Raw genomic sequence first — 72089 nt, 5'->3', positions numbered from 1 at the left:
TATGACCTTCACTATCTCTTGATGACCAAATGTGTTTCCATATGAAGATGGGGTGTGGGGTACTTGTCCTTCAAAGTTAATTGTCACTCTTTCCTTGTTGCATATCCTCATGGTATTAGGACAAAGCAAACCTCTTTTTGTTAACAGTTCAATAATTTGTGAGTGCTTCACTTCATCCCCAACATCAAAAATGAACTCAAATAGTGCTAGTGTCAGAGCTACCTCCAACAAATCAGCATGTGCTTAGCATCTTCCATGCATTCAGCACAATGGCAGGTGCTGAGGATATAAAGAAAGCAACAATAACATCAACACAATAGTTATTTGTCCTCTAAGAGTTTCTATGCTTTGGGAAGAGAGGACAGTGGTGACAGATTTATACCAGAAAGGGACCACAGAAATCACTGTCCAATGTTCGAAAGAAGAAGAAAATGAAGTTTAGACTAGTTGAGTGGCTTGCCCAAGATCATATCTTTAGCAAGTTAACAGAGCTAGGAGAGGAAATCCAAGTTCCCTAACCTCAAATCCAGGGCACTTTTCACTTCACCAGGAAAAATTCTTTTTATATCTTATATTCAACATTAACTATCTAAAACAACTTAGGACAAATTATTTTACCTTTCTGAACTTTAATCTTCTCATCTGTCAAATGAGGACAAGAGGCCCTGAACCTAGTAGATGCTTGATAAAAGTTTTTTGAATTGAATGCAATTAGTAGTATATACATCACAATGTTTTTGTGGGTCAAGTTCCATGTAAACAGTAAAGAACTATGAAAATATGAAGCAAGATTATTATTATGTAAAGGCTTTGTGCTTGACACAGGAAAAATTGTAACAGCTGAACTTGTTTCATGTTTCATGAACATGAGACTCTGGAAAACTATTTCCTAGTGGAGAGAAAGAGAAAATGGGGAGAGGGATGGAAGGGAGACAAAGAGAAAAGAGAAAGGAAACAAGAAAAGAAAGGAGAAAAAAGAGAGAAGAGAGATGCCTGAAATCAATCCATGGCTCTGAGGAAAGCTTTCCTGGTGGGGTCCAAAGCACAGCTTAAAGCTAACCTCTATATCAATGCCACATTGCAATTATGACTGAAAAGGGAAGCTCATTGAGTTATTCCATCAGCATATGACAATTTGGGCAGGAGTCACATATGGACAAGAAGCTGGGCTCATCATTGAGTAGGAAGAGATCAGGCTGCATTACAAATCTATGCAGTACTTCTATTAATCCTCAATTACTACCTGGCATAAAGGCTCATCACTTTAATATCAGTATTGTCTCAGCAAAGAAACAATGTGTTACACTGGAGAGAGACAGCCCTTGAGTCAAATTAAGTCCCATCTTTCACACATACTCATTGGGTGACCCTGACCTAGTTGCTTAACTTTTATGTGCCTCTGTAGACTTTACTAAGACTACAAGGTGCAGAGCAATTACCTATCTATATTAGTAGAACATATTTCCTCACAGACAGTTGCATATACAATTGAAATAATAAATTTGGGCTTTAATGAAAAAAGAAAAGAATTTTTCACCAATTGTATATGGCAACAAATGTTGGAAAAGCACAAACTCAGAAGAATCAAACTGAAGATGACCTAAAGGATAGTAGAAAATATTACAAATGGTACTTTATGTGCCATAAGTTATATTAAAGGTATTAGGGCATTTGTGATTGGAGAAGTAAGAAGGCCAGGGATATAGTAACATATGAGATAATAGATGAACAGTCCCATTACTGCAAAATCATAAATTTACAAAGATTTAGAGGAAGGCCTTTGGTGAATTGAGCAGATTCTGCATGGAAGATTGTTTTTCCAATCTTGGTCAGAAATTCAACAGGATTAGAAGACAGTGAATGGCTGTGAGTGATGCCAGTAAAGGAAATACATTGCAATAGCTTACGGCATTTCTGAAGCAGAAAGGACAGATGTATATATTTCAATAATAATATGGATCAGAATTTCTCATAGGCTTGACTCTATTACAGTACTAAGAGAGTGATTTATAATGCTAAAATTATGCTACTCATTGTACGTGTAACAAATATTTCATCTTTTCCCACCGTCCTTTAGGATAAAAAAAAGAAAAGTAAAAAAAAATTAAGATCTTGGAAAAAGATTTGAGAGACTACAATTTATGTAATGGCAGAGCAAGAATGGGGACCTGGGTGTCTGGGCATCCTCACTTTCAGCCCAAAAATCTATGCTTACTTTATTAGAGGAATATTTCAATGGATGAGTAAGATTTTTCCAGTAAAATTTTTCTTTTTAAAAAAATTGATTGCATAGGAATTATATATATTTGAACTAGCCTGCTTTTCTAACTAAAAGCTGGGGGGGGGGAAAGCTCTTAAACTATGAAAATTTTATCTCTCCTTCAGTTCATCAATGTCCAAGCAACGTTTTTATTTAGGGGGAGGGAGCCTCAATTTGTGATGTCATCAATTTATTGAACTCTTGGTGGACACCTGGACCATAACTTAAGTAGAGTTTGAGAGTTGCCTACCGATGCTGCAAGGTCATGTGAGTTGCACATAGTTACATTGCTAATATGTGTCAAAGGAAGTATTTATGCCAAGGTCTTCCCAAATCCAAGGATGGCTCTCTGTCTACAAAGCCATTCTACATCTTTGATTCCAACAAGTCTCTTGGATGATATTACTAGCAATAAGTGGATATTTAATTTTATGCAGCATGGTCACGTGGCTGCCATCTACCAGTGGCTATAAGGTGTTTCCAAGCCCTGCAAGAATCAAATTTTGCTTTTGCTTTTGTGGGTCAGTTAATTATATCCTGGCTCTTCTGATCTAAGAGAGGTTTTCTTAATGAAAAAGATGTGAAATTACACAGCTATGAGTGAGCAGTGGTTAAGATCCTCAGAGACACTGCAGAGTTCAGCTATTTTGGTCTTATCAGTTTGGTAGCAACAAATAAGCTAAAATCTAGCACGATTTTCACTAACAAGAGAAACAGAGGCACCTATTATACTATTTTCTTGTTTCTTCAACATATGCTGCCACTTGTTTAAATAGCTAACCCACTCCCCCCCACCAACTTCTTAAAAATTTATCAAAATTTGATCAAAGCTGAGTACAGACACTGTGAGACAAGGGTTTCCTGCCTGTTTTAAACAAGGGCACGCCATTGACACTATTATTTCCTTCAGCTTTTCAATATCAGGAATCTACGACAATGCTGGTTCAATAAATTAGGTAGTTAATATTAACTTCAGTCAGGCAAAGGCAAAAGGAAGTGGGAGAAAAAAAATAACAAGTGTTGGGGAAAAGGATGAGAGTAGTTCTCATTTCTAAAAAGAAGCTGAATCTTAGGACAATGCCACAAATCCTCAGACACAGAGGAGGTTTGCTGCTAAGGTATTAGGCTAATGAGCTTATCAGCAAAGCAATATCAAGTTTGTTAGAGGGTTTCTCATAGGTGGTTACAATTGTCTCCAGCTCTTGGAAGTCAACTCTCCTCTGATGTTTCACTGCAAACAGCAATCCCTCATGAATGCCAAATCTGTTGAAGATATAATTCCTACTTTTCTTTTTGCCTTATTTGTTATGACAAAAGCCTCAATCCCAAGGGCTTTGAATAAGATGATGAGACAAGGAACAAACACAGAGACTGTTAAGATGCCTGCTTAGAACAGCAGCCTTGCTACTTGTTATGAAACCAATAATGAAATAATCATCTCTCTTAAGAGACTGATAAGAAAATGAAAGCTATAGATGGATATTTGGGGAAACATTCATTGGGGAAAGAGAAGACAGGAAAGAAGAGTAACTGCAGAAAATCAACTCTTAATAAATATCAGAGACTGCAGACAAGCCAGAAGAAAAGCTGTAGCATATGTTCCTCCATCTAGAAAATGAAATCATTTTTCTTAGAAACGATGCTGATAAGGCCCCCTCCTCTTCACTAGGCAATCATTTTATGTTTCATATTATTTGAAAAGAGCTTGATTATTTTCCTTTGAATGAAGCCAGATTGATTCACATTCACCTGTCAACAGAATGTTCTCTCCCTCTGTTTTGCTCATCTACTTAAAGGCATATGACCTAACCACAGCATTCAATAGACAGAACAGACCTGTGGCTGGATATAAGTAAGTAATGATGCGTGACCGGAAATGAAGCTTTGCATTTGCTTTGAGCCAAATTATACTAAATTAAACCCAACAGTCTCTTAAACATGGCTTCTATTTGAAGTAATGCAGAGAGCTTGTGAATGTTGCTTTTATTCAAGGTCAGATAAAAATTTAAATATCACATCCAGAGGGAAAGGCTGCACATGAAAATGATAATTATGCTATTAGAACCTTGGATGTAAAGGAGATGAATATGCCCCTCCCCCTTCACTCCCCAGAAAACAATCTGTAACATGTTATTTTTCAGTCTTTGTAAACCTACTGAAAATTAAAATAACTGAAGACTACTAGAACAATTGCAGTGTGGGGGCTAGGGGTAAAAGATTATTTAAACAACTTCATTCCCTTACCAGTGAAATGGAAGTTAGTTAAATTTGATTATTAAAGCAGAATGTAGCAGAACTGGACCCAAAGACTACTGGGGCTGACAGGGATCTTAGAGATTGTTATGTCATATAATGGCTCCTTCAGTGGTGTAGATCAGAGAGGCAAAGTGATTTGCCTAGATCAACATAAAATGAAATCATTTGCATATTTCCCAAAATATTCCAGAAAAAAGAAATGATTGTGCACATATAGCTGCCTCCCAGGGTTATAAGGATCAATTGTGATAATGTAGAGAAAGCATTTTGCAAACCTTAAAATAAATTGTGGCTATTATCTGTTGACCCTTAGTAGCATCTATGGTTGTTTATGGGTTAAGGAAAACCCGAGTTTTTCAAACTCTGCCATTTATTAGCTGCCAAACCCTGGGCAAGTCATTTAACCTCTTGTTGGCTTTCCTCAAGATCTTGGGATTATATATTCACTCTACTTCTTAAAAAGATATACAGCACAGCAAAGGTGAAGGAAGGCTGGCCTTGAATTTAAGAAGAGGAGCACAGGTTTTGCCTCTGACATATTCTTTTTGTATGACTCTGGGCAAATTACTTAGCATCTAAGTTCTCAGCAACTCTCTTAGACCAGAGTGGCAATGATAGTGTCAATTTAAATTGTTGTCCAATTTCTGAATGTGGGAATAGAAATGAAGTCACATGTTCATCCCCCATCTCTGTATTCTACTTTGCAAAAAATAAAATAAATCTAGCCATAGTTTGTCATCACTAAAAATGTATCTTTGCTCAAATTCTTGTACATTTTGACAGATTTAACTGAACAACACTGTTCCTGTCTACCAACAGTCTGTATTTTTCTTTACTTAGTAAAATATTTAAATTTAAAATTATTTAAATCATGTGTTATCCCCCAGTATTATTTAAAAGAAACACATCACACATAACATCAACACCAACTGCAATGACCTGCCCATTAAGACAACTTTTTTTTTTCTTGGTGAAAGTGGAACATGAAATGTAAATTATTCACACTGCTAAAAAGCTGAAGCAGCTATAGCCTGTCAAGGGCATGAGGGAAAAATTAGCCACAAAATTGTATCAGAGTCCCAAGATGTTAGCAGATCAGTTTCTTTACGGTTAAGAGCCAAAAATACTTTCTAAAGCTGTTATACAGGAGGAAATTTTTCTCAACTACTCATATATTTTTCTCCATTCATATATATTCTTTTCAAAAGTTATAGATAAAGAGGAAGCTGCAATGTTTCATAGTTTCACATTTCAAAGGCTGCCATCCCCCACAACACAGGCTAAGAAAAATGTTAAATGACCACCCACCAGGGTGATATTTCATTTTTTTCCTTCTTATCATTGGTCTTATATATACCCCACTCCTCTCTCTCTGTCTCTCTCTGTCTCTGTTTCTCTCTCTGTCTCTGTCTCTTTGTCTCTCTGTCTCTCTGTGTGTGTCTCTCTGTCTCTATCTCTCCTTCAGGTTATTGTTCCTATTTACTTTCTACCTCTCCTATATTCTCAATTTTTTTCCTTCTCCTTGCTATAATATTCTCTTTATTATTACCCTCCTTTTTCCCTATTATTTCTTTTCTACAGTAGGTCCTTAAATTCATGATTACTTTTCTGTAATTCCACTTCTCATTCTACCTCTTTCTCATAACACCACACTCTTCATTGTGATAGGGCTGTGGGCAAGTCAACAGTTATTAAGTACCATTGGTTTAAGGTGGAAATACAAAGACAAAAAATGCCCCAGCTCTCAAAAAGCTTGCACTCTAATTGGAAGTTAAGGGGCTGGGAGTGAGGGAGGATATGTCACATGTACACACATAAGTATAATAGAAAATAATTTAGGAGGGAGGTAATGCTTCATATAGCAATTCATCCGTGAGCTGAGTTTTGAATAAAGATAAGAATTCTGAAAGATAAAGATGCCCTCTTAGCAATGGGATTTAACATGTGGGCATAAAAGCCAGAATGTTGAATTTATCATATCTCTCCTTGTCATTTGAAGCTCTTTACAACCTGGTTCCAAGCTATGATCCTTACCTGTAGTTACTCTGATAACCTCCATGGTTATATATGTGCAGCCTATCAATGCTCTCTTTACTCCTCTCCATCTCTTATCAGTAAATCAGTAGAACCTTCATAGGAGGCACAATCAATGTCTTTGGTGGACTTCTGTTAGCTCTCTGGTCACTAAGTGACCATTTGTCAGTAAAATGAGCTAAATAGCTACTTATCTAATACTATGTTTATGGCGAATGAACTTTGTAAACTGTAGGGATTTATATGAAAGTGATTTTATTTCTTGTTGTTATAAAAAAATTTTAAGACTTTATGCTATGCTATGACTTTAGCTAAGGCTCATAATTTTATGCTTCAAAGTGCCCCACTGAGGAAAATGAGTTGAAGTTGATTGTATATGTATGTAGTATAAATAGACCAATACTTTCCCAGCATTCTAAATACTAAATGGACTGGACAGATATCTTCTATACTATTAGGCTGAGTGCATCCATGAGCAATGGTTTACATATGCAAAAAGTAAACAAGTGGTCTTTACTGCAATTTTATTTTAATTTGATTTCAAATCTAGATGCAAATTTATTTTGATTTTGTTTTAATGGGAGGTAGACTTCTATTTTGTTCAGAATATCCAGTGAGGTTTGTTTTATTTTTTAATAAATTAGTATGTGTCTGTATTCCTGTATAGGAGCCTCATTTGATTCCTAGGTCTGTCCTCCAGGTCTAGGATCATCAGGGTCAGAACATATTTTGGAGGTGCGTCTCAGGGCTGGATGAAAGAAATTTTAAATGATTTATTCATATAACACCAAAAATTTGTAGGCAGCAGGTCAACTGTCACAAAGCTAACTAGAAACAAAAAGAGATGGTTAAAATATCTGGTTAAGACCTATAGGCCTTATGTGATAATGAGTATGCAAGGGAGGCACAAGAAAATCTCTCAAGATAATTAAGGGAAGGGATGGGTTGTAGAATAGATATTACAGAAGGAATAACATGCAGAACAGATCAATCCAAGGAGGTTTCTAAAGGAAGTGCTTTAATAGTTTGATAGCATGCATTTTATATATCAATAATTTCTGAAGAAAAGTCTAGTGTTAGAAAAAAAGACAATATCATATGTATTCATTAAAGAGGATACAGTTGGTAGTTCTGTTGTCCAATGTAACTAATTATTAGGATCATAAATTTGAACCTTGAAGGAAACTTAAAAGTCCTTTAGTTCCTACCCATTCCCATTTTAAACATGAGAAAAAATGAAGCACACAAAGAGGTACAATGATTGCACAAAGTCATACAGGTAGGAATTAGCAGACCTGTGACTAGAGTCCTGCTTCTTTGATTCCAAATCTAGATTTTTACCATTGTATCACGCTGTGTCTCATAAAAAAAATCTCTTGTTTAACTGTTATACTATGAAAATGGTGAGAGGGAGGTGGAGCCAAGATGGCAGAGAAAAGGCAGCTACTTGCCTGAGCTCTCCCTCAAACTCTTCCTAACACCTTTAAATAATACCATAAAACAATCCTTGGAGCAGCAGAACCCACAAAAAGATGGGGTGAAATAATTTTCCAGCCCAAGACAACTTAGAAGATAAACAGGAAAGGTCTATTTCATGTGGGTGACATTGCAGCACAAGACAGCACGGAACTAGCCCCATGAAACCAGAAGCAGGCTCTGGGGGCCACTGAATCAGCTTTCAGAACTCTCAGTCCAGTGAGTCAAACAAGTAGTCAAAAGAAGATTATAGGGGTCTCTGTAGGTACTGAGGATAGGAGTCTATTGCTTTGTCCATACCAGATCTGGGTTGCAGTCCTGGGTGGCAGTCCCAGGGAGAGGAAGAGCACTAGCACACCATAACTTGGGGGTTGCAGTGGAGTGGGACACACCTCTCCTTAGTTCAAATCACCTTGAAAGAACTGATAACTTAGAGGTCCTTGGAGGTATCTTTGAAAAGAGCTGCACAAAACCCCCAAAGCTTGGGACACTGCACCTTCTACCCTGGAAGCAAAGCCCTACCTTAACAAAGAGTTAAATGTCAAGAAATAGTTTGGGAAAAAGAGCAAACCACCACCAAAAACCCAAACCAAACCAAGCCAAAACAAAACAAAAGAAAACCCCAAAAAACAAAACCTCTGACCACAGAAAGTTACTATGGTGACAAGGAAAATCAAAACACACTCAGAAGAAGAGTGTGTTCCAAAATCAAAGTTCCAGCATCCAAAGCCTCCAAGAAAAAGAAAATGAATTGATCTCAGGCCATGGAAGATCTCAAAAAAAAGATTTTGAAAATCAAGTAAGAGAGATAGAAGAAAAATTGGGGAGAGAAATGAGAGTGATGCAAGAAAATCATGAAAAAAGAGTCAACAGCTTGGTAAAAGAGACACACAAAAACATTAAGAAAATAACACCTTAAAAAATTAAATAAGATGAATGGTAAAAGAGATGCAAAAAGCCAATATGGAGAGGAATGATGACTTAAAAAGCAGAATTGTTGAAGTGGAAAAAAGAGGCAAAAATATTCACTGAAGGAAAAAAAAAATTCCTTAAAAAGTAGAACTGGCCAAATGGAAAAGGAGATTCAAAAGCTCTATGAAGAAAATAATTCCTTAAAAATTAGAGCTGAGCAAATGGAAACTAATGACTTTATGAGAAATCAAAAAACAATAAAGAAAACCAAAAGAATGAAAAAAGAATACAATGTGAACTATCTCATTGGAAAAACAGCAGACCTAGAAAATAGATCTAGGAGAGATATTTTTAAAATTATTGGACTATCTGGAAGCCACAATCAAAAAAAAAACAACAACAACAAGTTCCTGGACATCATCTTTCAAGAAATTATCAAGGAAAACTGTCTTGATATTCTAGAAACAGAAGTTAAAAATAGAAATTGAAAGAATCCACCAGTCACCTCCTGAAAGAGATCCCAAAATGAAAACTCCCAGGAATATTATAACCAAATTCTAGAGCTCCCAGGTCAAAGAGAGAATATAGAAAGCAGCCAGAAAGAAACAATTTATATATAGTGAATCTCAGTCAGGATAACACAAGATTTCATAGCTTCTACCTTAAAGGATAGGAAGGCTTGGAATATAATATTCTGGAAGGCAAATGAGTTAGGCTTACAACTAAGAATCACCTACCCAGCAAAACTGTGTATAATCCTTTTGGGGTGGAAATCGAAATTCAATGAATAGAGGACTTTCAAGCATTCTTGATGAAAATACCCAAGCTTAATAGAAAATTTGATTTTCAAAGACAAGACTCAAGACAAGCATACAAAGATAAACAGGAAAGGGACATCATAAGGAACTCAATAAGGTTAAACTGTTTATATTCCTACAAAGGAAGATGATACTTGTAATTCATAAGACCTTTCTCATTATTAGAGAAGACAAAAGGAATATATGTAGATAGAGGGCACAGGTATGAGTTGAATATGAAAGAATGATATATGAAACAATAAAATTAGGGGTTGAGAGAGGAATGTATTGGGAGGAAGGAAAAGGTAGAGGTGGAATGAGGTAAATAAAAGAGGCAAGAAAAAGCTTTTCAGTGGAAGGGATGATGGGTGAGGTTTGGTGATGAATAAGTGAACCTCCCTCTCATCAAAATTGGCTAAAAGAGGGAATAAAACACACTCAATTAGGTATAGAAATCTATCTTATCACATAGGAAAGTAGAAAGGGAAGGGGATAAGAGAAGGGGGGTGATGGAAGGGAGAGCAAATTGGGAGAGGGAGTAGTCAGAAGCAAAACAATTTTGAGGAGGGACAAGATGAAAGGAAAGAGAGAATAGAATAAATGGGGGGGTAAGGAGGATGGTGGGAAATACAATTAGTGATAGTAATGGTGAAAAACACTTTTAAGCAAGTTTCTCTGATAAAATCCTTATTCTTCAAACCTATAGAAAAATGAGTCAAATGTATAAAAATGAGAGCTATTCTCCAATTGATAAATGATCAAGAGATATGAACATTTTCAGATGAAGTAGTCAAAGCTATCTATAGCCATATTAAAAAATACTCTAACTCACTATTCATTGGCAGAATGCAAGTTAAAACAATTCTGAGGTACTACCTCATACACATTAGACTGACTTAAAGGACAGAAAAAGAGAATGACAAATGTTGGAGGGGATGTTTGAAAAATGAGATATTTGTGCACTATTGGTGGAGTTGAGAATTGATTCAACCACTCTTCAGAGCAATTTGGGACTATGCCCAAAGAGCTATAAAACCATGCAACCTCTTTGACCTAGCAGTGCCACTACTAGGTCTGTAGCCCAAAAGAGATAAATAGTCAAAGGGACATATATGTACAGAAATATTTATAGCAGCTCTTTTCTGGTGGCAAAGAACTGGAAATTCAGGGGATGTCTGTCAATTGGGGAATGGCTGAATAAATTGTGACATGTGATTATGATAGAATACTATTACACTACAAGAAATGATCAACAGGATACTTTCAGGAAAACTTGGAAAGACTGACATGAGCCTATGCAAAGTGAAATGCACTGTATACAAAGTAACAGCAATGTTGCAAGTTGATCAGCTGTGAATGACTTAGCTATTCTCACAATACAATGATCCAAGACAACTCTGAAGAACTTATGATGAAAAATGCTATCCATCCCCAGAAAAAGAACTGATAGTGTCTGAATGCAGATTGAAGAACACTTTTTAACTTTAGTTTTCATGAGTTTTTTTGTCTATGTTTTCTTTCTCAACATGACTATTATGGATATTTTTTACATGATGACATATATATGTACATATACATATATGTACATGTATATGTATATATGTGTATATGTGTATATATGTATATATGTATATATGTATATGTATATATGTGTGTATATATGTATATATGTATATGTGTGTATGTGTGTGTGTGTGTGTGTATGTATAAAACCTATCCAATTCCTTGCCTTCTCAATGAGGGGAGGGGTGGGGAGAGAGAAGGGAGAGAATTTGGAATTCAAAGTTTAAAATATGAATGTTAAAATTATTTTTACACGTAACTGTGGAAAAATAAAATACTAAATTAAAAAAAATAGAAAATGGTGCGATAATATTCCCCACTAGGAAATTCAGAGACTAGGAATTCCATCCATCCCTTTGAGATTTAAATATATTTGTTTACTGATGGATATGAAGGGAGTTAATGAAGGCAGGAAGCTTTGGTTCAAAAGAACAAGTAACTGGAATTGATAATGGTAGTATGAACAGAATCACAATCAATTCATTTTAAAATTGGTCTTCCCTGCATTGACCATTTCATCTATGTCAGTCTTTAGCCATGATACTATCAGTTGAAGAAGATAGTCTTGAACATACAAAAATGAATATTACCAAGGAAAAGACATCTTATGTATGTACATAAGATTGTTCTGGGAAGCTAAAACTTACAGTAAGGATTTGTATAGTCTTCTGGTCTGAAAACTTCCAAGAACAAGGTCAAATTAAGGGGAATAAATAACTTAAGGTTTCAATTTGCCATTCCATTGTCCTTTGAATCCTAAGAACAAGGCAACAGAAAGTCATGGTGTAATGTATTACTAGATGGAACTGATGATAGTTCATATGCAACAATTTGCTTAAAAGATATTATCATTTAAGACCAGTAAAGAAAATGGGCTGGTCAAATAGTAAGAGGTAATAATAACAGATGGTCAACACCAGTGCTGCACAGATATATGAGGATGATGCTATAGATGATGATAATGATGATGATGATCATGATTAACTTTAGCATTTGTCTAGTATTTTAATGTTTGTAAAGTACTTTAAAATATCCCCGTTTATCCGTAAAGTCACCCTGGAAGGTAGGTGTTATTATTATCCCCATTTCACTATCCTATGTGTTATTTATCATTTTCAGATTTGTCTCATCTGCTAATCTGACAACCATATTATCTAGCTTTCATCCAAGTCAAGGCTAGAAAGGCTGAATAATACAGGTATGAGGACTCGCCCAGTGTACTCCATTAGAATTTTCCATTGAAGTCAACAATGACCCATTAATGACTATGTTTCTTTTTCACCCAGTTCCAAATCAATTTAACTATGTTATCATTTAACCTGCTTCTCTCTACCTCATCTGTGAGGGTAGAATGAGAGACTGTTAATGAGAGATGTGGCTGAAAGCTAGGCATGTTGTGTCAACAGTACTGCTCTGATCCATCAGCAAAATTACCCTGATAAAAAAAGGGTTAGGTCCATATTTGATTTTTTTTTTTGGTGAGGAAATTGAGGTTAAGTGACTTGCCCAGGGTCACACAGCTAGTACGTGTCAAGTGTCTGGTATGAGACTGGATTTGAAATCAGGTCCTTGTGACTCTAGGGATGATACTCTATTCACTGCACCACCTAGCTGCCCCTTCCATATTTGATTAAGCCATAGTAGATCTAAGTCATCACTTTCTTTCCCTAAATGCTAATAACTCATTAAAATTTTGCTAGGAATAAAAGTCAGGCTCACTACTCTACAATTTATAGACCCCATTTTCTTATTCCTCACCCATTTGAGAATCAAATTCATCCTTCTTCAATATTGTGATGTATTTTCTATTCTCTATTATGTTTCAAAGAGTAAAAGCGGTGGATCAGTAATCTATACATGACAATTCTTCCAGTGTATCTGTTCAAAGAACTTCATAGTAGCAGTATGTGGAAAATTGTGTGAAAGAAATGTTAAACAAGAGAGGAATTCTTAAGCTTTAATATATTAATTTGGAATATTATAATGCAATTGACTGATAAGTATGTGGTATACAAAAAAAATCTGAAAATTATGCACATTTCCAAAAAAAGTTAGAATCGGAAGAATGACCTGCAGAGTATAATCATATAAGAGAAAAAAAAGAATGAAAATAAATGTACCTAGAACCATTGAGACTTAAAAAAAATAGTTTATGTGTTGGAGTTGCACGTATAGTCAGATGAATTTAATGTTTAATGCTGTTTTAAATAAAACATTTAATTTAACTAACACAAAGACTTGTGGTTTTCTAAGCACTTTGGAGATTTTTCAATCTGTCACGTCTGGACATTGGGGTGGATAGAGAGAGGAAGAGTCATTCTGTGATGCTCCCTTTTGTTCTATATTATTTATTCATCCTTCAAAGATTTCACTCTGTTTGGGAACAGGGCAGGAAGTAATAGATAAGTCAGCCCCATAAAGAAGCCATCCTCTTGGCTTTGAAAGAGCATCAAGTAGAATGGCCTGTTACCCAAAAGTCTTCTACAAGATAGCTGTTGAGGCCACACACTAAAGGAATGTTAAAAAGATATGATCTATTTTTTTTTCTGTCAAGACACTGTATTCCAACTCAGTACTCCACTGTACTGGGATAGGAAAGAGATGTAAGAAAGGAACAATACCTCCTAATATATGAAGGAAGCTATTTTTTTTCAAAGCGATTCTCTTTTTAAATAAGAAATATTTTGCTCCTCATGTATCCTCACGTTACATGAAAAATATAGTTAGTTTCACAAAAGGAGAGCCCAACTCTTGTAAATTCAGAATGAATAGAGGAACTCTTATCACCAAAGTGCTTTTCCTGACTGAAAACTGTGACATAGTCAAAGCAACATATTTTATAAGCAACACACAATATTGTCAGATTCTTCTAGACACGTGTCAGTAGCAAGGAGGAATTGAAAATGAAATCTGAAAAAGTGTTTGCATTGAAGACAAAAGTGGAAATGAAAAGAGAAGCAAATGGTGACAAGTTTCTAAAGACTTCAGATTCTATGTCAAAGTCACTTTCATCTTTAGCTCAAAAGAAAGAAAAGGAGGAAGTCAATTGATTTAGTCAGGTTACACTTGCCAAATGGGAGGACATAGATCCTCAAAACCAACAATGCCTTAGACATTGGATTGCTTATTTTATTTTGATCAAATACTTTTTTTTCTTTTTAAAAATGCATTTAATATTTTATTTTTCCCTAATTATATTTAAAAATAATTTTAACAGTTGTTTTTATAGCTTTCCTCCCAGCCCATCCTCTCATTGAGGTAATTCAATATAGGCTATACATGTGTAGTCACACCAAAAATATTTCCATATTAGTCATGTTGTGGAAGAAAACACAGAACAAAAAAAACTAAAGAAAAATAAAGAATGCAAAAAAAGTGCTTCAATCTGTATTCAGAAATTATCAGTTCTTTCTCTGGGGACGGACAGCATTTTTCAACTTAAGTCCTTCAGAGTTGTCTTAGATTATAGTATTGCTGAGAATAGCTAAGTCATTCATGGTTGATTACCTTACATATTGCTATTACTTTGTACACAGTACATTTCACTTTGCATCAGCTCATTTAAGTCTTCCCATGTTTTTCTGAGGGCATACTACCCATCATTTCTTATACCACAATACTATTTCATCATAATCTCATACCATAATCTGTTCAGCCATTCTTCAATTTTTGGGAATCCCCTCAATTGCCAAGTCTTTGCCACCAGAAAAAAAAAAGCTGCTATAAATATTTCTGTACATATATGTCTTTTTCCTTTTTACCTCTTTCAGGATACAGAACAAGTAGTGGCGCTGCTAGGTCAAAGGGGATGCATGGTTTTATAGCCGTTTGGGCATACTTCCAAATTGCTCTAAGGAATGGTTGAATCAATACACAACTCCACTAACAGTGCATAAATGACTCATTTTTCCAACATCCCCTCCAACATTTGTCATTCTTTTTTTCACATTGTATTCTATTATTTTTTATCCTTTTGGTTTGCTTTATTGTTTCTTGACTTCTCTAAGAATTGTTAGATTCCATTTGTCCAATTCTGCTTTCAAAGGCATCCTTCTCCTCATTGGCTTTTTGTCCCTCTTTTACCATTTTGTGTAGTCTGTTTTTTAAGGCGTTATTTTCTTCAGGTTGTGTGTGTGTGTGGGGGGGGGTCTCCTTTACCAACCTGTTGACTCTTTTCATGATGTTTTTGTATCACTCTAATTTTTCTTCTCAATTTTTCTACTGCCTCTCTTACTTGATTTTCAAAATCATTTTTTAAGCTCTCCCATGGCCTGAAACCAATTCATTTTTTTTTTCTTGGAGGCTTTGGATATAGGAGTTTTGACTGTGTTATCCTCTCCTGAGTGTGCGTGTTTTGATCTTCCTTGACTCCATTGTAACTTTTAGAATTTTTCTTTTTATGTTGTGTGGTTATTTTTTTTCAATCTATTTATTAACTTTTAACTCATTGTTAAAGTAGGGCTCTGCTTCCAGGGTGGAGGGTACACTGTCCCAAGCTTTAGGGGTTTTGTGTAGCTGTTTTCAGAGATTCTTCTAGGGATCTGTAAGTTTTCTGTTCTTCCAAGGTGGTATGATCTAAGGAGAGGTGTGTTTACTCCTCTCCTAGTTTGTGTTCTGGTCTCTGAGTAACCACAAGCACTCTCTTCTGCCCTGAAACTGTGATGAGCATCCCCACTGTACTGTGGCTGCAAACTCTGGTGTGCTAGTGCTCCTCCTTGCCCTAGGAATTCCACCCAGGACTGCAAACCAGATCTGAGTATGGATAAAACAACAGAGTCCTGTCCCCAGCGCCAACAAAAAGACTCCTGTAATCTCCTTCTGACCAGTTGTTTGACTCCCTTACCTTCTGTTAGCTGCAAGCTCCAGAAGCTGCTACTGATCCATTGGCTCTCAATGCCTGATCTTGATTTGCTGGGTCTGGGTTTGTGCTGGAACTGCCTGGGCTGTACTGTTTTCCACTCTCTCCCAGGTGCTACAGACCTTTTCTCCCAACCTTCTAAGTTGCATTTGGCTGAAAAATTATTTCACCCTATCCTTTTGTGAGTTCTGCTGCTTCAGGAATTGTTTTATGGCATAATTTTTTAAAATTAATTAATTTATTTTTAGTTTTCAACATTCACTTCAACAAGATTTTGAGTTCTAAATTTTCTCCCCATCTTGTCCCTCTGCTCACCCCAAGATGGCATGCATTCTGAGTACCCCTTCTCCTAATCTTCCCTCCCTTCTATCTCTCCCCCACCTTTTCCTATCCCTTTCCTCTGCAATTTTCCTATAGGGCAGGATAGACTTCTATACCCCATTTCCTGTATATCTTATTTCCCAGTCGCATGTGAAAACAGTTTTTTAACTTTTGTTTTTAAAATTTTGGGTTCTAAATTTTCTCCTTTCCTCCCTCCCTACCCACCCTAATTGAGAAGACAAGGAACTCGATACAGTTTATACATGTATAGTCATGTGAAACACTTCCATAATAGTCATGTTGTGAAAAACTAAGTATATTTCCCTTCATTCGATTCCGCCCCCATTTATTCTATTCTCTCTTTTGACCTTGTCCCTCTTTAGAAGTGTTTGTTTCAGGGGGCAGCTAGGTGGCTCAGTGTATAGAGGACCAGCCCTGGATTCAGGAGGACCTGAGTTCAAATCTGACCTCAAACATTTAACACTCACTAGCTGTGTGACTGTGCAACTCACAAACCCATTGCCTAACAAAAAAAAGTGTTTGCTTCAGATTACCCCCTCCCCCAATCTGCCCTCCCCTCTATCATCCTCCTGCTTTCTTGTTTCCTTCCCCTCCATTTTCCTGTAGGGTAAGATAGATTTCCATATCCAATTGAGTGTGTATGTTATTCTGTCCTTAAGCCAAATTGAATGAGAATAAGATTCACTCATTCCTTCTCCCCTTCCTCATGTTTCCTGTCCACTGTAAAAGCCCTTTCTCATCTGTTTTATATGAGATAATTTACCTCATTCTACCTCTCCCTTTCTCCTTATCTCCCTATAATCCTCTTTCACCCCTTAATTTTATTCTCCAGATGTCACCCCTTCATCTTCAACTCACCCTGTGCCCTCTATCTATCTATCTATCTATCTATCTATCTTTATATATATATATTTTTCCCCTTCAACTACTCTAATACTGACAAAGGAGTCACGAGTTACAAATATCATCTTTCCATGCAGAATGTAAACAGTTCAACCTTAACAAGGCACTTAAGAGTTCTCTTTCCTCTTTACCTCTTCATGTTTCTCTTGAGTCTCATATCTGAAAGTCAAATTTTCTATTCAGCTCTGGTCTTTTCATCAAGAATTCTTGAAAGTCCTCTATTTCACTGCATGCCCATTTTTTCCCTTGAAAGATTATGCTCAGTTTTTCTGGGTAGGTGATTCTTGGTTGTAATCCTATCTCCTTTGCTCTCTGGAATATTATATTAGAAGTCCAGCCGTCCCTTAATGTAGAAGCTGCTAAATCTTGTGTTATCCTGATTGTGTTTCCACAATACTTGATTGATTCTTTTGGCTGCTTACAATATTTTCACCTTGACCTGGGAACTCTGGAATTTGGCTACAATATGCCTAGGAGTTTTCCTTTGGCGATCTCTTTCAGGAGGTGATCAGTGGATTCTTTCAATTTTTGTTTTGCCCTCTGGTTCTAAAATATCAGGGCAGTTTTCCTTGATAATTTCTTGAAAGATGATGTCTAGGCTCTTTTTTTGATCATAGCTTTCAGATAGTCCAATAATTTTTATCTCTCCTGGATCTATTTTCCAGGTCAGTTGTTTTTCCAATGAGATATTTCATATTGTTTCCTATTTTTCCATTCTTTTGAATTTGTTTTACAGTGTCTTGATATTTCATAAAGTCACTAGCTTCCAACTGGTACATTCTAATTTTTTTTCTTTAATTTATTTTGATTTATCAACAATCACTTTCATATGCTTTTGAGTTGAAAATTTTTCTCCCCCTTCCTCCCCCCCTACCCTCCCTAAGACAGAGCACAATCTGATATAGGCTTTACATTTACATACCCATTAAACATATTTTTACATTAGTGAAGTTGTAAGTAAAAATTAAAACCAATAGGAGGAACCATCAACAGAAGGTAAAAATAAGTGATAGTGATTCGACTCCCATAGGTCTTTCTTTGGATGTGGACAGCATTTTCCATCCCAAGGCCTCTGGAGATGTCTTAGATCCCCATAATGCTGAGAAGGGTTCAGTTTAACAATCTTAGTTATTGCATAACATGGCTGTTATTGTGTACAAAGTCCTCTTGGTTCTGCTTACTTCACTCAGCATCAGACCATATAAGTCTTTCCAGGTTTTTCTGAAGTCAGCCTGTTCATCATTTCTTATAGAACAATAGTATTCCATTACATTCATATACCACAACTTGCTCAGCCATTCCCCAATTGATGGGTATCCTCTCAATTTCCAATTCTTTGCCACCACAAAAAAGAGCTGCTATGAATATTTTTGTACATGTGGGTGCTTTTCCCACTTGTTTGATCTCTTTCGGATATAGCCCTAGAAGTGCTATTGCTGGATCAAAGGGTATGCACATTTTTGTAGCCCTTTGGGAGGTACATTCTAATTTTTAAGGAAGTATTTTCTTCGGTAAGCTTTTGGATTTCCTTTTCCATTTGGCCAATTTTGCTTTTTAAGTCATTCTTCTCCTCATTGGCTTTTTGGACCTCTTTTGCCATTTGGGTTAGGCTATTTTTTAAGGTGTTATTTTCTTCAGTATTTTTTGGAGTCTCCTTTAGCAAGCTGTTGATTTGTTTTTCATGATTTTCTTGCATCATTCTCAGTTTTCCCTCTACTTCTTTTATTTGCTTCTCAAAATCCTTTTTGAGCTCTTCCATGGCCTGACACCAATTCATATATTTTTTGGAGGCTTTGGATGTAGGAGCTCTGACTGTGTTGTCTTCTTCTGGTGGTATGTTTTGATCTTTGTCATCAAAGTAAGATTGTATGGTTTGACTCTTTTTGTGCTGTTTGCTCATGATCCTAGCCAATTACTTGAGATATAAACTCTTTGTTAAGGTAAGGGTCTGTTTCCAGTGTGGAGAATACCAAGCTTCGGTGGGTTTGTGCAGCTGTTTTCAGAGATACTTCTAGGGACCTGTAAATTTTCAGTTCTTCAAAGATGCTATGATCAAGGGTGAGGTGTTTATTCCTTTCCTCCCCTGTGCTCTGTTCTATGAGTGACGACAAGGACTCTTTTCTGTCTTGGAACTGTGAGGAGGATTCTCTCTGTACAGCCACCACAGCACTCCTCCTTGCCCCAAGACTGCCACTCAGACCTGTGACCCAGATCCAAACATTAGCAAAGCAAGGAAATCCTGCATCAAGAAACAGATCCTTGCAATCCCCCTCTGATCAGTCACTCGATTACCCCCCAGTCTATGGGCCAGAAGGTCTGCAGGAAGCTGCTGCCCCAGGGGTACGCTTGGGGACTGGGGCTTGGACCCTGTACTTCTCTCTCACTGCAGACACAGACTTTTCCTACTGGCCTTCTAAGTTGTCTTTGGCATTCATGGGTTTAGAGGTCTGGAAAGTGCCACAGCTGCCCATGATTCAGTCCTCTCAGGCCTGCTCTAGGTTCGCTGAGGCCTGTTTTGCTTGGGTTCCCACTGTGTTCCTTTCCCCGCCTGGCACGATATACCTTTTCAATCAACCATCCAGGTTGTCGTGTGCTGGAAATTTGTTTCACTCTGTCTTTTTGTGGGTTCTGCTGCTTTAGAAATTGTTTAGAGACATTTTTTACAGGTATTTGATAGAGGGGTGAGAGCTCAAGCATGTCACTGCTTTTACTCTGCCATGTTGGCTCCTCCCCTGTTTTATGGCATTATTTAAAGGTGTTCTGAGAGGTTTTGAAGAGAGCTCAGATGAGTAGCTGCCTTTTCACTGCCATCTTAGCTCTGCTTCCCTGATCAACCATCTTAATAAAACAAATGTGAGATTATATGAGCCAGTCAGAGAGGAGGTCACAGGGCAAAGACTCCCCAGGGTATAGCTCAGAGTCTCATACATAATGGATGGTTAATAAATTCTTGATGGATTTTTATTAGATAATCAGATCAGAAAAGTAGCCCAATTTTTTAGTGTTCGTGGAGCAGGAGGTCAGAATATTGTGTTCAAATCCCACCTGACTCTTGATTTCTTGATAGTCATGGTAAAATTACTCTGCTACTCTAATAGGGTTTTCCTTTCTGTTAAATAAGAAAAGTTATTATGTTTTTGCCACACAAGTTTGTTGCATGGATTGATATTGCTTTTATCTATCTATCTACCTATCATCTATCACCAATGATAAAATTCATGGTACACAGGCTAAGAAATGTCGTACAACATTAAAAAAAAATGTTGGTCTGGATCATGTACATGAAACTGAAAAATTTGGGGGGTAAACATTTTGAGGGCTAGGGGCAGCTAGGTGGCACAGTGGATAGAGCACCGGCCCTGAAGTCAGGAGTACCTGAGTTCAAATCCGGTCTCAGACCAAACACTTGACACTTACCAGCTGTGTGACCCTGGGCAAGTCACTTAACCCCAACTGCCTTAAAAAAGAAAAAAAAAATTGAGGGCTGCTAGGTGGTATAGTAAATAAAGTACTAAGCCCAAAGTTAGGAAGACTTTTCTTAAGTTCAGATCTGGTCTCAGACACTTACTAAGTGCTCTCTGACCCTAGGAAAGCCATTTAACCTCAGTTCCTTATCTGTAAAATAGTATGGAGAAGGAAATGGCAAACTACTCTAGTATCTTTTCCCAAGACAACTGCAAATGGGGTCATGAAGAGTCAAACATAACTGGAATGACTGAATAACAAAAAAATTTTTGAAGTGTTAAGAATCATTGTATATGTCAATATGGGAAACCTGTGCATTCTTGAAACTCCTAATGTTGCCATGTAGACTATAATCATTTTTCTACATAAAAATGCAGAAGTCACAAATGTTAATGGAAGTTTTCATTTTAATTTCTTTCATAGATCTGGGGCTTTAATGGTATAGATCTTCCCTCATTCTCATTCAGATGACAACCTCTTCTTGCAAACCTTAGTTGATGTCTTCATCAGTTGCTTTGACTTGCAAAAAGAACAATCAATCTATCACCTAATGGCATGCCTCTTGGAATCACTGTAGCATATTCTCTAATATATAGTCTAATGCTGGGTCCATTTCATTTAAAGCGATTCATTTAAAGATGTTTGATATGGGCATCAGATTAAATTGGGAAGATATTCAATTTTTCATAAATAAACAAAGGCTAGATTTAATGGAGTTTGGATCAGGTAGGATGAACATTGTGTCTTGGAATTACTCCTTCTGTTCTTTTGGTTCCAGGGGATACATTAAAACTGGCTAAATTAAAAACCAGAAATATGGAGTTTCTGATCCAAGATCATGAATCCTTCTCTAGTTCCAAGCAATGAACTTGGTAACTTGATTCATATGAAATATGGAAAACAAATATAGTCTCTGCTTCATCACTAGGTGAGTAAGACTGCAGTCTAGTGTTAAGGCAAATATTGTCAGGAGACCCACATGCTGGTTTTGACTTACTTTACACATTGTAAACTTAAAACACTATACTATTGGGAATTACTATTATTATTAGCAAATATTTATGCAACACCTAATATGTGCTAGGTGCTTACTAAGTACTTTAGAGTTATTGTCTCATTTGATCCTCACGACAACTGTGAGAGGTAGGTGTTATTATTACCACCATTTTAAAGATGGGAACACTCAGGTAAACAGAGATAAAATGACTTACCTAAAGATACACAGCTAATAAGTAGCTGAGGCTGGATTTGAACTCAGATTTTTCTTGGAACTGTATCTATTGTACTATCTACCTGCCAATGAATTATTATAGCACTATTACAAACTTTTTGGATTCAGTCTCTCTGAACCTCAGTCTCCTTCTCTGTAAAATGGAGGGGTTAAGCCAGATGATTTCTAGGCTTCCTTTTAATCTTATTATTTGATTTCTAATGCTGATATTTCTCCTTGAGAATAAATATTTAACGACACATAATTGAATTTTTTCTTCTTTTGGTCATCTTCAACAGCTGAAGATCATTATTTGTTTATCTAGTAATTTTTAAATTCATTTATTTTTAACATTTTTTTTTTAAATTTTGAGTTCCAGATTCTCTCTTTCCCTCCCAATTTTCCTGAATCCACTGAGAAGGCAAACAATATATCAATTATGCTTGTGAAAGTGTGTAAAACATGTTACACACACATGCACACTGGAAAAAAAATGACTAGAGAAATTTATACTTCAGTTAGCACTTGGAGTTCATCATTTCTCTTTCTGGAAGTAGATAGTATTTTTACATCATGATGCCTTTAGAATTGACTTGTATTACTACATTGATCAGAGGAGCAAAGCCTTTCACAGTTGATCATCATTACAACATTGCTGTTACTGTACACAAACATCTCCTCATTCTTTTCACTTTGCTGTTCTTCAGTTCACTTAGGTCTTGCCATGATTTTTTTGCTGAAACCAACCCCCTTATCATATGCCACAACCTGTTCAGACGTTCCTCAACTAACGAGTATCCCTTCAATTTCCAATTCTTTACCACCACAAAAAAAACCCTGCTATAAATATTTTTCTACATATAGGTCCTTTTCTTTTTCTGTCGATCTCTCTGAGTACGGGCCTAGTAGGTGTATTGCTGGTTCAAAGGGTGTGCATGTTCTCCAGAATGGTTATACCAGTTTACAACGATGCATTAGTGTGTCTATTTTCCCATATCTCCCACATTTATCATTTTTGATAGATGTGAAGTGGTATCTCAGAGTTGTTTCAATTTACATTTCTCTAGTCAACAGTGATTTAAAGTATCTTTTCATGTGATTACAAATAGCTCTGATTTCTTCTTCTGAAAACTATCTTTTCATATCCTTTTACCATGTATCAATTGGGGAATGGCTCTTGTTTTTTATAAATTTGACATAGGTCCCTATGTATTTGAGAAATGGGGACTTTATGAGAGGAACTTGCTGTATTTTTTTTTATATTACTTCATTGTCTATGATACCTTTTGGCAAAATGTAATTTCACTGACTATCTCTTTCAACTGGGTCTATTTCTGCTTTTGCTTTGTCTGAGATCATAATTGCTATCCCTGCCCTCTTCGTTTCAGCTGAGACATAATAGACTCTACTCTAGCCCTTTATTTCAAATCTGCATGTGTCTTTCTGCCCCAAGTGTGTGTCTTGTACACAACATATTATTGGATTATAGTTTCCAGTCCAGTTTTCTATCTCTGTCTGTCCTATGGGTTCACATTCGTATTCACAGTTGTGACCACTAACAGTCCATTTTCCTTCAACCCATCTCTCTCTCTCTCTCTCTCTCTCTCTCTCTCTCACACACACACACACACACACACATGCACTCATCCCTCCTCAAAAGTTTATCTTGTGTCTGACCACCGCCTTCTCTAACTTACCCTCCTCTAATCATCACCCTATGTATCTCTTATCTCCTTCCCCTCCTATTTCCCTATTGGGTAAAATAGATTTCTATGCCCAACTGTGTGTGTATATGTATTCTTTCCTCTGAACCAATTCCAAAGAGAATGACATTTAGGTATTGCTTGCCACCCACCCATTTCCCCCTCACTATAGCTCTTCCTTGTGTGACTCCTTTATGTGAGAAAAATTGCCCCACTATACATCTCCATTTCCCCTTCTCTTTGTGCATCCCTCTTTCTCACTCCTACATTTTTGGGGGGAGATCATGCCACCATAACTGACTCACACCTATGCCCTCTGTAATGTAGACTCCTTTTAACTGCCCTAATAATGATAAAATTCTTAAGAGTTACATGTATCATCTTCATCTATAGGAATGAATGTAAACAGTTTAACTTCATTAAGTCCTTTTATAATTCTTGTTTTTGTTTTGTTTTTGCTGCTTTTTTTGTGAGGTAATTAGGGTTACATGACACGCCCAGGGTCACACAGCTAGTAAGTGACAAGTGTTTGAAACTGGATTTGAACTTAGGTCCTCTTGACTCCTAGGCCAGAGCTCTATCCACTGTGCCATCTAGCTGCCCCTCCCTTTACAATTCTTATACTTCTCTTGTGTCTTCTGTTTCAATGTCAAAATTTCTATTCACCTCTATTCTTTTCATCAGGAATACTTGGAAGTCCTCTAGGTCCTTAAATATCCATTTTCCCCCTGCAGGATTATTTCCATTTGTCCAATTTTGCTTTTTAAGGAGTTCTTTTCTTCAGTGAATTTTTATATTGCCTTTTCCATTTGACCTATTCTGCTTTTAAAGGAGTTCTTGTCTTTGGTGATTTTTTTTTTGCCTCTTTTAACATTAGGCCAATTCTGATTTTTAAAGTGCTATTTTCTTTAGTATTTTTGTGCTTTTTTTTACCAAGATATTAATTTTCTTTTCATACCTTTTTTTTGCATCACTCTCAGAGATAAGTCTTTAAACCTAAAATAGGTCAATCTTCTTGGAGACATGGACAGAAATGCTAAATTGAGTACTGAGGGTCAGGAATCAGACATTGCCTCAACTAAAAACCTTTAAAAATTTGTATTAACTCTTTTAGGCTATTATCTTATCCATAAAGGAGAAGAAATCTAACTCAACAGTATTGTCATCTGGGAGAATTAGAATAGATTATGTCCTGGGAGAACATATCTAAGGTTCAATGAAGGACTTAGATGGTGAAAATGTATTATGTACAGGCAGCCTACATTTTATCTCACTTATTTTTACATCTAGTTATATTCCACTTAGCTGTGTTCACTCCATCTCAGACATCTTTGTAGAATGTTATACTTTAGTCAAGAAACATTTTTTAAGGACCTACTATGTACTAGGTATTGAGCTAAATGCTGGGGATATGAAGAATGGCAAAAGACACTCCCTAGCCTCAAGAAATACAAATTTACACCCATCATCCATAACTGTGTCAACTCCATAATCTCAAATTTTGAAAATAGCTTTCTGACTATGACCTTTTATCTTTCTCTTTCTCACTGGATCTCAGTCTCCTGAAACCTAGTAATAGATATTTGATAAATGATTGTGTGGATGTTCTGTTGCATATAAACAGAATATTTCATTGTAGCACAAGAAATGCATTATTAGGGGCAGATAGATGGCACAGTAGATTCAGGAAGACTTGAGTTCAAATCTGGTATCAGGTGGCAGCTAGATGGCACAGTGGCTAGAACACCAGCCCTGAAGTCAGGACCTGAGTTCAAATCAGGCTTCAGACCACACACTTGACACTTACTAGCTGTGTGACCCTGGGCAAGTCACTTAACCCCAATTGCCTAAAAGAAAAATCTGCCCTCAGATACTTGACACTTACTAGCCGTGTGACCCTGGGCAAGTCACTTCACCCCATTGCCTCACCAAAAATAAAATAAAATAAAATACATTATTACTCAGAACTAGCCAACTACTAGGTAAATTTAAAGAAAATTTATATATAAATTAAGCTGAATAATCCTAAAGAAAAATGCATATGTTCTGTGATAAGTCCCTAATAGTGCTTTTCAAGATAGAGTTTACTGGAGTTGTGCTTATGTAACATCCACAACAGCAAGAAAACATCCAAGTCTCTCTCTCTGTCTCTGTCTCTCTGTCTCTGTCTCTCTCTCTGTCTCTGTCTCTGTCTCTCTCTCTCTTTCGTATTTTGTATTTTGGGCAAAATGCCATATATGGCTTTGAGTTTCACTGGACATAAATCTGTGGACGTGAATCTGTGATCTTATATTTGGAGCTTTCCTCTAATGATGCAGATTACAATTCATCCACTCCTACCCATCTATGTGATTCTTTTCTACATCCTCCTCCCTACTCTTCCATAAATTTGCCAAAGGGGGTCTATGTAATATTCTGGACACTTCCTTGCCTTTTTCCTGACAATATGAGGATACCAGTGGGGTACTCTGCTTATGTTATCAGTTATCCTTCACTCGCCATGTGACCAGCCCATCTTTTTTACCAGTATATTTCTGCAGTGACATCATCGCTGGGCACAATGTGACTCATTTTCCTGGAAGTGACTCATTATGTCACAACCACTAAAACATTTATGATGCCTACAGATATGTATCATAGATGGCTACTGAATAATGCAAATTAACTCAGCATAGTATTGTAGATCTCTAAGGGTGGCAATTTAGTCTAATGGGAACTTAATAACTCATATTAAACACATTACTAATCTGATGCTTTGCTTACAGTAAATTGGGACCAGTGAGATTATAAATCACTTATTTTGGGGGGGGAAAGAGAAGCTTCTTGAATTAAATTGGAATTTTCACTTAACTGAATAACAGCAGGTAGGAAGATGTTTTGTTGTTTCCAAATGAGTTCCAATCAATTTTTGTTTTCATGTTTGCACATTAAATAAACACATCTAATTCAGGCAGTTTATCCCAGTATCTTTTCCATAACAGCAATATGCATTAGATACTGGTTTAGGAGGTAAGCAACTCATCATTTACTTGTGAAATACTGTTATTAGTATTTTTTTTTTTGGTGAGTAGGGTTGCTATTTGTATCGTACATATGTATCACAAGATTCCTGTTCAATGTCAGAAGAGTCAGAAGCAGACTCCTTAGAGTTGGGAAGTGGACTCTAAGGAGTATTCAGTGTAACTCCTTGCCCAAATCACAAATTCCATCTACTATAATCATGCAATCCTCAAAGGAAACCATGAAACTAATGCAATATTTTGTGTGATGCTGTGGCAACTGTAATGTATCTGGAATGAGAAGTCATTTGGAGTTTGAATCATAGCTTTCTAGCTTGTGTGGCTTTGGGCATGTAACTTCATATTTTAGGACATCATTTATAAAGTGAATGAGTGGGTTGGATTAGATGTCCTCTAAAGTACATTTCAATTTTAAAATCCTATCTTCAGCATCCATATAGTGTATGAATAGAATCCAAAACACTGAATGTTTTGAGAAATATGAGAACTTAAACAAAGGTATAAGTATTATTTACCTTCTCTTTTGTGCCTTTTGACACTGAAATGTATGAGAGTTGTCTACAATATCAAGTCAATACCTGTACACCTTGCATGCACACTGTCTGATCTTCACAGTCCATCAGACAGTCCTACCTTAACTCCTTATAAGTAGTGACCAAGCCAGTATGTTTGTCCTTATTTTGCCTGATATCTCCCATTTTTCTGATTCCAAAGACAGTCCTTGAGTAGAGATATCAGCAGAGGATTCATTTAGCTTCTCAGTTATCTCTTTTTCATCCCAGAATCTAACTTATGCACAGAACCTATGGCTTCTCTAGCCAGGCCTTCTTTATTTATATTTAAAGTCTCTTTCTCCATCTCTGTGTCTGTCTGTCTGTGTCTGTGTCTGTGTCTGTCTGTCTTTGTCTCCCTGTCTCTGTCTTTCTGTCTCCCTCTCTCTCTGACATGTACATAAGAAAGCATACAAGATGCTTTGAGATAAAAGAGAATACTAATACAGGAATTAGGAAACGCTGCTTGGTGGAGGTGGCATGAGTTGAGCCTCAAGGGAAGTTATGAATTCTAAGAGGTGGTGGCTATCATTACGCATGCTATCAAGAAGAGTTCCAAATTTGAGGAACAGCAAGGGGGTTAGCATGGATGAAACAGCTGGGATCATAAAGAGAAAATTATATGAAATAAGCTTCAAAATATAGCGAAAGGCTCTAAACTTGAGCTCAACTAAGATGTTTGTTCAATATCCTAAAGGTAGTGTTGAGGAAGACACTGAAGACTATTATGCTAGGCAACAGCATGCACACATTTGGGTATGATCTGTAGCACCTGAAATATGTTTTTTGAATTATTTTTTAGTCTAGTTTAGTTCTTGTGTGTGCCCGCCCTACTCCATTTGGTAGGTAATTATTTGGAAGATTCACCTTCTGTGTCTCCCCTGCCTCCAACACAATTACGTCTTTTGCTTCACCCCTTTATGTAGTTCTTCATGCTTGATCTTTTTGATCCTTGGCACACATTTATTCTTGGTTCCCAGGTGTTGCAGTCTATTACTTATATTTCCTTCTCCAGACTAAATAAGACTTTTCTCATTCCTTATAGTTGCTATTTTCCAACTCTTTAATCATTTTTATTACTTTTTTTGTAGATCTCTTTCCCCTCATCTTTTAAAAGTAGAGAAGAAATCAGTGTACAGTTCTTTTATAATGGCTGAAGAGAAAAGATAAGTTATTCCTTCACTTTTGCTCAGATGACTATTACATACTAATATTGAAAGAGTCTTGCTCAATTATATACTATCTGTAAGCTACTGTGAACCTTAACCTTAAAAACAATTGGCATAATTATCTATTGCAATAAGTCTATCCCTAAAGGTACTATTTCATTTGTCACTACATTTAACATTTGTCAAAATATTTAATAATCTCTTATTTTCAAAATATCATTTTCCTAATATTCTAAAGTAAATTTGAATTCTAGTCCTTTCTTTCAACCTTCTACTATTCTAGACAATAGTGTATTGGAGGATAGTAAGTTGAGATTTATACTATGACTTAATGGTTACAAAGTACTTAACATATATTGGGGGAGATAGCTCTAAGTTACATTTCTTCAATCAGTTAAAAAGTATTTATTAAGTGATTATTATGTGTCAGAACTATGATAATATACCCTGTGGATTTCAAAGAAAAGCAAATCAGTTCATTAGACTACTCTATGGTACAGTATGTTTCAGTTTTAGATACTATTCTAGAGGATTAACTTTACATTTGTTTAGTTGAACTCATTAGCTGAGAGGAATAAATAGTTAAAGCATCATTAATCAAAAGGAGTCTTGGTGGGAGAAGCACTGCGAAGGCTAACCAGTCTGGAGTATCATGGAATGTTTCTTGATAAGAAGGTATGTGTTGATGTAAAAGACAGAAACACTAAAGTAATTAAAGATTCCCGCAATGTTGAAAGAACTTTTTATCAAATGAATGCAGAAACACGAGCATTTCAAAGGTATTTTTTGCCTAGGAAAGAGGTTTAACTGCACTTTTTCCCACTTTGGCAGTTTTGATGTTGTGTTCGGTCTTCACAGAAAAAATACCATTGGTCAGAGCCCCAGGGATGCTAGAAACTCAGCCTGTGTTCAGTATAAATAATGTTAAACATGTGTATCTTCTTGGTTTTTCTAGATTCAAATTTGCTAAAGGATTTGTCTTTGAAGTCATTTGAACTGATACACACCAAAAGCCTAATCAAGCATCGAACTAAGTTTCCCTAAAGCCTGTGAAATAAATAAATGGGAATAGAGAGGAAAAAAAAAGGGGGGGACCTACAAAAATTGTTCCACATCACCAATATACTGGATGTTTTGGTCATTCAAAAGGCCATTGAACATAACAGCAAGGAAAAAAAAAACATTTCCTGCTTAATTTTACCTTTCCCTAAGCTAAAAAAAAGTATATTGCTTTTTTTTTCTCTGTGCTTGTTAAGGGTAAGATTTTTTTTTTTAATGTCTAGTCTCTTTTCCTGGAGCATCTTCTTCATCTTTTAACTCCTACATGGAGCTACAGGAATGACAAATGATACCTGAGTAATATATAAAATACAAAAGAAATCTACACCTTATCCCCCCAAAGGAACTTTTTTTTCCTAACTGTCACAAAAGAATCACTCCTATTTCCAGTCCAACAGGTTTTGCCCTCCCCCTGCTTGTAAAGAAGTGTTAGGTATCCCAGATATTTGTTGATGGACGTCATGCCTCCTCCAGCTGTCAGGAACACAGCTGTCCTGTTTCCTCCTGAGTGATCAGGGCTGCTGATGCCCTCTAGCTAGCATGTTCTCTGATAAGGTCCAGTGGAGAGCAGCAAAAGAGCTGAACACTTGGCTTCTAATAGTAGTGCAAAAACAAATTTTACAACAAATTGCATTTTCAGGGCTGCCTGATGCCACACGATTAAACGGCCTGAATTTGTTCTAGTACACTAACTCAGAAGACTTCACAGTGGAACAGCTTTCTCTCGGTAACTGTTAAAGCAGTTCATAGAGTTTTTACCTCTAAGTAGAGTTGGTGGGGGAGGGGAAGTCAGAAGAAGAGAGGAGAAAATGTAGATCCTTCCCTTCTTTGCAGGGGCTGGGGAACTATGGGGGAAGAACTTTGAGGATAGTCAAATTAATTTGATATGTTGGTTTTTTTTTCTTAGCTGATCCCTCCCCCCTTCATTCTTTGTTAAAATAATGGCACTGAGGAACAAAGTCAGAGGGATATAGTTGACATTTATGTTGATGTAAAAAATATTCAATAAAAAGGTAAACAAAACCAAAACAAAATGAGAAATGGACATTTGGAATGGAGGACAGATCTAATTAGAATTGTTTAATGTGAGAGAAAAGACAAAACAAAACAAGGCTATGTCTGCCATTGGGGAGAAAACTATGAAAGAATTCTTTATTATTAGTTGATATATACAAATTTTATTCTAAATGTGAGGAATAAAAGAAACCCCACAATTTTTCCTTGTGAACTTTTCAAGTATTCATGGAATATTAACAATACTTCCAAACTCATAGGTGGTAGCATGTTGCAATAGAAAGAGCACTGGGCTAGGAATAAAAGGCTCTGATTTCTGGCTCTGGCTCTGGCTCTACCACTAACAAGCTGTATGACCTTGGGGAAATCACTTTCATCTCTAAAACACTCCATTTCTTCATCTGCAAAATGAGTGTTACAGAATTGTAGAGCAGAAAGGCTTTAGAGGAAAAGGATAAGGGGATGAATCCTAGCTCTGATTCTTCTAGCCTGTATGACTTTGAAAACATTATGTTACTTCTCTTGGGTCTCAGTGTCTTCATCTATAGTATTAGGAAGTTGGATTGTATGATCTCTAAGGTTCTTTACAATTCTAGAGACTGTGACTATACGTAATCCCTAAGGACATTTCCACATTATTCTATGATGCTATGACCTGTGAGATAGGCAGAAGCAGATTGATGTTTTACATGAGCCTAGTCAAAATGAAGTCAATATTTGAGTTAATGTAGGAATTACAGAATCACAGGGTCATAGATTTACAGCTAGACAGTACCTAGTTCATTCCCCATGTTTTAAAGATAAGGAACTAAGGCTCATCCAAGTTAATTGAATCAACCCAGGTTATATACATAGTAAGATGCAGAGGTGAAATTTGAACTCAATGCTCTTTCTTCTAGGAATGGAAGTACAGAACAAACATTTACCAAATGCCTGCTAGTATGTGCCAGGTACTGTGCTAAATGCTTTACAGATATCATTTTATTTGATTATTGCACCACACTATTTCTGAGAATCAGTTAAATGAGATGTGGGTAATTGTGATTCATCCTAGGGAATTTATATACTATCTATCTATCTATCTATCTATCTATCTATCTATCTATCTATCTATCTATCTATCTTTCTGTCTGTCTGTCTGTCTATCTACCTATCCAATCATCCATCCCCCCTCAAATAAGCTGGCCTTCCAGTCTATCAGCCTCTTCCAATTCCAGGACCTCAACCTTCATTCTATCTCACGTTATCATCACACATAACTGAGATACCTTCATGAGGTTTAAATTTCAATTTTCACTCCATAATCAATATCTCTTGTTCTTCCCTCTTTCCCCTTGCTTCTTTCTTCAGCCTATTTTTTGGCCTCACTGCAACTTTTGTTCACTCGTTCTTCCCCCCAGTTTTCTAACTTTTTCCTACTGCCATAGGCTGAACTTTTCCCCTTCTCAGTAGTGACCTTCTAGTTAACCAACTCAACTATATCATCCTTGATTCTTGACTCCCTTTCATTCTTGTTTTCCACCATTTGCACACTGTCACATTTAAGCCTGAATCATTCCGCCATCTACTTTTCACTTGCATTACAGAGCTTGGGAATGTTACTGAAATGTTACAGCATCATGTTGATAACTGGATTAATCAATGAATCAAGCAACAAGCCTACCTAGTTGTATGCTAGGGATACAAAGGGAGAAAGGGAATAGTCCCTGCCCTCGTGAAGCTTAGATTCTATCCAGGAAGACAATATGGACATAATTAAATATACATAAAATTTGTATGAAATAAATACTAGACTGTTTTGGGGGGTAGGACACTGGCAGCAGGGATCATGAAACAGCTTATAGAGGAGGTAGCATTTGAGCTAAATCTACTATAAATCCAAGTTCCCTAATTTTAATGGCATCTTTGCTGCTAACTAGCAAACATTTCTTTCTTCCCTGATTGACTGTTTATTCCAGTACCCTAAGTGAATGTTCCAAAAATTTTCTTCTCTCCTCAATCTCCCAAAGCCACTTCGTATCTCACTGCTTTCAGCAGATGGTCATGAGATCCCATCTTCCCTACTCCATACCTTATCATGGTACCATGTAAAGTGAACTTGCTCTGGATTCAGTGGTTGTTCAGTCCTTTTTTTCAGTCATGTCTGACTCTTCCTGACCACAATGTTTTTGTTTGTTTGTTTGTTTGTTTGTTTTTTGGCAGAGACACTGGAGTGGTTTGCCATTTCCTTCTCCAGCTTGTTCTACAGATGAGGAACAGAGGCAAACAGGGGTAAGTGATTTGTCCAGGTTCACAAAGCTAGTAAGTGTCTGAGGTCAGATTTAAACTCAAGAAGATGAGTCTTCCTGCCTTTAGGACTGATGCTGAGGCTTCTGTGCCTCCTAGCTGCTGCACTGGAATTCAGTGGACAGGTATTAAAATCCTATCTCTGATTCTTACTTAGCTGTGTGACCTTGGTCAAGTCATTTACCCTCTCTCACTCTCAATACACTCACCAATCAATTGAAATGGTTGAACTATATGGCTTCTGAGTTCCTTCTCAGTTTTAATTTTTTTCATTTTTTAAATTTTATTCAGTATATATATATTTTTTTCTTCTTTGCTATATGACAAAGAGATGCCCTTTCTCTTTGACATGGCCAATTTCTACTTGTGCCTTTGATCTTGTCTCTTCCTGTCTTCTTGAGGACCATGTCACACTTATTATTCCCTCTGCCTTCTCTCTCACACACATTTGACCTACCTATTCCTTCGCTGCTCCTTATAAATATATTCATGTTTATGTTATCATTAAAAATCCTTCATTTTCCCCATCATCCCTTCATGGTGCCATCTCATGGCTATTTGTCTTCCTTTTCACTGCCAACCTTCTAGAATGAATATCTACACACAATGCCCACATTTCCATCCTATTCATCTACTTCTCAATTTTTTGCAGTGTAGCTTCCAATCTTACTACCTGATCTTCATTGCCACTGATGACCTCTTAATTGCTCCTTCTGAAGGCCTTTTCTTAGTCCTCTTCTTCTTTGAGTGTTTTGACATTACTGCTTCCTATCCTGAATATTCTATTCTTCTTTGGCCTCTGTAACACAATGCTATGCTGCCTCTCCACTTACTTGCCTGACTATTCCTTCTCAGGTTTATCATCTATCTCTTCTTTCTTATTTGTGGGCATACCTCCAGATTCTGGCCTTCACCCTCTTCACTCTTTTCTTTCTATTCTCTTGATTATCCCATTTGCTCCCATGGCTTCACCCTTCATATGACTAGCACACATCAGTATATCAAGCCCTAGTCTTTTTTTCCTGAACTCTTGTTTGGTTTCATCAACTGCACCTGTTCTTGAGGGCTTACTATGTCAATGCTGGGCTAAGTGTGGACACATGATCAGTTTAGACTACCATAGCAAAGTTCCTGAGCTCAAGATATCCCACCCAAGAGATCTTGCTACCTCCCAGACAGCCAGGAGTATAGGCCTGTGCCTCTACACCTAGCACTGTATTATCTTCTATCAGTTATTATATTAAGGCTATATCACCCCCTTCTGACTTCCCCGACCCTTTAAAATAGAATGAATGTAAAATCTCTCAGGTGAAGAATTGTTTTCTTTCATGGGGTTTATTAAGCACATAGTATAATAAATTCTTGTTGAATTAATAACACAATTGACATTCACTAGAAAAATAATACACGGAATTATAGATTTATAACTGGAAGAGACCTTAGAGGTTAATGAACAAACCATTGTCCTCATTTAACAGATGAAGAAACTGAGACTCAAAGGAGTTAAGCAGCTTGCTATAGCTTATAATGTAAGTGTAAAATCTGAACTCAGATCTTATTGATTCTAAGTCCAGCACTCTCTAAACCGTAATTGGTGGCTAGTATTTCAGTGAAATGCTACTTGTATTGAATTGGTTTGTTTATTATGGTGATGATTCTTTGAAAGTAATATCATTTGTAGGCATGTATTAGTTGATGATAAGCATGGAGGGTGTTTTCAGTTTGATTCATCATAGATCCATAAACCTATTGGGCCAGCTTTGCCTGAGGTTTTAAAACAGAACTCTAAGATCTTTGCAAGTTCAGAAACCAGCATTGCTATTATAAGAATTCTGATATTGAGACATTCTTGCTAGATGTTAAACCTGTGATTTTTTATCCCTTAGAGAGTAAGAGAAAAAATAAGCACTCTTCTAATTTTCTTTTTTTTTGGGGTGGTGCACTGAATAAACAAAACAAAACAAGCAAACAAACAAAAAAACCTTCCAGGGCAATGAAAAGGTTTCTCATGGAGATTTCAGTGAGAAAGCAGAGATACGAATTCCAAGAGGAGAAAGTATTAAAGGGTTATCATCTGCACTGTGAGGAGAAACTCAGAATAATGTAATCATGGATGAATCAGTAATCCAAGTGCCAGGACTGAGAAGACTACTCATTGGATTTTTTTAACTTTGTTAAATTGATTCTTCCATTGAAATGATCTAGGCATTATAATTCTAAATAAATGATAAAATGATGACAAATTGCTTTAAAAGAAGATTCTGCTGATGTATTTTTCCTCCTATTTATAAATATATATATATATATATATATACACATACATATATATATATATATATATATATATATATATATATATATATATATAATAAATTTAACTTTGGATACTTCTCTGACTGTTAAAAAAAAATCCTTAAAATGTCTGATTAACTGCAATTTTCTATTTCTCTTGCTTCACTTCTTGTTCATCTGACCACTACATTAAATGCATGCATATATGTTGACCAATTCTACATTAATTGTAGGTATATGTAGAGTTATATCCTTGTTCTGTCAATTACAAAGAAAACACTGATGCTTATTTAACAGATTTTTCTTTTTGGTGGTATGGTTTATACTGTTCAGTAAGGCCATGAAGCAGTATTGGGAGGCTGACTGCATTTTTTTTTAATAATTTGGAGATGGGTGAGTTTCCATCAACTACAAATTTCTCATTAACACATTTCATCCTATACTCTTTTCCTCAGTTAAAAATATACTTGTATCATTTTTTTTTAGCATTAAGAGGGAATCAGTATAGACGCTACTCATCACCACTGATGTTGCTAATCTTCAATAACAAAATGAATATCAATGAGTTTTTTTTTTCTTTATTATTCAAGGCTTCTAAGTTATAGGAACTCTAAAGCTAAATTCTCTGGTTACATACAGCACTGAGCATGGCAAAGGTGGTGTGCACTGTTCTGTGAGACTATATCACCGAAATTTTTTTTCTTTTGATGGTGTTATCAGCATTATTCTTCTGGTCAGGGAATATTGCATTCACTGCTGTCATGAATATCAGTCAATTATAGCTTAGGTTATAAGGTACAAGAGGCTAGGCTATATCAAGCACTCACTCTCTCTTAGAGGCTGCAATGTACTTCCTTAGTGGTTCCCTTGAATCAAAGAAACTAAATATACCTTTTAGTTATTTTGTCTGTATAGACCATATGTTAAGTAGTAAAAATATTAAGAGAAATGAAAGAATTCAGTAATGCCTTTTAACTACATATACTAGGTAAAAAAATCAGTTCTTACATTCAAATCTTTTTAACACATAATAAACACATCACATATAAATATTTTGAAGGCAAAATATATTTTGGTTTTATTGGCAAGTATATTTAAAAGTATATTTTTTAATTAGACATTTAAAAAATTATTTGAGACATTCGTAAGCTTGGTTTTCAATGTGCTTTTAGGTGACAAACACTTTCAAAAGTCCTAGAAATTTACAGATGTGTTCTACCAACTGAACAGATCAGCACTCCATTGATGATTTTTGATTTTAGAAATGAATTTTCCAAATTATTTTGGTTTAAAAGGAATGGGATTATGTTTCCAAGACTGTGTTGCTCATTTCTTAAGAAAATATCAAATTTCACAGGCAATTTAGTCCTTAATGACAATGCATTTTTTGATGTTTATTAAATTAAAGGACTTGAGATAGCCAGGAAATGAATGCTAAAAAGAATGACTTATACATTTGTGCTAAAACTAATTATTCTTTAAATGTTTAAAGCATCTGTTCAATTTACATTTAGGCGAAGGCCTCTAAAAGCATTTTAAATCCTTGTCAAGGATTTAAGCTATAAAAGAATACTCTTTGTAGCCAAGTAGGCAAAAGAGTCGTACTATAAAATAGAGGAAAGACAAAAAACCCCTACATCACAGAGAGAAAAAAGGTATGCCACTTAAAGGGCCTTTTTTGTATCACCACAATGTTGGACATGAGACTTATGAGTTTTTGGTGTGTATAGCATGGATAGTTAAGGTATCAGAATCCAAACCTTTGACACTCAGGAACAGAAATGCTCTGCAAATGAACTTAAAAGAATTGACAAAAGCATGTAGACTGCTAACTTTCACCCTAAAATTTTATGTTCAAACTGTACATGTGTCCCAATTTGAAAATAGAATGTAAGCTAGATTTTACTTTAGCCATCAAGGAAGTCACTTTCCTTTTTGAACTCCATTCCTACACCAGAGACATTTGAGCAAGTAGAAATATCTAGTTCCAGTTCAACACTCTTCTGAGGTGGAAGGGAAGAATGCCCAACCTCTGAATACTCCTGGTGATTGCCTGTCTCTTTCTAACCCCTTCCACTTACCATGTACCCCCAGCTAGCTTACTCTTACCTCAGACATAGCCTTTGGTCTTTTTCTCTCCATAGAAGTGGGCCAGATTCCATAGATTTATCCATGTCACCCTCAATCTATTGACAGTTAGCCAACTCTTACAGACGTGCACATCTTTATAAACACATACTTATAACACTTTTTTAAATACACATTTATAATGATCTGGGTGAAATTCATCTTTGAAAAAAATCCAACTATGAAATGTCATAAGAATAAAGAAGTATAATTACCTGTTCATTTATCTGTTTTCTAAGTTCACAGTTTTCTTAAACAGGAGCACACCTGTATTTGACAAAGATTATAAAATATTGTCAGTTATATTTTACCCATTAGGATAAATTAAGCATCACTTATTATTATTATTTTTTCCCACAACATTCCAGGTCACGGTTCTTAAGTGTGTATTTGTGTGTGTGTGTGTGTGTGTGTGTGTGTGTGTATGTGATGAACCCTTTTGTAGTATGGTAAAGCCTGTGGACCACTTCTCAGAATAATGTTTTCAAATGCATAAAATACATAGGATTGTAAAGGATTCCAGTTAATTAATATTATGGTATCAAAGTATATAAAATAAGTTTATGGGCTTTTAGAATCATTGCTCTAAGTTCTGTCTGGTGCCCATGAAATTTCTTCACATTTAATTAGGCTCGAAAGCAGAAAACGTGAATGGTATGAAATAATTTCACATATTATTCTTTCAGGGCTCTTAGGACAAAACTCTTCAAACATTTCACAGGAAGATTTCTTTCTTTCTTTCTTTTTTCCTTTCTTTTTTTTTCCTTAAACCTCAGAACTTGAGATTGAAAATCAGATTTGAGAATGGTAATGGTAATGATGTCTGGGAGGATCCTCATAATTCACTTGGCTTTCCAGGAAGGAAGAGTCATGAAGAAGTAGCTGCCAAACACACCTCCCTCTACACTGGTAATTGCTATGGGTTGTCAGGGAGGTGATAGAATAGTAATCACAATTCTTCTTTCAATCAGGTTGGTCTCCTTGACTAACTGGTTAAAATTCTTGTACTTTTGGTTGAAAAGAGGCTTCATTAAAAACTTCAATTTGCTATCAGGGGTGATAAAGCCAACTAGAAAATACAATTAATTCTTTGGTAATGCTTAACTGTAATGATGTTTTGGGGAAAATAAGGCACATTTAGGGAAAAGTGGATGAATGTAGTCAGATGTTGATGTATTTAAAACAGCTGAGCACATACTTATACTGTAGTCAGCACATGGCCCCTAATCTGGTTAATCTTATTTTGCACAAATTACATTTGAGAACATCAAAATGTAAAACGAGGCAATTATACTTAATGACCTCAAAGGTTCCCTTTCAGCTCAAAAATCTATGGTCTCATGGTAATGGAAACTTTAATTCATGGAGTATTAAAGCTTTAGGACTGGCTAAACAAAGGAAGATAATCTCGTCCAACTCCTGTACTTTGTAGATGAGGAAACTAAAGACCAGAGAAAAGTGATTTGTTCAAGGTCAAACAGACTTTCAAGTAATAATGCCAGGATTCAAACCCAGTTACTCAGACTCCAAATCCCATTCTTTTCCCATTGCACCAGGGTTTAAGGCCCCATTATGTTGCATGTGGCAGAAAATCCTCCCTTATTCTTTCTGTTGAATTTGACTTCACTTATCAGTTCACCAAATCCACAGTGGAAGGATAGAGCTACAAATAAATTATCAACCAAGTCAAGAATTTCAACAAAATCTTTTGGGAACAGACATGTTTTGAGTAAATCAACCAATGGATGGATTAAATTTTTCGTCCTTTAAACTGTTGCTGAGATATTGTATGAATATAGCCTACCTTAGATAAGGCTGCCAAGAAAAGTTTTTGGGAAAAAATTTGGAGGCCAAAATCAGTTTAAAATGTAGCTAAAAACAAACCCTGAGCAGCTGGGTGGCCCAGAATGCCAGGCCTGGAGTTGGGAAGACCAGAGTTCAAATATAGCCTCAGACACCTACTGGCTGTGTGACCCTGGGAAAGTCACTTATCCCTATTTGCCTCAGTTTCCTCATCTATCAAATGAGCTCAAGAAGGAAATAGCAAACCACCGCAGTATCTTTGCCGAGAACACCTCAAATGGAGTCAAGAGGAGTCAGACATGACCAAAAGGAATAAACAACAAAAACAAATTATCATCTATATTGTTGGCCCCATAAATACTCTGTGGCTAGAAATGACATTCTTTTGGTAACAAACAAGGCTTAAAACCAGGTATGCATTTACTAGAACATGGAATGTATGATGTTATTCATAATGTGATTTTCAATTATGCAGCACTCAAAGAAACTTTTAAAAAATTTATTTCATAATGTCAAAAATGTAGAATTGTGCACATAAAGCTCATACCATCTTAATATTTTGGCACAGTACTAGAAAAGAGTTCAATAAATCAAACTCCTTCTTGTAACTGACATTTATGGGTCTCTGTCATATATTTCTTTAATATCCTACCTAAACACTAGAGCAGATGAAATACGTATAGAAATACAATCATCAATGACAATGGTGTGTGTGTGTGTGGGGGATGATAGCACTTAAATATCTAGTTTCAAAACATTAACAATAATAGATAGTTTAAAAATTAATGGAAGTTATACTGATTTGTAATTTGGATTAAAATGTGAATTCAGGTTGATGTTATATCTGTTTAGTAACCTGGGAGGAGTTGAAGGAATATATATATATATTTTAGACTAGCATACATACTGGGTTCATTTTACAGTACAATGGTAGTTTTCAAATTTATTCCTGAACTGTTAATGAACATTTGACTAATAAAGCATTGTGGATTAATAATGGTATAGCATGCATAATTGTTAGGGCAATTTCAGCCTACTTAGGGCCCACATTGTTAAATCATAGCTTACTCTCAACCCAGCCATTCAAGGTATAGTACCATGTTGCAGTCATTTCTACTTAAATGATACCTAAAGAATACCAAGAGCTAGCTGTGAAGAATTAGTACTTTATTATAGATCTCCAAGCCTGCTTATTATATAAGATCCAAATAAGCAGATACCTCAGGAAGGGCCCACTGAATAATTAAGCAATAAAGCTGAGTGGGGGATATGGATATCAACATGTAATCATATACTCAGGGAGTTGTACAGCACAAGGCAGGATGTCTAATCCCTCAGAAGTGTGATTATTTCATGGAAACCACACCCCACTGAGCTGCCTTATTGCTGTTGTAAAAAAAGTATTTATTATAGGAAGTTCTTTTGTGCTGTAAGAAGATGAATTCCACCCTTCAGAATGTTAAAGAGCAGTTTCACTGGAGCTGTGGAGTTCACACAGATTAATTTACCCCTTTAGAATATTCATGAATCAATCAGAATGCTCTCTAAGCCTATGCAATTTTACCATTGTAAAATAAACTAGGTACATTCTGATGAAACAATCTACTCCTTGCAAGTGCTTTCATTAATTTTCTTTAAAGTATTTTATGGATCTGGCTCCTATCAAAGAGCATCTCAGCAGCCAATACAGGCTCAATCCACCAGGGTAAAACAGGGGCATTACTGAAACTGGGTACCAGAGACAAAGCAGAAAACAACTAATGTGGTACTAGCGTATTACTAATGCAAACTGAATGCACACGGTTTAATGATAATTGTGTATTAACACGAGAACTGGGGATTATAAACGGCATCATGTAGAGTTAGACTGAGTAAATCACTTATTCATTGGCTCTCTACTTTTATTTTCTCAATGTCCATTTCTTACCCCTCCTCCTGCTACTCCATACCCATGTGCAATGGCTTTCTGCTTCCATGAGTGAAATGAATGCTCATATTCAGGCACTGATGACTGTAATGGCAACAGCAAGCTCCACAAGCATAAAGACTAAAGTAACAAATGCCTCTCAATGAACCTGCATAGTTCCTTTTCCATTAGCAGATTTAGCTGATTCTGCACTCTGTCCAAACAGTAAAATGGATTCAAACTGGTCAATTCCAGTTGAATTGCATTGTTGAGCCCTGAACTTAATATCTGACTAGCTGTTTAACTTCTTTAAACCTCAGTTCTCTCATCTATAAAATGGGAATTACAGCAGTTCTTATGGTATAGGATTATGTGGGTCAAAAGGTATGTGAAAAGTATCTTACAATCATTAAATCATTGTTTAAATGGTGAGCTGTTGCTGTTTTGTTATTTTTTCTCTTTCTTGTCTTATTTTAAAATTCCATCAAATTGTAAGTTCCTGGAGGGCAGGGACTGTCTTTTGCCTTTTTATTTATGTATTTATTTTTAATCTCCAGCACTTAGAACAGTGCCTGGAACATAGTAGGCAATAAATAAATATTTATTGAATTACATTTATTGAATAGTGCTTAGATTAAAAACAGTCCTTGGACAGCTTCTTATCCTGCTGCTGTTCTTTTAAGTTTAATGTTTTCGAACCTGTTGTGTAGTTGGATACATGACTGATTATTGTATTGCAATTAGAAATCAAAGGAGTTAGATTTAAATCCCATCTTTGACACTTAATGAATATACCTCTGGGCAAGCCTCTTCATCTCTCTCTGGCCCTCAGTTTTAACCATCTTTAAGACATGGGAATTGGACCTTAAGGTCTCTTCTACTTTTAAATCTATGATACTCTGAGTCCATGGTATAGAAGTAGAAAACGGTATATTTGGTTTTCAACTGACGGCTACAGTTTGGGTAGAAAGCTTCAGACATCTACCTATTCTTCTGGTTTTTAAATTGGCTTTTTTTCCTCCTCATATATTCTAATTTTAACTTTATACACACAAAATCTGCTCAAGAAGAAATATAAAGCTGTGTCTTATGAGACTGTGACCTTCAGCAGGGAACAGCTATTAATTAGGGCAAATTAATTAATTAAGGCCATGTTTACACTTTTATTGTCAAGACAAAACAGCTGTGGGTGTTAAACTGAAATCTCCTTAACTTGCTACAGTCATTAATACCTATCAGTAAGAGGGACTGCACTTGAATTTCAAAAGAGTGTGTCAATAGATTGTCTGAATTTTACTAAAGGAGTCTTCTATCTTCAGTCAATATTTTACAGGAAGACAGTTCTTAGAGAGCTAATAATTGATTGTCCACAAACTACAAATAGGACTCTACTTAAGGAACTTGCTACTCTCTTATGTTAGCTTATGACTCATGTTAGCTCAAATGTCATAATGGTTTCCAGACCTGTAATCTAATTTGACATTTTTGACATACTTCTTGAAGTCTGTGAAAAATACAAGCAGCACATTCCCAAACCTAAAGCAAGACAAAAATATCTACTCATACATGCATGCATACACACATACTTACACACACACACACACACACACACACACACACACACACATCTTAGGCTCTGACTTTGAAAAAAAAAAGATGATTTACAACACTTTTCACATAACAGAGTTACAGATTTGGAACTGCGAAGAGTTTCCAAGGAACCAGAGGGGTTAAATAACTTGATCAAGGTCAAGTTATAATAATTAGTATACATACATACATACACACACACACACGCACACACACATATAGTTGTATAAGCATATATAAGTTATAGACCCTACATTTGAATGTCCCTTCAAACTTTAAATCAGTTAAACTAGTCTGTAAGAGTAAGTGATGATCTAGTGGATAGAAAGTTGACCAAGGAGACAACATTTTCGTTCACATTTTGCCTGATACATGTAGGCTGTGACTGTGAGCAAGTCCTTCAGCTACTCAATTTTTCAGAAAAAAACTCTAGGACTGTAAGTTGCAGACAGATTGTAGATCTGTATCAGTAGAGGGCAATTCTATACCACGGGTCCCCATTCTAATGAAATAATAGGCCTCCACCAAAATAAAAATAGTCTGTGCATGTATGCATAACTTCAGTGTCTGGACCAAACCCAAGGGACTTAATTATTATAACGCATCTTAATAACATAGAACACTTAGTTTTATTCAATTATTATTGACTGGTTGAAAAAGAGATAAGCTGAGCAGAGGGTGGAACTGTGCTGAAGGTTTTCAAGCAGTTTCCAGGGAAACCATTTCCTTAGTCAAGTCCATATTCATTGATTCATTTTTACTTGGGCTTTTATGAAAGACAATGTGTCAGAAAGGAAAATAATGGCAAAAAAAACATTAAATGATTAAAATAAAGATAAATTGCACTATCCTACACATCAGTATTCCTACATATGGCCAGCAATCTTTGCCATTTGTCATATGGGTCAAGGGAGGGTGTCATGTGTCAGCACAAATTCACCTTAACTGTTGGAAAAACCAACATAACACATATGCTTAGTATCACCATAGGTAAGTCGCTTCATTTTCGACACATGCAAAATAAGTATACTTTCTTTTTTCAGGGCTGTTGTGTAGCTTAAACAAAATACCTTAATGAAACCATTTGGGCAATTACCTTAAATTACCATATAAATCAGTTTTTATTCCTATTTTTTTTTAGGAAGCAGCCTTAGTGTTCCTTCTCCCCCCACAACCAGTTCAAATGGAAATCAAGCAAACTATGAAAAAAATGCTGAATCTGGGTTCCAAAAACCTATATTAATATTGTGGTTCTGCCACTTGCTACCTGAGTGTGACCAGAGGTAAGATGTGATATATCCCTATGCTTCAATAAGGGCAGCTTGATAGTGCAGTAGATTTAGTGCCTGTCCTGGTGTCAGGAAGACTCATCTTCCTGAATTAAAATCTGGCCTCAGAGAATTACTAGCTGTGTGACCTTGGGCATATCACTTAACCCTGTTTGTTTCAGTCTCCTCATCTGTAAAATGAGTTGGAGAAGGAAATGGCAAACCATTCCAATATCTTTGCCAAGAAAACCCAAAATGGGGTCAATGAAGAGTCAAACATGACTAACTGACTAAACAACAACATATTTCAATATCCTCACTCTATAGAGTTTAGAAACAATGACCTCAAACTGTTATTTAGGCACTAAAGTATGATAATCTGTTTTAACCATTTTTTTCTTGTTCTACATAGGTTTCTTTACACATCATGTGGACATATCATGGTACAGCAGACCACTGGATTGAGCTCTTCTAATCAGTAGACCACTTAACTACAGACTAAACTTCACTTTCCTCATCTCTAAAATGGAGGTTGTTGGAATAGAAGAGAAGGGCAATAACAGACCTGGGTATCTTACAGAATTATTACTGGGATGAAATATTGTATGTGTGAATACTGTTAGCCCTGAAAAAATTAAAATAGACAATATCAATCTCTATTTTTATCTCCATCTCTATTTCTATGTACATATCAATATCCTTAGCTATAGCTATCTATATCTTTATTTATCTGTCTAAATCATCTCTATCTCTATCATCTATATCAATTACAACTATAATATATTTACCTTTATTTCATCTGAGTAAGGAATACCCAGGAAGTAAACTTCTTCCAATAATGAACTACAACTTACAGTCTTAAAGAGTTATCTGAGACACTAAGAGGCTGTTATTTATCTGTAGTCGGAATCATTATTTAGCTAAGCCAATATTTGAATCCATCTTCCTGACTCCAACATAAATTTTCTATCCATCATACAATAAAGCCTTTCTTATAAAATGATATGAACATAAGATATTAAAATAACATTTTTTTCTATTAATCCATAGCTACCCCAGTTGATTTTCTACCAAGAACTTGCCTGTCTCTACTACCTCTCCTCCCATCTCTGCCTCACCCATGTGCTTTTTTTTTCTTTCTTGTCCTAAACCATGTTTTTAAAGGGGAAGATGTACTAAATATACCAGTTTCTGTCGAGTGGCTAAAGTACAGTGCCCTATTTTTTTTTCTTGCCTAGGTCAATAACAGTTGCAGCCGGGAGGGCAGAGGTAGCCAAGGTGGAGATGATAGTCTGACTGTAGCTGCAGGCAAGATTTAGGTAAGGAAGGTGAGCCCTGAAAAGAAGGGTAGTACATCGATAGGACAATGTTGGTCTCTGGGATGGCTAACCAGGGTGTTATCTTGAGGTGTGAGCAGTTCTTATAGGAGAAGGAAGTGTGTCCTTCTGGAGAAGCATTCTTCTTACACTTCATAACCCACCTCCCTTGTGGGTATCCTCAGGCGATGTCCCATTTGCCCTGCACTAGCTATGGCTCTTCTAAAGTAACAAACCCAAGGTTCAAGCTTATTTTAACGTCTATGTTTTTGGCCACAGAGACAGAAAAACCATCAATAGTGTAATATCAGAATAGAAAGTTTAGTGATATAAAATACTAGTTACTAATGTGAAAACTGTTATTATTTTAGAGTAAAAATTAGCTAAATCATTATCCATATAAATAAAATAGGCAAAATTATTTAAAAAAAAGTTTTACTGACTCTTTGGTGACACGTAGATACAATATGAGCTCAAAAGACTTTAAAACAAGAAATATGGTTTGAAAATTGACTCTGATACTTACTGACTACCTGACCATGGGCTGCTTCATCCCTCTGACCCTTACTCAGTTTTCTTGTCTGTAAGGTGGGCATAATATTTTCAGTTAACTCATAGGATTGTAATAAGGAAAGAAGTTGGTAAACCTCAAACTACTTTATAATAATGAGTCCCAAGAATACATAATTTTTACCTCCAGACTTATTCATTACTTTTATTATTTTTTTTCTTTTTCATTACAGACCTACTCACCATAATTCTTACATTTTATATCTTTACCACATACTTTGTGATCAATGACACTGCACTGGTCTCCATATTGTTCCTCAAATCAGATACTTCTCCTGACTATGGCTGTTCTCCATGCTTGCATGGTTTTCCTCCTTATATTAACCTCCTGGCTTTCTTCAAGTGTCAGCTAAAATCCCACCATCTATACGAAACCTTCTCCAAAATCCTTTAATAATGGCATCTTACATATGTCTGTCTGTATGTGTGTGTGTCATTTATATATACATATATGTGTGTGTATGTACGTACATAGATACATATTTGCATATACATATATATATCTATCTAGGTATAATACATACACACACACATATATATGTATATATAGGTTTGTATTTAGGTATATGTATATATGTATCTATACACACACTTATAATGTGTGTATGTGTGCATATAGTATGTGCATATGTGTGTATACATACATACATACATACATACATACATACACATGTAGCTTTTTTGCAAATAGTTTTCATGTTTCCCTCATTAGACTGAGACTTCCTCGAGAGCAGGGACTGTTTTGCTTTGTTTTGTTTTGGTCTTAGCCTTTCTTTGTAATACCACAGCTTAGTGTAGTGAAGGACACATAGTAGGCACTTTAGAAATGATTGCTGATAGGGGCAGCTAGGTGGAGCAGTGGATACAGCACCAGCCCTGGAGCCCCGAGGACTCCAAATCTGAACTCAGGCACATAACACTCACTAGCTGTGTGACCCTGGGCAAGTCACTTAATCCCATTGCCTAGCCAAAATAAAATAAAATAGAATGCATAAAATAAAAAAGAAATGATTGCTGATTAAGAAACATGCCAATATAAAAAAAATAAGAAAAAGAATATACATGAAACTTTGAGCTATCACATAGTTTCTTAAAACTACAGTAGTAACAAAACTGACCTGTTTGTATTCCCTTCTGAACTTCTTTTAGTTTTCTCCTGATTATTCTATAATGTTTTACTAATGCTTTAAAAAGAATATACTTCCAGTTTAGGAAGAAATAGTTAGCTAATGATGATCAAGACCAGAAATAGGATGTCTTTACATATTGGCTTTTTTTGCATTCTTACATCATTCATATCACATAACTATTATTTGTAACCAATAAAGATGATGCCTTGAATTTTATCATAACAGATACATTCTGCCAACATGCATTGCAGCACACTTACATATTAGCTCACTACTTACTTTTGAGTAGGGAAAGCAAGTGTATTTTTGAGTTAAAGAGGTATGGAGAAGTCTGACAAAACCCAGGGTTTAACATTATTTAGGAGCATCTACAGCATTCCAATAATCAGCACAGTGATGTCCACAAACGAAAGCATCCAAAATCTTCATTCATCCTTAATATTACTTAAACACTTCTATTTTTCCTCAGCAAAATCAATCAAAGCATTATTTAAGCAAGTCCACCTTGCAGGAGCAAATCATAATTAAGAGACGTTTACCAAGTGGCAGAAAATAACAGGATGAAATCTATGTGTTTTTCCAAACACTGAACCAAAAAATATACACCAGGCATTCTGCCTTAGATTGCCATCTATATGGTGGATAGCCTAATTACATACCAAAAAAAAAAGGAAGAAAGAAAAGAAAAAAGCAATGAATCCTGGAGAGCAATGGTAGATAGATTTAATCATTTTATAACCTGCAGCCCCAAATGCTGCTGCTTAGACTTATTTAGTCTCACCAGACTAAAGCTTGCAAATTCTTATCTCATGATCATTACTGTCCAGCAAAGAAAGTTATCTGGGTATATGAGCTAGTTAAAATGCTTGTTTTTGCAAGCCCCAGTTTCTTATCACGTAAGGTGACATGTAGATAGAAGAGGCCACAGAGATAGGCCAGGTATGATTAGTTGAGCTTAAAAACTAGAGCCTACTTCCTTGGAGATTAAATTTTTTGAAACCCAGTCTGCTGTATATTATGGAAATTTGTTTTGAAGAGCAATATTAGAAATATTAGACCATATTTTATAATGAGATAGGAAGAATTTCTGATTCTGGAATAGATTTCTGCTACAAATAACTCTGACATAAGGTCAACTGCCTGAAAGTGACAGACTATGTTAAGTCCAAGGCCCCTTAAGATCATTTTATACTTTAATTGTCTTGGTAAAGAAATGATTGTGTTAAATGATGAAAAAAAACACAAAGAAAAAAGAAAAGAAATCCCTTTCAAAAAGTCTCACTGCTTTCAACCACTGTTGTAAATTCTTTAAAAAAAATGAAACAAAATAGCAATATTCCATTTTTATTTGTCATACTATTTTTACTATTACTCGGTGAAATGGTGTTCATTTGTCAAATTTTGAAGCTTAATTAAATTTTATTAAATGTATATCGTATTGCAACATTACTCCCGATAGAAGTTACATAATTCACTAAATATGCATGTTCTTAATATGTCTCTATTTAGTTATTTTCAGAATTTTCTCATCTCATTTTGTTTGCCATAATAAAAGCTTTCCTCTGTCTGTCTTCCATGCACATACAACATCCTTTGAAAGAGGAAACATCAGAGATAACTTTAATGTAAAGAGAGGTGTAAAACTGGATGACATGTGCTAGCCAAAGGTATTTGTTACCATGTGAAGGATATCCAAATGGAAGAGAGGTTCTTTATGAATGAAGATTCTGGATGCTTTCATTTGTGGACATCACTGTGCTGATTATTAGAATGCTGTAGATGCTCCTAATTGTTGTTTTTTTTTTTTGCCAACTACCCCCACCATTCCCAGATCCTCTTGTTGATGAACAAAGTAATTTGTCCAAAGAATGGGTATCAGGGGCTGCACTTTCTTATACAGTTGACGAAATCAACCTAATGTCATCTATTCTGAGTGAAGATAATGTGTAGATTACTCCTCACGTCATAGTCACTATTTTTTTCAGGCTGTCTGGGTTAAGTGACTTGCCCAAGGTCACCACACAACTAGGCTGAGGCCGCGTTTGAACTCAGGTCCTCCCAAGGCCCCCGGCTGATGTTCTACCCATTATGCTACCTAGCTGTTCCATGTCCACTTGCTTCTCAGATATCATCCTACATCCACTTGGTGACTATCTCTAATGCCCGTCCAGGTTGATCCTACAATTGGGAGCCTAAACACTCACTAGACTGGGAAATCTGGCTGCCTGTCCAGGCCTCTAGAGACAATTCACTTAAGATCAAGGCCAGTGGATGACATAACATTGTGATCTCATTCAATTTAACAAACATTCTGAAGTGTTTATTGTGTTTAATGCCCCATGTTAGGTACTGGGGGAGGTATAGAGATAATAAGACATGGTCTCTCCTTGCAAGGACTTTATAATAATCTAGCATCTACAGAACAGAGACCATGATGAGGTAACAAGAGAGGTATATAAAGTGCTAAAACAAATCAAAAGAGGCAAAGATTGTTTTAGATGGGGGATCATGGAAGGTTTCATGAAGGAGGTTCTGGTCTTGAAGGGCGTGCAAGATTTTACCTCCCAAAAAACAGTCTGGAAGTGTCTGGGAACAACTGCTTTGGGGACGTGGCCTGCACACCTCTTTTCTGCTGCTGGCTAGGCCTAGACAAGAGCAGACCTTGGACTCATTCAATAAAGTCAATCATCATGTAAGAGTTTGACCTAATTATCTAAACAGGAAAAATCAAATGGATAAGGAATTCCTATTGTCCAGATTATCTTGCATAGGTAGAAAGTTAAACCATTCTAGAATCAGGGGTCTAGAACGAGAAGAGAATTCAGAGGCCAGCTAATACCAGTGACTCATTTTATAGGTAAGGAAACTGAAGCCCATCACAGTCAGATGACTTGCATAAAATGACATGGGTAGAAAGCTCCAGTCAATAATCTTTTATTAAGTCCCTACTATATATCACACACACACACACACACACACACACCCACACACACACACACACACACACACACACACACAGAGCAAAAGAGAGTTCCTGTTCTAAAAAGAGTTTACAGTCTAATGGGAAAGACAACACACATATATATGTATGTATAAATAAGATATATAAATGAATTAATTGGAGATTATCAATGGAGAAAAGACATTTAGGGAGACTAGGAAAGGCTTTTGGAAAATGTGAAATTTTAGCTGGGACTTGAAGGAAACTAGGAAATCCAGGTGGGGAGAAAGAGAACATTCCAGGCACGGGCAGTAACCACTCAAAATGCAGAGTAGGGAGAAGGAGTGTCTTCAGTGAGAAAGAGCAAGTAGGCCAGTGTCACCAGAGTACTTAAGGGTTAGTAAGGTGTTAAAAGACTGGAAAGGGGGTGGATCAGGTTATGCATGAATTTAAAGATCAAATAGAAGATTTTGTATTTGAACCTAGAAGTGATAGGGATTCACTGGAGTTCTTGAAGTGTGACATGGTCAGACCTATAATTTAGGAAGATCACTCTGACAGCTGAGCAGAGAATGGACTATAGTTTTGGGAGATGTGTAGCAAGGAGATCAAGCAGCAAACTACTGAAATAATACAGATATGAGATTATCAAGAGCCTACACCAGGATGACACCAGTGGTAAAAGAAAGGAGGTATGCAAAAGAGATGTTTTTGAAGTTACAATTAACAGAACTTGGAAACAGATTAAATATGGGGCAGTGTGAGAGAAAGTGAAGAGAAGAGGATAACTGCTAGATTATGAGATTAGATGACCAGGAAGATAGTGATATCCTTGACAGAAATAAAGGGAATAGGAAAAGGGGATGTTTTGGGGGAGGATGGTGAGTTCTGTTTTAAACATGTGCTGTACCTGCCCTCTGAAGGAAGAGGAAAGTTGGTAGAGAAAGGGCCTTTTTTCTCCTGTTGTGAAGGTTCAGCCTGCATCTCCTACCATGCTCCTTTCCTGCCTAATTTCCACTCTTCAGAGGAAAAAGGAATGGTAAAACAGGGCCTCCCATATGATCATCTGACTGTGTCCCTCTCATCTCATATGCATTTCCCTCTATCCAAATCTCCAAATATCACTAAGAAGAGTGGCACCTTCCACTTGATGAACATTCTCATACCTCATCATATCCTTCACATCTCAGTGATTCTGAAGCCCTGTAGATAATCTTCTAAAGTCTTTTCCCAATCCCCATTATGCTATTCCTTATTCCCATCCCCCTTAATGCTCCTATCCTAAAGTTTCAACAAAGTACCACACATCACTTCTACTATGGAGTGCCTCTTACTTAGGCAACAAATTTCCCTTTATCCTAAATCTTTTCCTCTCTCATTCATTCTGTTCACAAGCTAGTAGAAATGTCTGGATCATCCCAGATGATGCTGACTGTACCTTCACTCATTCTCATTGACCCACTGGTTGAGGCAAGGGAGTTGGAATAGCTCTTATTCCCCATTGCCACTTACAGATTCTTCCCTTATCTCCATCACTGAGTAATCTCTCTTTCTTTAAGATTCATGCTACTTAGGGGCAGCTAGGTGGTGCCATAGATAGAGCATTGGCCCTAGAGTCAGGGAGGACCTGAGTTCAAATGCGGCCTCAGATATGTAACTCGCCCTAGCTGTGTGACTCAAGACTACTTATATCTATCAATCTACCAATCAAATCAAATCCAATTCCAATGCAATCAAAATCTTGGTAGCTGTTTTCTACAGATCCTCCAGGTCTTTCCCTTTTTTTCCTCAATAAGTTTGGTACACGGCTAACAATTCTTCTCTCTTCCCCAATTCCTACCCTTAAATAAAGAGACTTTAACATACATATTGCCTATCCCTCAAACACTCTAACCAGTCAGGTCCTCAAACTACTCTCTTCACATGAGCTACTTCACCCCATCCCAGCCAAACATAAGGATGGTCAAACTCTTGATCTTGCCACCCATAAGTGTACTACCTTCGGATTCAAGATTTCTGAAATTCCCTTAGCTGACTGTACCCTATTTGTATTTCACCTCTCTCTCTGTCTTCCCTTACAAAACCCTATGCTTTGTAACAAGAACGCTAATCCTTTGATCCCTCAATTCTCTTCCAGGCCCTCACACCTGTACTAGCTACTCTCTCTTCCTCTTCCCATCTTGACCACTTGGTGAACTAATCAACTTTATACTTTCCACTTGCTTGAATCCCTAGCTTCCTTATCAAGAGAGTGAAGTTGAAGAGTTTACACAACCCTGCCTCACTTAAATCCAGTTCACTAGCAAGTGAAGATATCACCTTCTTGTTACCATGGCCCTTTTTGAGAATGAAGGACAAATAATATACCTTTACATGTAGGTGCTCTGTCCCAAGGAATATAAATTAGGATCACTTGTACTTCACAAGGTATCTAGGGATTTGGAGCTAGATTTTTTTCTTCCCTATTTATTTTATCATTTTTTTAAACATTGGGACAATTAACTCTCTTGTCTCTTGCAGTTTTTATTTATGATTTCCTGAAGTGTAGCTCTGAAAAACCCTGCTTTGTTAAATCCCATTGGGATTCAAATGGACCTATTTGACTACGACTTTAAACCTGAATAGCTCTGACTTCCACTGATTGGCCAATAACAGTTCCCAGCTCAAGCCTCACTTTCTCATTGTTTGGGTTTTGAAGTCTTTTAGGGAGGGTAATTAGGTATTGTTTCTATACTAGCCAGAAATCCAAGGGTTTTCCCCTCCCAGATTGAGATTGAGTCTCCTTATCATATCACTGTTCACACTCTGCCAAACCTCAGCCTTACATCTCTCTCACCATTTTCCACCTTTTCTCCTACCCAAGTTCTGCTGTATGAAAGTGGAGAAAACCTCACAATCATTCTGACTGGGTCCACTACAAATTTATGTTTGTCCTTTATCAACCCATTATCCCATTCTCTATACCATCTCTTCCATACTGTTTCATCCCTCCTTGACCTTTCTAAACCTCCCCTTCCCTTCACCCTTTCAGCTGAGATCCTTGCCTCCTATTTTATAGAAGAAAGGGACCATTCACCATGAGTTACTTCTCTTCTTTTCCTCATCTCCTATCACATAGATGCCTTCTGCCACTGCCACTATCTCCTCTTTGACCCCTTTATTTAATGATGAGGTGGCCTGACTTCTTACTAAGCCTAACTGCTGTATTTGTTCAAGTGATTCCATTTCAGCTTCTCTACTCTTGCAAATTGCCTCCTCTGTCATCCCCACTCTCACCTATCTTAAATTTCTTTCTGTCTACTGGATCATTCCCTACTACCTACAAAAATACTCCTGTCTCCCCCATTCTGAAAAAGATCCTCACTTGATCCTTCTCTCCCTGGTAATTATCATACTATATTTCTTTTGCCCATTTTAGCTGAAGTCCTTGAAAAGGCTTTCTACTCTTTTTCATTCCTTATATTTCAGATTCTGACATTATTTCATTAAAACTGCTGTCTCCAAAGTTACCAAGGATCTCCTCATTGCCAAATCCAATGGCTTTTTCTTAATCCTCATTCTCTTTGACCTGTCTGCATACTTTGACTCTGTTAACCACTCTCTCTTCCTTGATGACCTCTTCTCTCTAGATATTTAGGACATTAGTACGTACTCGTTCTCCTCCTACCTCTCTGACCACTCTTTTTCAGTCTCCATTACTGAATCTTCCTCTATATCATATCCTGTAACAGTAGGTATCCCTCAGGCTTCTGTTCTGGGCCCTCTTCTCTTCTCTCTCTATACTATTTCACTCCAGTGATCTCATCAGTTGCCATGGATTTAGTCACTATCTCTATGCTGATGATTCTCAAACCTACCTATCCCAATGCAATCTCTCTGCTGATTTCCAAGTGTGTATCAGATATGTTGAACTTGATGTCCACTAGATATCTTAGACTAAGCCTGTCCAAAATGGAACTCATCACATTTGCCCCTAAATCCTCCTTCCCTCCTGCCTTCCTTTTTAATTTGGAGGACAAACTCCCAGTCCCTCAGGCTTGCAATCTAGAAGTTACCATCAACTCTTCACTATCTCTCACTCCCATATCCAATCTCTTGCCAAAGCCTGTTGATTTCACATTTCTAGCATTTCTCAAATATGCCTCCATTCTTCTCTCTGACACTACTGCTACTTTCTGACACTTTTATCTCATTCATGGACTATTACAATAGTCTTCTGTTCAGTTTCCTTGCTTCAACTCTTTCCCCACTCCAATCTGTCCTTCATTCAGCCACTAAAGTGATTTTCCTAAACCAGTCTTTCCATATTACCCCACTCCCCCACTCTATAAACTCCAGTGGCTGTCCTATCATCTCCAGGATCAAATACAAAATGTTGGCTTTGTCATTCACAATCTTTCTTAACCTAGATCCCTCCACCATTCCAGTCTTCTTACTCCTCAACACAGCACATTCTTTTTGATTCAGTGACACGGACCTCCTATCTGTTCTATGAACAAGAAATTTCATCTCTCAACTTTGGGCATTTTCTTTGGCTGGCTCCCATGCCTGTGGTGTTCTCTTTTCAACTCTACCCACTGTTTTCCCTGACTTCCTTTAATTCCCAACTAAAATTCCATCTTTTACAGGAAGCCTTTTCCAAACTTTCTTAATTCTAGTGCTTTCCCTCTGTTAATTATTTTCTATTTAGCTTTTTGATAGCTTACTTTGTATATTACTGTTTGAATGTTGTCTTCCTTGAGAGCAAAGACAGACTTCTTTTTTTGTGTGTTTTTATCCTTTGAACTTAGCACAGTGCATGGCACATAGTAGCTGCATAAATAAATATTTATTGATTGATTGATTAGCCACGCTGAGTTTGAGATGTCTACAGTACTTCCAATTTAAGATATCCAGTAGGCAGTTGGATTTATGAGACTTGAGATCCATATGAGGGTTAGGGCTGGGTAAATAGATTTGAGAATCAATCAGCATTCCATAAATCCACAGGATCTTATGAGGTCATCAAATGAAACTGAGGAGAGAAAAAAGAAGAGGTCCAAGGATAGAGTCCTTAAACATATCCATGTTTAGAAGGTATGAGATGGACACATATTCAGAAAAAGAAACTGAGAAGGCATAGTCAGATAGATAGGAAGAAAAACAGTGTCACTAAACAAACAAAAAACACAAAGAGAATGTGAAATTTGAACCCAAGTCCTCTGACTTCTGATCTAGTACTCTTTGTAGAGTGACATATTTCCTTTAAGCAGTATATGTATATATTTGAGACTGTTGGCAAACACAGATTCTAGAAATGAATTGGAAAAAGGAAACAGGCTGGATTGTTTTTGGTGTTTTGATAATTCCAAATTTCTTCTTTAAAAAGAGGCCTGTGGATGTGAGTTGAAGAATACCATAGTTTCTGTAGAATTAAATGTGAGAGTCACCCAGAAAGCAATGTAGGAGTGAATGTTGGTCTCTAAGATAGTACAAACCAAGAATTGTGCAAGAAAAATAGTATGAAGGAAGTGAGAGAGATTCATGCAGCAAAAGCTAAGGATTACTATATAATCCAATGATATCCATACAATCTGGTGAGATCCATAAAATCTAGAATAAAGGCATCTGCACAGAATTTATGAGAGGACATGGACACAGGTCACAGAGGATGAGAAAGCTTATAAGATGTAATTGTTCATCTTTTATTTTAAGAAAAGACCAATGAAATCACAGGGTGATATCTTGATGCATATGTAAATTAGATTTAAATAAGGCAGAGTTGCACAAAGTCATTAACCTGTGTCTTTCTTCCACAGACATGGAAGTCCAGTGGCAAGAAAAAATTCAAGACAACTGGTGATGACCTGGTGCAGTGGATGACCTTGGCCTCTTCAATGTCTGACCCAACTCTCAGTGCTCCACAATGCCTGCTTCAGCCACCTTCATGGCCGTTGGAACAAATTGTTCTCATCCTTATCCTGCTGGGAGAAGCCTTCACATGCTTGGGGTAGACATCCTCCTAACTCACCAGTGAATAAGTTTGGGGCCTATTGATTACCCTCAACCTGGTTTAGCCCATCTTTCCAGATGGTTTTATTGGGGTTTGGCAACTGTGCATGTTACAGCTTCTTGGAGCCACAGGTGAGCATTGGGTGATGGGTGGACATCAAAGATAGCTGAGCAGCCCTGAAAAAGACTTGGTAAGCCATCATATCAGAAGTGCTAGTCTTCCATGAACACACCATACACTATTGGAGGTAGTGTCCACATTGATGAAATCACAGATTCATCAAAGTATTGAAATAGAATCATTCTTACTTGAAGTTATTAATGAAATTATGTATTATCATACATAACATGTAGATTAATTTCCAGAAATATTTCCTCTGTCTAGCTATCTTTATTTCTTCCTGGGCTCTTCACAGTTAAGGAGCTCACTGTTTTCTCCTTTTTTTGGTTATTATTTTTTTTAAAATTCCCTAAGGAAAGGTGATCAATGGAAAACAATATTAGCCAAGTTTGCATCTCTGCTTTTCTGTATTTCCTACAGCTCACACTTAAATATATGATAGGTGTGTATATACATACACACACACTCACATACCCTTATACAACATGATTGTAGATATCATTGTTTACCTGTACAGTCATTTATAGTAGAGCTATGAAAGTTATTGGTCTCATAGAAAGCTGTAGCCCTCTCTGTATGCTGTGGTTGCAAAACTAAAATTTCCCATGTTTAGGACATATTGCAGCTCTCTTGTCCTTTTGAAAATCAAAACAGCAATTTTCAAATATAGTTGCAGCGAAGGTGCTACAGGATATAAACATTAACATAACTGAGGCATAGGATTAGAGGATATAAAGCAAATTTTATTGGAGGAAAAATGTATTTGTAAAATATTCATCCTCCCCTCCAATATTTTTTTTCAAAATTTCTCCCTGCCTACAAACATTAGGATCCAAATGCACTTTTGTTTTATTTATAGGCCTTATTACAACTACCACTCAAGTTAGTGACATTCAGTTGGCATATTCATAACTTCAATTTTATTAAAGCAATATCCATTAATCCTAATGATACTCAGATCCACAAAGAACCACCCATTTGCTAAGACCCTACTGACCATTTGCACTGAATAGTTAAATAAGAAATACTTCACCGCTTAATGTATATTTCCCAAGAAGCTGATGTTAGCAATAATTTCTTTCTGAATAAATGTAGGGAGAATATGCATATGAGGCTCTTCAGTGTATTTCTTTTATGCAGCTTTCAAATGTCCTTGCCTAATTAATGTTGTTTGCATCCTCTCTTTCATGTATGTGTATATGACTAACTTGATAGGCCACCAATTAGGCTTAGTGATAGAAGAATATAATTTAATTTTGTTGGAAAAAATGAAGTTGCAGAATTTGCCTCCTTTTCACTGTACCCACTCCTCGAAACAATTACCAGTGAATAAAGGAAGGGTTAAGAAGAAAAAGCAAGGTAAAGGGAGGAAAAAAGTGTAGTCATATGGCATAACTCCAGTGGGTGGCACAATGCTATTATTCCCAAGGCTTCTTAAAGGAAGATGAAAGATCGTAACCTATTTATTATTTATCCTAGGGGTGATGACAAATCAGAATCCACAGGACCATTAGCCTATAATACCTAATAATCTTTATCTGAGTGCAAGCCACTGGGTTTGAAACAACAGAGACATTTTCCCCCTTGAGCAGCTTAGATGGTTGTTTTGAAATGAAGTTGCTGACTTAATTGCTCAAGTCTCTCTTTCAATCTGCCTGTATAGAAGATCTTGAGTGTGGATTGCCAGTCACTGCATCTGCTACAGAAAAGGAAGTCTACAATAACCCTTTGTTAACTGGTTGACAAATGGAGAATGCTATCACACAAACATCTACTTAAATTAAGAAAGCAGGGAGAGGATCAAGGGAAAAGATCAAATACCCTGTTAAGCTGCTATAGTCTCAGGTGATTACATTTAGAGTTCTTTTGCATTCATAAGATGTATTGGCTTAATAAAAGTTGATAAATAAGGACACAGAGAGAAATGTGCTTAAAATAACCACACACAAAGGGTTGTGCTATGTCTCTTTGAATTAATTACTCTGTATAATTCCAGTTCAAATAGGGTATTACACAAACATACACACACAAATACAACAAACATGAAAAGTAACTTAGTCTCCCTACAAAAAAGATTAGAGATAAAGTCTAGACCTATGATTTTACCGATATAGGGAAATCCTGATAAGGAAACACCCAGAAAATTCAATTCGATTCAGAAATTTAACAATTTCATGCTATTTAGATAAGGCAGTTCCCGCCCTCAAGAGGATTACAGGCTAATACGGGAATAAGGCACAAGTACAATTAAGTATGAAAAAAAGTACATTAGGGAGCTGTAAAATAAAATATTATGAGGGATCCGACAAAGATTGTCATCTAACGGGGAGATGGCTGAGGCTTCATGAAAGAGTTTGCCTTTAAGTTGGATTTTAAAAGCTAAGAAGGAATTCAACAGATGTCTGGGGGAAGGGAGGATATTCTCAACATAGGGAAGGTTTTGAAGGATACCTTAGGATATTGAACTCAAGTGACTGAGCTAATTGCTCAGATCTCTATTTCCATCTGGACATGTAGATGAGCTTAAGTGTGGATTGACAATCAAGGAAGCAGGAAAACAACCTGTGTTTCAAGACATAGGGAATTTAGTTTAGTGAGAGTATACTGTGTATAGAGGGGAGAAAATGAGTTAGCAATGGCAAACACATGCTTCAAAAGACAGCCACAACACTGAAACTGACAGTCTTTAAAATTAGAGAAAGCAATGGGGTATTGGCTACAAGGTAGTATTACCTCCTGTGGATTCTCTTCCAGGTAGGATTGCATGCTAACAGAATTCATTGACCCCAAAGCATGAATAAATCACTACTGTAGGAATTTAGGTGCTGCTTGAATGGTTAACATAGAAATACTAATCCCAGCCAACCTTATTTAGTCAGATAAATCTCTCAGAGAGAACAGCACAGGCTGGTGACCATAGGTTCTTACTGTCAGGTCAGATGACAAATGTAAACACTAGAACTACATATGTTCTTCAGATTTTAACAAATACCCTCCACTGACCCATGGTTAACATTTCTGACCCAATGCTCCTTGACAACAGCATGGGATGAAATTTTCACTTTGTGCAGCCTTGTTTCAAATCAGTTCTTTCAGATGTGAACTAAGTTGGTAGCAGGATTTGCATTTGAAACTGAAAATTATATCTGGTGCCTTAGTACTGCCCCCTTCCCCAACCAATCCTTGAAATTTCCCAGGTACTCTCTCACTGAAAAATTCACAGAATATATTGCTTCAATTGCACACTTTCTCTCCCCACATATGTTTCAATCTGGAGAAAATTCTTCAGTTTTTTTTTTACATTGATCTCATTTCTTGATCACCTAGGGGTGCAAATTCAGTAGCATGATAGAGAAATATACTCTTTTTTTTTGTCTGAAATTGTGAACTATTTTCAGAGCAAAGGACAAATTACATTTTAAATTAAACTCCTTCGTTCCCTTACCATGTCTACAAAACTCTGATATCCTATTTCATCCTTTATACAATTTATGATAGAAAAAGAAATCGAAAACCAGACCAGAAAGCTAGCATTGTCTTTGTGAGGCTAACAGATGCTGAATGGAATCAAAATGATATCAAACTCTACAGCAGGGATCACTAAATCTCTCTCTCTCTCTCTCTCTCTCTCTCTCTCTCTCTCTCTCTCTCTCTCTCTCTCTCTCTCTCTCTCTCTCTCTCTCTCTCTCTGTGTATGTGTGTCTATGACCATTTTAGGTGATGCTTTGGTCCCTTTCTCAAGAACTGACAGCACCTACATTTAGCAGCTGAATGAGTTTATCATTATGACATCCATATCTTCTAAGACTTCTCTGGAAATATGTTCCATATCTTGTCCTCCCTTGCTCATTCAGAAGTAGCAATTTGGGGTTAACATTGCCTTTAAAAGCTCATCTAAATTTAGGGTCTGATTTAGCTGTGTGCCCTGGAAGGGTAAATACCTTTTCACAAGACAGGAAACAAAATGTCAAGGGATTAACACTGTAGTATTATTCACATTAATCTTCCTATTAAACACGTCTTCTTCAAAACTCTCTACTGGACAACTTTAACTTGGCTTTATTCTGTCAAGTCAAAAGAAGGAAACTTAAAAGAATTGAATATTCCCTTCCCTAGCACAGTGCCTTGCACAAAGTAGCTGCTTAAGGAATTTTTTTTTAATTTAATTGATTACCATACTCCTCAGTCTATGCTTAAGCCAAGCTTGCATCCGCATCATTCCTAAAATAAAACTAGCCTGTCTGCCACATGAAAACTTTTTTTTTCTATTAAATTGTGGCATCTCCTCCAAGAAGGGTATTTGAAATATAAATGTGAAATAAATTATTGTAAAATAATAATAATTAAATTATAGAAACAAGTAACACTTATTTGGCCCTTAAAAGTATATTGAATATATACATACATATGTACACATATATACATATACATACATATGTATGTGTATATGTGCATGTGTGTGTCCTCTCTCACATATGCATATGTGTAAATATGTATACATATACACATATATGATTGTGATGAATTATTATTTAATAATATATTATTATGATATATATTATATACGTGTATATTTATATAAAATCTCATTTGATCCTTACAACAGTAGTAGAATGTACCTGTTAAATTTAAAATTATACCAAAAAGTCTCTAAATTGTGAACACCCTTTGACCTAATGATGCTACTACAGCAAGGTCCCAATTCTTAGTGTGGATTTCAAATATATGATCACTTCAGGGGATATATTGTTTGCATTAATCAGGACCTAGCTGTACTAGATGCACAGGCACACACCTCAAGGAAGTCAAACTTAAAAAAGAAAAGTTGTGTGTGTAGGCATGTGTATATCTATATCTATTTCTATATCTACATCAATCTATATCTACACACACACTCCATTATTTTTTAGCAGTATAGTGTCATTGGGATGCAACAATGATTATAAAAGAGATTTAAAAAAAACATTTATAAGGCTAAGAATAATGATGTCAAGAATCAGCCTGGCACAGTGGATTGTGAATTAGCCTTTGAGTCAGGATGACCTTAGCTCAATTCTTGTCCCTAACAGATATTAAGTGACCTTGGGCAAGTCACTTAACCTTTTAGCCACACAGGAAACTCTGAAATACTACAAGTTTCAGAATAGTTGCTAATATGATTTTGCAGAAGGAGTAACCCTCACTAGAATCCCTTCACCAATAAAATCACAGGTATGTATCAAAAAATAAAACAATAGACTATCTTAGAATTAATCCAATTTAGTTAAGTTTTTTTTTAGCTAAAACTTGGGAAAATGAAATCAATTCCTTCAGCATGATCCTTTACCTGCATTTGTTCATCTTAAGATTGTAGTCACCCTTACTTTCAAGTATTAAAGAATAATATTCATATTTTGCATGACTTCATAAGTATAATTGATATAATAATGCCTGCCTTCTTAAAGGATGGGAGAGGGACAGGAAAAAGGGAGAGGATTTGGAACTCAAAATAAAAAAAATGTTAAAAAATCTACATGTAATTGGGAAATATTCAACAAAATAAATAAAATATATTAAAGATAAAAAAGTATCTTTTGTAGAATTCTAGAGTTTAAATATACCCTAATTGAAGATCAGGTTTAACTCTTTCACTGAACAAGTGAAGAAACTGAGGTTTATAGATGATCTACCATGATTATATCTGTTTGATATTTATATCTGTCATCTATACCAATATCTATACCTATACCATCAATATCTATATCATCTCTATCTGTCTATCTATCTGTATATACATACATACATACATACAACATGTATGTGTGTATACATGTGTGTGTGCATATATATGTGTGAATGTATATTTTTCCCCCCGTACTCTCATGTGTTGTTCCTATGAGCTTCTTGAGGCAAGGATGATTAGAAAAGAAAGGCATAGTCCTTTAAGAATATAGTCCAGGAAACCAAAGCTAAGAAGCTATTATCAGTGATGTGTAAGAATAAATGAAAAGGTATTTTGAGAAGAAGATCTGAGACAAACTGGTTCACTCACTGTTATGGAAGTATGATGATACTGGATGATGGAAAAATTGAAAACTATTAATCTTTTATTTTGCCTCAATTTTCCCTACAAGGAAACCTATCTGCAAACTGGGGGGTATATAATAAAAAAATAATTGACAGTGAAGTGAAACTCACAATTAGTGATATGATAGTCAAAGAGCAGTTAGCTGTCCCCTATAGTCTGAAGGAAATCCATCCCAGTGTACTGCAAGGATGTGTTACAAGTGGAAATGCTGAGCTGTTTTCAATGGTCCTTGAAAAACTGTAGTGAATGAGAGATTTGCCACCAAATTACAGAAAAGATTTTTATGGCTATTAACAGGGTTTTTTAAATGGTGTTATGGTATAGTAATTTTGATAATTCCTTGAAAGATTCTTTATTATGTAATTAAAAGAAAGATTTGTGAATATATATTTTTTTTTTTTTTTGAGGTGAGGGTTAAGTGATTTGCCCAGAGTCACACAGCTAGTGAGTGTTTCGTGTCTGAGGCCAGATTTGAACTTGGGTCCTCTTGACTCCAGGGCTGGTGCTCTATCCATTGCACCACCTAGCTGCCCTAAGGTTTGTGAATATATAGAAAGATAAATGTTGCTCACTAAGAGTAAACATGGGATATAAAGTGAAGACCTTGGATTTTTGATGGTTCCCTTCCCTCTGATTAAATAGCAGTGTTTTCTTTGATCTTCAGAGATGTCTTCCTAGGAAATTCTTAGAGAAGCAATAATCTTATTTGAATGAGGTCAGGTTACATGTTTGTCTTATTCTTTCCTCTTTGGTGTATATATATTATTCTTTACATAATACATAATGTAGATATACACAATTGGAGGACCCCTTCCATATTTTAAGAAATATAATTAGAAATAAAATCTTTTGGATTTTTTATCTTATTTGTAGATTTAATCTTGCTTTGAGTTAGCAAAGATACCTACGGTTTTGCTTGAAAAAGGCACTTTTGAACATGTAAAGATGGCCTTGGTAGAAGATTTCTTTTCATTTCTTCAATAAATCAAATGTTACTTTATAGATTAGGTCATTTGACAGTGAAAGGAAAGAATCTTAAAGATGTAGAGGATTCAGAACTGGTTTTACTAAAATTCATGATTAACATCTGGATGTCTCAGAAGCAATTTAGGAGAAGCATAAACAGGTGTTTCTTACTGGATAAATCTCAGTTTAAATATGTAGACATTTAAAAATAATTCACCACCTCCATTTTTCTGAACAGCCTTGTGACACCCTTCATACTATTATTTCTTTTGCTGCTTGACCACATCTGTTCTTATCTTGAAGACTTCAGTAAGGGGTTGGCTGTGGCAGCCCAGGTAATAAAGGGGAAAAAATAAATTACTCTCAGTCCTATGTTATCCATTTCCTCTTCTGCACGGATGGGCAAAATGGAGGAGAATGTAAAGAATTGCAAAGTTTTTCAACCATCTACAAATATGAATGTAACTGTTGATATTCTAATTGTGAGATCTTGGAGTACTGAATAACAGATTGATATATTCCTTGAAAAACTGAATTATATCAGTATTGACATTTTTGCAATTAAAAAAAAAGACAAGAAAAAGAAGTTGATACTAAATGGAAGAAAAGCTCAAAAATTCTTGGGGACTCAAACTGGTTTCATTATGGGGCAGTATGACACATTATTCCATGGAATACCTGGCAATAAGCCAAAAAGTATTTTCCCTCCCAATTGAATTCCTCCCATCATTGTGTTCTTTGTCACCAAATATCTCTGAGAAGATAATTTCCACATTTCCCATAGCTTCTGTTAGAAAATGTCTGATTTACCACAGTTTTATGTCTACTCTAAAATACCCATTACTCAAAGACAGGTTATAAGATCCTGACAAAAATCTCTTTCTCTGATGTTTCCCTGATATAGACGAGCTTTTGCAGCTCTATGAAGAAGAAAATACATGTCAGTTAACTAGAGCAACTGCAAGAAGTAAATAAACAAAGCCCAAGTCAAATACATGAGAAGACTTTGCTGTATGCAAACAGATCCAGTGAAAAACAATGAACATCTGTAGTTCAATGCCACTCGAGCATTAATTTGCTTTTAGGTTTTTGAGAAGAATAAAAAATGTGTCATGATTGGATTTCAATTATGTTTTAATTTGAATTTGGGTCTAATTATTGCTGATTTATTCTCACCCATCCCAGGGACATACTTAGCCCAGATCATTTCTTTTCGATAATACTTGCTTTTTGGGCTGAAAGAAAGACACCTCAAATTTTGCTTCAGCAGTGTGAGGATGATGATTATCGTAACTCCCTAGGACAGAATGTATTCCTTCCACACTTTCACTTCTTACAATCTCTAGCTTCCTTCAAGGCTCAGCACAAGTATCACCCCTCACTCAAAACTTTTCTCATCTCCCTAGTGGTTAAGGATCTCATCCCACCACCGATAGTACTTCGCTGAATTTTCTGTGTACATCTTGGACTCTCTACCCCTACATAGAATGTTAGCTCAAAGGCAGGAACCCTTTTTGCTTTTATCTTTTTGTTCTAAGCATCTAGTGTAGTGCTTGCCACATAGTAGGTACTTAGTAAATGCTTGGTTAATGAATAAACCTCTGTTACATCCTAGAACACAAATCTGATCTTATAACCAATTGCATGAAAAATCACCAGGAAATAAAATTAGAACTTGAAAATTAAAACAGCATAACTGTGAAAAACACACTAAACCAAGCATCTGAAATCCTTGCCGTGGCTGTCCATCCTTCCTCATCCTCCAGTTAACTATGTCTAGGATGTACTCAGAGTGAGTGACCTGATCTTACTCAAAGGTTCATTAAAATATGCTAAGTAAAATTAGTCTAATGGATTTGATTGGTGGCAAATATCATATAAAATATTTTCAACTGGCCCACAGTTCATATTTTATAAAATGCGTGATGTTTTCCTAGAGAGTATAATTTAACTGTCCATTATGGGTGGAAATAAACACATTAAGTGCTACACTTAAAGATAAAGGAATAGGCTTTAAATTTTTTTTTCTTCCTCTCTTATGCAGCGAAGGTCTTTGATGCTTTGCTCCTTAAGTGAAGACCTGGTAGGCAACTTCATGCCAAAATAACTTTTCACCAGGGAGAATCAATTTCTCCTCCCTCCCCCAAATGGAAATAATAGTAACATTTGAAATTATAGAAGAATAACACTTAATTCTCATTGTCTTGGGTCAAACAACTGTTGAGGCCAGTAACTAGGTGAAACCATATCAAACCATGTCCCATTGAATGTTCCTTCACAAACTCTCTTGCATTCCTTTCTTCCTTTCCATTTCTGCTATGGGGACTCTGGTTGAGAACTTAGATTGTTAGTTTCCTTGACTAGTATAACCTCTTTACTATCAGTCCATTTTACATATACTTGCAAGATGAATCTTCACAAATATCCATGCCACTTCCTTGCTCATAAACCTTCATTAGCCCCTGGTAGTGTGCAGGATAATGTCTTGAAGACTTTGTCTTTTATAATCTGATCCTAAATGATCTTTCTGGCCCCACTTCTCATTGCATGGCTACAAATAACCTCCACTGGGACCACAGGACAGAAAACTAATTTTCTATTTCCCTTTACTGAGGCAGAGGTCTTGTGAGCTAAAACAAATTACTTCTCCACAAAGGTAACTCCACAAATCAGAGGATGTTAGAGTAGAAGGTAACTTTCTTATATAATACCCTCATTTTACAGAAGATGAAACTGAGACTCAGAGAGAGTAAGCTAGTTGCCCAAAGTAATATAGCTATTTAGTGGCAGAGGACAAAAAGAATTTATGCTCAGTGGTGCTTGATTTTTGAATTCAGAGCACTTTCTACTCTATAAATATTCTGTGTATCATGTCAGGTATTTTTAGAATTTCTAGTGATCTTCGTCTATAACAGTTGACATCATACTTGTCTTATGACATGATCTGTGTTATTGCCCCCCAAGTCACAGACTGTTAATGTTTGAATGGATCTCAGAGATCATCTAGATCATCTTCCCACCTTCACTCTCTCCATCTTTTTTTTTTAATAGGTGAGGAACCTGAAACCTAGAGAGTTGAAATGATTTATTAAAAACTGTAATTAAGTTAATGATAGGGCTATGATTCAAACCAAAATCTTATAATTCCAAGACCTCTGCTCCTTCTGGAAAACCACACTGCCCATTTATTTAGTTTTTAACTTTGTTTTACTGGGGTTCATGGGTTTGCTTTATCCTCATATTACGGTATGTGTTCTTTGAGGGTCTGGTCTTTTTTATCTAAAATTTCTCCCTCCTCCAGTGCCTAGAACTTAGTACCACATACACAGTAGGGTAAATGAAACAAATTTGTTGTATTGTTGTTTTATTAAATTGTGTACCTTTTAGAGTTATAGAATGCTTTAAACATAAATAAAATACTGAAACCTAGGTTTGGTACAAGCTAATGATATTGGAGAAATGGAACACTGTTTTTAAATATTAGCCTAAAGCCATGCTACCTGTAGTGATAGCGAGATACAGGATAAAATGCCATTTCACTACTGGAGAGTTTCTATGTTGTTAGATAGTAAGACATCACCTTCTCCTCATGAAGCTTCTATTTTGAAAATAGGAACAAGGCTCACATATTTTATAGAATTTAAAGCTGTCAGAGAACTCAGTCAATGGCTCCTTTTTGAAGTAAGCTTGGCTTCCATAAATAGTAGTGATAAAAAAAAAAGTAAAGACAAAGGCAAAGTATGGGAAAAGATAATAGAAAAAGACTAGTAACTGCTCAAAGCTCCTAGATAAACAAAACACACATGACTATTACAACTTCTGACAGCTGCATGAGGAGGAATCTAAAATGGCAGTAACCAATACTACACAACACTGGAGCATGTAATTTACATCTTAGTGAAATTAAACATAGTATAATAGCTTAGCTTCCAGGCAACAAAACAATACTATTAAATTTGCAGTTGTGGATTATGACATCATCTGAAACCCAAGGAAACACATTGGAAACCAGCAATTGTGGTTGCTAATAAGTATGGCTGTTCTGGTTAGTTTTTCATTTAATTCATTGCAGGGTTCTAGTAACCCCCCCCATATACCCACACATAGATGTATTTATGTATGTATGCATGCATATATGTATATATACATATATGTGTATATATATGTATACACACATATACATACCTACATATGAGAAAGGTGATATAGTGGAAAGAGAATTGGATCTGGAGTCAAAGGATTTGAATTCAAACCTCGGCTCTGCCATTTGTAACCTATATGACCTTGGGAAGCTCACCTCCCTTCTTTGGGCCTCTTCTTAATTTATAAAATAAAAAGGTTGGACTGGATGGTTTTCAAGGTCTGTTTCAGTTTTGACATCCTATGTGTGGAGCATCAAGGTGTGGTGACATATCAGACACACAAATAATAATCTAGAGCTGAAAAGTGCCAAGGGATCTTATAATTACTTGTAATCATAAAAATCCTAGGTTATTTTTACATTCAAAAAGCATAACTTTGGGAAGGTGTCTAACTACATATTGTTGCCATTTTTTGTATTCTGTGTTCAAACATAACTGAGCTAAGCCTTGCCTGTCAGAAAGTTACTACACTCTTCTCACCTTTGCCTTGTTATTACTTATGCTGAAACACCCTTCCCTATTGTTCTTTGACTGGTTAATTCCTATGTATCCTTTAAACCCAATTCAAATACCACCTTTCCCATAATTACCCTCACTCTGTCAGCAACAGCTTTACTCTTTGGACTTGACATAACTATTCCTCTCTCCTCCACAACACCTAATTCCTTATGTATATAACTTTATACAAATAATCAACATGATATCCCTCTATCTTTGATTTTCTTGGAGAATATGCCTACCAGTTAGAGCTCTGTGTGGAAGGATATGGGCATTTTAGGTTGAGGAATGAAGCAAGATTAGATGAGTATACATTAGATGAATCTGTCGTCACATCTAGTATCATAAGAAATGCAAATTATTAAGTTTTTTTCTCTCTGTAGAATGCTTTCCCCACACATACCACCATCAATGAACCTTGAATAAGCATAGAAGGACCTTCCTAAATCACAAAGTTATCATATGCCTAACTCATGACTAGAATTGGCAGTCACTTACAGGGTGTGACTTCAGAAATCCTCAAGCCCTAAAGTATTTCCCCATCAGATTTTCAGGATCCCTGAAAACTATAACATGATGGCCTTTGTTTTTCAAAAGGCCTCTCTTAAATATATATACTTAAAATCTAGAAAAAAGAACAACATATCAGCACAGGTTTAATTTTCACCTAAGTTAGCTGACATATTAAAGGCATTAAAAAGAAGATAGAATCATGCTTGGAACATGCAGCATTAGTTGAAATAAATATACATGTGCAATGTTTCACAGAAGAGAGTGATAGCCAGTTGGAGAAGGTGGACAAATGGACAACAAAAGGAAACAGGACCAGAGGGAGTTAACCATAAGAGAAAAATTTCTTTAGCTTCAAAATTTTGCCCAAAGACATTCTTTCTCTCTCCTTTATATACCCCTGACTGACCTTTTATGGATCAGGTGACCTAGAATCATAAAACTATTATAGCCTTGATTTTATGCTTTTGACTTCATTTGGAATTTAGCAACACTGAATCCGATACAATAGAAGTGGAATTTTGCTAATTACTTGGGAAAGAATATTACTATTCTTCGAAATAACATTTTTCTAGTACTTTTTCATATGGTAAAATCATGGAAAATGACATCCCTTGCTTTCACATATTTCAGAAGGAAAAGTAAGATAACAACAATATCCAACACGTTAACTAAGAACTCTGGGCTGAATAAAACTAGACTACTGTAGCCACACACTAAATTTGAAATATTGAAACATTAAGAGTAAAGTGATACACATTCCAGATTCTAGATACTACCATAAAGTGGATATATTGAAAGTCATGATTCACATAGTAAAACAAAACAAAACAAAACAAAACAAAGCAACTTACAATAGGCTTACTAAAACTACCTATTTTGTCCTCTACAAAGACACCTTCTTGAATGTATGCCCCTTTCTTTCATCACTTGTATGTGAAAGACTGGGCAGGTTAGAATGGTTCTACTACAAAAGTCAATGTCCATGATAAAAGGTACTTCCAGAAAAATGACCACACTTTTCACATTATCTCCTGCAAGGTTAACATCTCTAACTTACCATCAGCTGTCTTGTAATTTTCTTCCTTAATTGTGTGTTAAAATGGTAAGGTTATTGGAAGGGGTAATTCTTGCATTTAAGGCACTGTTATCTACTGACAACAAATATTTCAGTTTCTAAGAAAGGCAGTTGAGGGAAGATTTATTTGAAACTTCAATTATTGAGACAAGACTGGCAGAAGATAGCTTTCTGTAGCCTAGCCAGCAATCAGTTTCTTTGCTTGCCTTTCATTTCTCCAAGATTAACAATGTAGAAATGTTAGAAATGATGACCACCCAGCAGTCTCCAAAAGGACTTCAAACCATGGTTACACTCTTCTCTAGTACAAATCAAGAGAAATGAAGAAACTCCACACAGATAAATGAATCATGGAGCTAATTCTTTGGTTTTTCCTCTACCTTCAGTTTTCTACCGCAGCCTTTATTCTTTAATAGCCATAGATACTGAGACTAGCATTTGCAAAAGCTAGTGAGTTGATTAATAGGTATTTTATACATCTGGTATTTTCTCATAAAAGACTAGGAAACTTATTTCAATTATCATACCACCAACAAGGATGCAATCTGTTCACAATGGCTGTTTACGAATGGCTGCTTTGGGTAATGGTTGTTTTCTTAGCACGGGAAATGAAAATATAATATTATTAAACAGAGATATGCAGAATGATGTGTCAACGTATCCATCTTCCTGATGTTTATAGGCATCATTTTTTATAATGTTTATTTTATTTTATGAGACCAAACGTTAAAATATCTCTGATTTGAAAGGATCTAATTTCTTTTATTCTGTTTTTAATGTCCTTGAATATTAACATTCTCAAACTCTCATGCAATCAGTTTAAGAAACCTGTGGTAGGTGCTTTATTAATTCCACTTGGATAAATGTGCCATAATGGAAGAGACAATAAAAGTAAGAAGTTTATCTTTGTAGGAGCAAGGGAACCGGTTTTGGCCAGAAGGCTAAACAGTTTCCATTTTTACAGACCACCTGTGACAGTACTTAAAGGAGATTTTTTTTTTTTGAAACTTTAGCCTATTGTGCGGTGGAGATATGCACACTTGTAAAAGTGAATGGAAGGAATTGCTTCATTTAGGGGGAAAAAATGCTTCTGTCAACTCAGTGGAAATGCCTAAAATGGAGTGGAAGGGAAGAGGGGCAGAGATAAACATTTATATAGCACCAGCTATGTGCTAGGCACTATGCTAAGTGCCTTCTACAAATACAATCACATATGATCCTCAACAACAACCCTGGGAGGTAGGTGCTATTTATACCCCCATTTTATAGTTGAGGAAATAGAGGCAAAGTGACTTGCCCGTGCTCATATCACTATTAAGTGTCTAAGGCTGGATTTGAACTCAAGACTTCCTGATTCTGCTTCCTGACTCCTGAAACTCTTCCTCAATTAAGTTTGGCTCTTATGCCATTCTACAATGTGTTATCATCTACTCCAAAGGACGAACATGATAAATAATGTTACAAAAATAATAGCTAATAATAATAGTTGACATTTATATAAGCTCTTATTATGTGCCAGATACTAGGCTAAGCACTTTGCAATCATTATCTCATTTGATACTGACAAGAACCCTGGGAGGTAGTGTTATATCCCCATTTTAAACATGGAAAACTGAGGAAAACAGATGATGTGACTTGTTCAAAGTCATAGAAAAAAATGTTCTTTCCATCCCTACCTCCACCCTATCCAACAGAGTGAGCATATATACCAAATCCTTGGGGGGGGGGGGCTGAACAAGAAGAAATTAATTTTGAACTTCAGTATAATGGAAGTTAACTATGAGAATAAAGTTTTGAAAGTCCATATGCCTAAACAACATGATGGTTTCACAGAGAAATTGTGTTATCTTAGCAGAGAAAATAACTTTTATATATCATCATTGCATACTTTGTAGCCAAAATAGTTTACTGCTTTTTCCTTGTACACAACTTTTTATCTACTACTACCACTCTTTGCACATGCTTTATTCCAAGCTTGAAATATGTTCCTTCCTGACTTCTGCACCTTGAAATCTCTAGCTGCCTTTAAAACTCAGCTCAGGTATTATCTCTGTCCTATGCAAAGCCTTTCCTGACTGTGGAGGAAGTGTTGTTATTAAGCCTCATTTTGAACGTAATTGTTGTGTATTGATATGTATTTTGCATTTTTCTGTACAAGTTATACCACCCCCAGGTCAAAATTAACTCCTTGAGGGAAAGTTATAGTTTGTTTCTGTCTTTTTAACTCACCCCATTCCACGATGCCTAGAGAATTGTCTTGACTGTTTCTTTTTTGTTTTGGGGGGGGTTGCTGTACAGTTGTTTAGTTATGTCTGACTGTTCATGACCCCATGAACCATAGCATGGCAGTCCATTCTATCCTCCACTCTCTCTGGAAGTCAGTCCAAGCTTAAATTCATTGCTTCCAGAACACTAGCTATCTCATCCTTTGCCATTCCCTTCTCCTTTTGCTTTCAATATTTCCCAGCATCAGGGTCTTTTGCAGTGAGTCTTCTCATTATGTGGCCAAAGTATTTAAACATCAACTTTAGTATTTGTCCTTCCAATGAAGAATTTAAATTAATTTCTTTAAGTATTGACTGATTTGATCTCCTTTGCTGTCCAAAGGATTCTCAAAAAATTTCTTCACCATCACAGTTCAGGAGCAACTCTGTAATCCAACTCTCACAGCCATAGATTACTACTGGAAAAACAATAGCTTTGACTATATGGAACTTTGTCTGTGAGGTATTGTGCCTGCTTTTTGTATGCTGTCTAGATTTGTCACAGCTTTCCTTCTAAGGAGCAAGTGTCTTTTAATTTCATGGCTGCAGTCACCATCTGCAGTGATCTTTGAGCCCGAGAAGAGAAAATGTGACACTACTTCGTCCTGACCATATAAGGCATTTAAGAAAA

This window comes from Phascolarctos cinereus, unplaced genomic scaffold (genome assembly GCF_003287225.1).
Source record: "Phascolarctos cinereus isolate Bilbo 61053 unplaced genomic scaffold, phaCin_HiC Scaffold_4;HRSCAF=312, whole genome shotgun sequence".
NCBI classification, from domain to species: Eukaryota; Metazoa; Chordata; class Mammalia; order Diprotodontia; family Phascolarctidae; genus Phascolarctos; species Phascolarctos cinereus.
This window is presented reverse-complemented; position numbering follows the sequence as displayed.